The 72,089-nt window shown below is 39.8% G+C and overlaps 2 protein-coding genes across 4 annotated transcripts; one reads left to right on the forward strand and one right to left on the reverse strand.

Moving 5' to 3' along the window:
• Positions 1 to 982: 982 nt before the first annotated feature.
• LOC132122061 (sterile alpha motif domain-containing protein 14-like) lies at positions 983 to 11,592 on the reverse strand. Of its 3 annotated transcripts, none has more exons than XM_059531930.1 (10): positions 11,545 to 11,592; positions 11,243 to 11,468; positions 8,513 to 8,562; positions 6,521 to 6,678; positions 5,142 to 5,499; positions 4,742 to 4,829; positions 3,963 to 4,031; positions 3,708 to 3,843; positions 2,295 to 2,408; positions 983 to 1,267 (listed from the first exon to the last, which is right to left on the reverse strand). In XM_059531930.1, the coding sequence occupies exons 3-10, from the start codon at positions 8,553 to 8,555 to the stop codon at positions 1,106 to 1,108; spliced, it is 1,128 nt and encodes a 375-aa protein (XP_059387913.1). In that variant the 5' UTR covers positions 8,556 to 8,562; positions 11,243 to 11,468; positions 11,545 to 11,592; the 3' UTR covers positions 983 to 1,105. The 3 variants fall into 3 exon arrangements, with proteins under 3 accessions (XP_059387913.1, XP_059387914.1, XP_059387915.1); XM_059531931.1 differs by having other exon boundaries at positions 11,212 to 11,468; XM_059531932.1 differs by lacking the exons at positions 11,243 to 11,468; positions 11,545 to 11,592 and adding an exon at positions 10,679 to 11,236.
• Positions 11,593 to 12,409: 817 nt separating this feature from the next.
• top2a (DNA topoisomerase II alpha) lies at positions 12,410 to 33,108 on the forward strand. Its single transcript, XM_059531933.1, has 35 exons — positions 12,410 to 12,637; positions 13,723 to 13,869; positions 14,161 to 14,251; positions 14,967 to 15,030; positions 15,109 to 15,254; positions 15,339 to 15,436; positions 18,296 to 18,508; positions 18,610 to 18,783; positions 20,385 to 20,486; positions 20,588 to 20,725; positions 20,962 to 21,100; positions 21,177 to 21,334; positions 22,609 to 22,734; positions 22,809 to 22,919; positions 23,009 to 23,114; positions 23,338 to 23,447; positions 23,561 to 23,653; positions 23,758 to 23,872; positions 24,069 to 24,190; positions 24,431 to 24,579; positions 24,671 to 24,902; positions 25,015 to 25,149; positions 25,530 to 25,730; positions 25,848 to 26,043; positions 28,590 to 28,681; positions 28,783 to 28,926; positions 29,014 to 29,097; positions 29,278 to 29,475; positions 29,667 to 29,793; positions 30,599 to 30,742; positions 31,192 to 31,360; positions 31,486 to 31,553; positions 31,661 to 31,771; positions 32,066 to 32,316; positions 32,641 to 33,108. The coding sequence occupies exons 1-35, from the start codon at positions 12,611 to 12,613 to the stop codon at positions 32,776 to 32,778; spliced, it is 4,719 nt and encodes a 1,572-aa protein (XP_059387916.1). The 5' UTR covers positions 12,410 to 12,610; the 3' UTR covers positions 32,779 to 33,108.
• Positions 33,109 to 72,089: the final 38,981 nt, after the last annotated feature.

Raw genomic sequence — 72,089 nt, forward strand, 5'->3', positions numbered from 1 at the left:
ACATTGTTCGTCTAAAGATTCAAGTGTTAATTTTACATTTCTTCTTGAGTAAAAGTATAAAAGTAGTTACTTTTGGCTATTTGATAAAAAATACAAATTTTTAACAGGCTTACTTAGTTTTATGGAAAAGATAGAGCTAAATCTGTCATCATGAATTACTGTGTGTTAGCACAGTCTAAATATATAATTATTGAAATACTGCTTTTACCATAGCTTTGAATCAGTGAGTTGTTAATTTCTGTAATCTGATCATTCAAATTAAATAAATGCATCATTCTGGGGCCAGTTAAGACATTTGACTATGTCTTAAGAACTTTTCTGATTAAAGTCGGGCAAATCTACATTTTTGTAAATAACGTTAAACAGTTATGATGAAGAAAAAAGAAGAAAAAGAAGAAAACAAATCAAATGGCTAACTTTAAGACTAGTCTAAGCATGTAACCGGCCCCAGTCCAACTGAATCGGCTTAGAGGAATTCTGATATTGCCTATCGAGTTTTGATGTCTAGTGCAAAATGTCTCAGGTACAGGAGATCGATGCTGGACAAATTATAATTTTTAGGGAACAGTGGTCACACTAAATGTTTCTGATTCATTTTGGCTCATTTGGCAGATTCAGAAGCAACATCCCAGAATAAGTTCCTGTTGCTCATCCAGGTTCTGCCCAAAGCTGTAAAATCACATTCAGGACATTGTTTTTTTCCCTTCAGTCCCACAACACTCCACACACTGTTATATGTCATCCTTGTGCAATAGGCTTTATCCCAGAACACCCAACTAATCTGTAATGACAGATCTAATGATAAAGGTGGCATATGAAATGTCCCCATATTCTGATAAATATGTGTTATGCTAAATTGTAATATATTTTGTCGAGTGTAAGTGTGTCATTGAAACGAGTTGGTCCAGTTCAAGCATTTCTTGAACTCTTCAGACAACTTGCACACGTTCCTGAATCAGTTTTTGAATAAAATATGTAAATGTACAAATTTTGCAAGTTCTCTTTATTACTATATCCATCAATAATACATTGTGAAAGCTAACGCAATGTTTGACATTAATAATGGCACCTGCAGCATATTGTATTTAGTCTTTCAGAAATGCCATCAAGTGTTCAGTAATTTTTGTCCATCTTCACTGTGTCCATTTTTCCCGCTGTCCCGTTTTCCGTGAACTCCGTTCTGTCGCTCTGTTCTGTCTTTACCAGCAGCAGAAAGCATTTTCTTTTTAAAACTGAAATCTGAGCCACGGCTGCTGTCACAGTCATTCTGAAAAAAAAAGACAGATTGGTTTATAGAGAGTTTTTTTGTTTGGATGGAACAAAATATATTTGTTGTTTACAGGAGAAATGTTTGAAGAATGACCGCTAAAGCAAACCAACAGGCAAATGTACCAAATTCTTTAATTTAGCATATTGAAACAGCACAGCAATTGATTCACAGAGCACAAACTGAATATGCAGCACAAACCACCTTTAATATGATTAAGCTAGTATGGATCTGTTTCACTTCAATATAATATGATTGTCCTTCTCATTTGTGTAGCAGTGTGCCAGGGCCATCAATCTCCAAATGTTCCTCTTTGCATCTGAGAGGATTGAAATGGCACTTCATGAAATAACCTGTATATTAAGATATTCTTACAAGCAGTTCTGCAACTTTTCTGTCCCTTTTTGGATTTAGCATTAAATAGCACCACTCTTAGGTGTATTTACTGTATATACACTAAAAGTCAAAGGTTTGGAAAAATTAGGAAATTTTTTTATGTTTTAAAAAAAATAAAAAAGTATTTTATGCTCATAAAGGCTGCATTTATTTGATTAAACATATATTTACTTATATTATACTTAAGTAAATATATTTTACTTAAGTATAATATCCTTCAGAATCATTCTAATATGTTGATTTGGGACTTAGATATTATTAATCATTACTGGTTCTCAATTATTAATAATGGTTCTTATAATTATCAATGTTGAATGCGGTTTTTGCTGCCTTTTTTGTGGAAACGTAGCTAAAAAAAATCTGGATTCTTTGATCAATAGAAAGTTCTTTATTTGAAATAGAAATCATTTGTAACATTATGAATGTCTTTAATGTCACTTTTGATCAAATGTCATGTGTCCTTCCTGAATAAAGCCATTAATACATTTATAATTGTTTAAACCTGAGCCCAAACTTTTAAATGCTATCATGGTTTTCAACATTGATAATGACAGAGAATGGCTAATGGCTGCTAAAAATTCAGCCTTGAGTGAATAATTTCTACAATAGAGTTTAAGTTCTGATATCTCACCCCATCTGAATGCTCGGGGAGGGTCTGATAGGGTTGTGATGACTCAGTCTTGCAGGGTCTGCAGTCTTCCAGTAAACCCACTGAAGAATCAAAGTCCTCATCAGTACTGGAGCCCTTGAAGAAAGATGAATGAGTGTTACAGTGCTATAATAGTCCATTATTGGCTGTTTAAAATAAATAACTAATTTATGTCATAGAGGCTATTCATTTAATCTGTGAGAGAATTCATATAGAAATTGCATTGTGCATCATTATTTTCTTTCCATTATTTGGCTTACTGTAACTTCCGCCATTCTTTCTAATATTTTAAGAGATGACACAAAACCTGGAAATGAGGTATCATTTTAGCACTTTTGGTTCCACCATCCTAATATCAGTTATTTTTAAGTTTTTAATGGGTTTTTGGTTAAATGCTTGAAATAAGGTCTGGTTAATACAAGCTTTTTTATATGACATAAAATACATCACTAGTACCCCTTTATGAATTATTTTTTTTTTCACTTGATTCGAAAGGGGTGGTTGCTAAAGAGTGGCTAAATGGGAGATTTTGGAGAACAGGTGAACTCATACTCACTAGTCCACTTGTACAGCCTCATTGTGCTTAGAACCATGCTTAGGCAAACTATTATAATTCTTAGGGAAACTTTCAAGGAAAATGTTCTTAAATACCGAAGAATTGTCAGAAGCTAAAAGGAACACTGCACTTTTTTTTTTTTTGAAAATATGCTTATTTTCCAACTCTCCTAGAGTTAAACAGTTGAGTTTTAGTGTTTTTGAATCCATTCAGCCGATCTCCGGGTCTGGAGGTAGCACTTTTAGCTTAGCTTAGCATAGATCATTGAATCTGATTAGACCGTTAGCATCCGCTCAAAAATGACCAAAGAATTTCTATATTTTTCCTATTTAAATGATGTAACTACAGAAGAGTCAAGTTTTAAATAGAAAAAAATATAGAAAAACTGGTCATTTTTGAGTGAGATGCTAACAGTCTAATCAGATTCAATGATCTATGCTAAGCTAAGCTGAAAGTGCTACCGCCAGACCCGGAGATCGGCTGAATGGATTAGAAAATGGTAAAACTCAACTGTTTAACTCAAGGGGAGTTGGAAAATGAGCCTATTTAAAAAAAATGTGGAGTGTTCCTTTAATGGTGATGAGTCATGAAATCATGGTTAAGTTCATTTATAGCAACTGTTTTAGCTTTTCTACTTCTGGCAATTGTATTTATGCTTCAAAATTCATAAATACTTTGTTCATTTGTGAATTGTATCATAAAAATATTCAGCTTTCGTTGGTTACAGAGCTATTTTTCTACTTTTGGGTTCGCCTATAAAAATCATCATCACTGCAGCACTTTATTCTTCCTCAAACAACAATAAGATAATTTGTGGACACTAGTTTAGGTTAGGTTACCTCGTTGAAAGGTTTGGATGGGGACTGGATGTTCTTGGGGGAGCCAGAACCTCTTAATCTTTCACTGAACCAGGAGAAAGGCACAAACGGTGGACCAGAGGAACGCGAGGACCGGCTCTCTGTTTTCTCTGAATCCCTGGATACAGACACACAAAATACCTCACACATTTACATCTGTACAGGCATCCAAAGAAACACTGGTGCTTAGATTACTGACATTAGCTGAATAAATGCAGGACAGACTCACACACATACCGATTTCCTGCTGATAGTCTGTTGGATCTGTCTTTCCTGACCTTTCCATATGTGCGTCGTAAAGTGACCCTGCTCACAGAAAAACAAGCAGATAACCTTTAAAGCCCAACTCTGGCCACTACTACAGCTGTATGATTGCTCTCACGTACAGGACAGTGTTTACAGTCGTCAAAAAGTACCATAGTGGAAAATAAATATACTAAAATGGATTTGAAATACATTTATTTAATGTTAAGAATACTATACAATTACACGTTTATGTACTTAATAAAAATACCCTGCAATTGTACTTTTAGTATACTAAACTGGTATGCTTAATTGGTACAACTAATTTCATACTTAATGCACTTTAATTGTGCAGAAGTAATGCTGAGGTCCAACTAAAGACATACTGAAATATATTTGATTGTGCCAAAGTGGAACTATTGTAAATGTATTTCATGTACATTTGAAATATCTTGCATTTAAAGACCAATATTATTCAAAGATTAAACAATCCTCATCAATAGTGAACTATACTTAGTGTGAAATCAATCTATTTTAAATATATATATTTTTTTTTTAGTGGGGTATATGTACAAATTGCTTAATTATTGTTGCCCTGCATGTTTAACATTTAAAATCTTCCAAAATATTTATAGACATAGTTAGCAAACTCAAGGTGAGTCAAAGTTTGTGGTTAAATACTCTGTAACAGGATAAATAGTCCAACCTTCATCTAAAATATTTAAATGCTGATTTTTTTTTGTAGCTCAAAACCTTACTAATAGGATACTAACCCCAGATCAAGAAAGCGTCTCCTGGTTTTCTTGTCCAGCAGCACTGTTGGACTTTCAGGTTCATCAGGGCCTGTGTCATGACTGTCGTCTGAAAACAGATAATCAAAATGAGCATCAGCATCCCGACATTTAATATGGATCAGAATAATCCAGATCTGAAAATCCCATGTTTTATTATCCAGGATTAGATCATCCATAATACCAATTTCCAGATTAACAAATCTGGATTTCCAGAGTTGTAAATGGAAAAACAGATTTCAGAAAACAGATTTCTGAGAGTCAGAGTCAGAATCAGGATCAGAATCACTTTAGGATCAAATTAATTTCAGAATCAGAATTCACATTTATTGTCCAAGTTAATGATATTCCAGTAGATGAGATGTTCGTATGCAGTTCAAACCTTCGCTCTGTGAGAATTCTCCATAGTGTAGAAGGGGTTGGCTGCCCTCACGTGACTTGAGGTGGTCCGCCTGACAAAGATGGGCAGGTGAAGATGTCTCTGAATGGACGCAGGGTCTGGAGGGAGACTTAGATGGGGTGAGGGGCAAAGCCTCTTGAGAGGAAGTGTTCAGGAGGTGCCTGTAGCTCCGTCTTTCATCTTGTGCCTCCCTTTCTCCAACCACAGTGTAGGGGTCAAAGGTGAATGTTCGGTCTCTCCTCGAGGAAGGGGAGGAAAGGAGCAGGTCAGAGGAGGGGGAGGAGCAGCGATAGGAAGGGTGGATTGGAGAAGAGGAGGTCTGCACGGAGCCGCCATAACTCTAGACCGCAGAAACACACAATGACATATATCCCATGAGACTCACATGAATGTGTGTTTTTTAGGGTCAGCTGAAACTAAAACTAACTAAATAAATGAATTGAAATAACCATTAAATGAAATCAAATTAAAAAAATATATATATTTTTAAAATATAAACCTATTTGGTTTCAGCTGGTTGCCAAAGTAACATTTCTCATTTAGTTTACCTTGAATTACTACAATAACCCAAACTAAAATTGAAATTTAAAATAATAAAAACTATATAGACATGTTAAAGAAAACTTTCACAAATAACAAAAATGACAACAAAATTACAAAAAATTTACGTAAATATAAAAAATGATAATAAAAACTATAATAGTTTCTCAGTTATACTGCTATAACACTGGTGTTTACGTATATCTCAAGGCTGCATTTAAAGGAATTAATTAAAGGAATTAAAATACAAATTTTGTATTTAACACATATGCTGTTATTTTTTTCCTTTTGAACGCACACAAACACACACACAGATATCAATATCGTTCAAAAAAAAAAAAAAAGAAACATGCAAATCTTTTTTTTGACCATGACTGTTAAACTGTTAAAAATTAGCACAAAAAAACAGCATAAATAATTCCAATAAAGAGTCAAATAATTTTATTAAGAAGAATGCATTAAATAGATCAAAAGTGACATTGAAGACTTGCTGCTCTCAAGACTAAAGTAATAGCTGCTAAAATGAAGGTTTGTTAGTAATAAATAAAATTTATTTATACTGTGTTTTTAATCGAATAAATGCTTATTTATATGGATTATTGTGACTATCTCAATTCTTTTCTCACCTATAGGGCACTAAGTGAGTCAGGATTGTCGCTTCATCAAAAAAATAAATATGTGTATGGTGATGGTTCTTATAACAGCATATGAGTTTGAAAGGACAAGCGGTAAGAGTAAATAACATGCCACATGACAAAATTGTAATTTTTGGGGGAACTACTCATTCAGTCAGATGCATGAAATCTATAACATACACACACCAATCTATCAGTGCTGTCATCTCCATCTATGGAGCTCATGCTGTCTCTCAGGCGGGTTCGGGAGGGCCGATGCCTCCTGGTTTTGATTGACAGTTGTGCCTTGGCTTTCTGTAGACTGCTGTCAAGTCGTTCGGTCTCTGGAACTGCCTCCGTCAGATCTAATGTGGTATAAAACACACAGACGTATGTTCACTCCCTGAGTTCGATTGAAATTGAGCATTTGGAGACAAAAGCCCATGACGCACAAACTAACACCACAAATATGATGCAAATCCTGATAAAAGACTGCTGCACTGCTCTCAACACACACTCATGCACACATTAGTGTTCTCGTTACAATCCATAAAATGCAGTGACACCGTAAAGCAGGCCTGAAGCTCTATTAAGCTGTCAACAGGCTAGATTACTTATATGAATGATGGCCCGCCATTCCTCATGTCCACCCTGGGGGTGTGTATGACGGTCAATGAAACAGGAAGTACACAAACACACACTAACAAATACACTAAAGTCAGAGAATGGCACTGGGCAGTGTGTAAATGTGTAGCTGCTACATCAACAAGATCTTCATTTAAGTATAAATATAACAATATTTTGTGTTAGTGAAAAAAAACTGCAAAAAAAAACACGTTTATATCCATAAGTATAACATTTGCTGTGATTTAAATGGCTCTGTGAATCAAATAAATAAATTAAATAAATAAGCTGACTAATTTTGATAAATTATGACATTTGGATTCTTTATACTGTATTATGTAAAAATGTAGCATTGTATAATGTAGCAGAATTTTTCTTTTTAAAATAATATGTGCATGTCACAAATTATTTATTTGGTTAGTATTAAGTCAGTACAACTTTGTTGGCACATGACATCACTGTTTGTCACATGACCTCATCACAATGAGTTTTTAATTGCGAATGGCATGTAAAGGCATCAAAAGCAGCCAAAAGCAGTCATACAGTATGACATGGTCAAGGTCATCTGAGAGCACTGGACTGAGGGATACCACAGTATGAGAAAACTTTGAAAAGCTGTCACTGGGGTGGTGCACTTTCAAAAGGTACTAATAAACACCATTTACAACATACTAATTTGTACACTTTAGCTAATAATATGTACCTTTAAGGTACTTCTACCCATTTAAGAGTAATTAAGGTACATTTTGGAAGGGTACCATCCTAGTAAGAGCAGTTTTTCTGGACATATGCTGTGTTGTACAGTGCATATTTTGAGAAACATAGTATTCCATTCCAACAAAAAATTTGCTTAAGCACACATACTACAGACATTAGTCGGTTTAGACACCATATTGAATTTAAGACAGATGAAAAGCAGGCTGTGAGGGATAGACTTACAGTCCTTACAATGGCCTTTAACCATATATATATATATAAAACTTGAGGTTCCACATATATATATATATATAAAAACGCAAAATTCCTATAGGAAAAATTAATGGAAGAAAAAAAATACTTCCGGAGTCAATGGCACAGAAAAAGTGTGTGGGCACTAATGCATTCTCTGTTGTCGGATGCTTATGGGGAGTGGAAACGTGTATATATGCGTGTGTATTTTCAACCCATCACAAGGTTCTACTCTATTCCATAGCAACCTTTCTTCTCCCAACTTGTTTTCAGATCTCAGCACTAATTCCTGTGGTGACGTAGACACTGACCCAGCAAGCTGCGCCTTCAAAGCCTGTACAAAAATCCTGTGAAGCCAAACTCTTGAATGTGCCCATTACATCTACCATTATTCCCCAACCATGATAGATGGCATCTAAAAATTCACAAAAATGTTTAATCAAATATTTATGACTCTAAAACCAACCAGTGCACACGCTCAGAGAGAATCGTAGCCCCTGGTGCTTTTAGAGGCCAGACTGTAGCTGCTCTCTCCTGTAATGCGCTCAGTGCATTGGGAGTGTGGAAATGAAGATCTGGACATTAATGGAGGGGGGAGGGGATGGGCAGTTGGGAGAGGTTACTCACCAAACACATCCTCTTCTGCCTCAGCCAGCGGAGTGGAGGACATCTTCAATCTGAAAGAGTGAAACTTTACAATTTAAATGCATATGGACAAGAAACCATTTCTTGGCCACAAACAGAGCAGTGGCAGTCTGTGCTTTTCAAGTGGGGAAGCTCAGATGTCACTGATCAATTAAAAAGTGCTCAGATTTGTTATTTTTGTGTGTGCAATGCTGATTCTAAAATCTGCTCCTCGAACTACCACTAAAAGAAATTAACTGAAAATAACTGACCAATCTCAAAACTTTTTTTTAATGTACGTACTGTAATGTAAAGCAGTGGTTCCCAACCACGTTCCTGGAGGCCCCCCCAACACTGTACATTTTGCATTTCTCCGTTGTCTGACACACCCAGTTCAGGTCTTGGGCTGCAACCGAAAACTGAAAAATGCTGCCTTCGGAGGACGCATTCCAAGATAGGAAGGCATCAAGGCACGTCCGAATTCAATGATAGCGTCAGTTCCTGTCTGCTGAGATGCCTTTATCTGGCCGGTTTTTGAAGGCAGCTTAGATGTATCCTTCGCTGCCTTTGATATCCCACAATCCTGTGCATTCAATTCTGTGACAGTTAAGCCAAAAATGAAAGATGGCATTTGAAAAGTTGTTTTTGATCAACGTTTTCCACTTTTGATGTCATTTCTAGCCAGAAATTAATATTGCAGTAATGAAATATCCACTTATCACGTTATCACGAAAGCTCTTTATATTTTGCTGTAGACCATTAAATCCTTACTCTGCCTCAGAGGCCTGTCCAAAATCTGTTTTAATGAGGTGCCTTCGTGCAAAAATGCTGCCTCCAAAGTCATTGCCTGATATGGCAGCGAGGCAGCAAGTCAGCTGCCTTAGTTTTCGGATGCAGCCGTGGAGTCTCTAATAATGAGCTGATGATCTGAATCAGGTGTGTTTGTTTAAGGTGATATGGAAAACATGCAGTGTTGGGGGGCCTCGAGGAATGAGGTGGGGATTGGGGAACCATGTACATTTAATGTACACGTAATGTATTATACAATTTCTGAATTATTGTAGTTGAATTATAGGGAAACCAAGCGCTATTTTATGTGTAGTAAACTGGTAAATTCATATAAACATAAACTCTTTTAGTAGGGGCACACACATACGAACACAAAAACGGCACTGACCAGTTGGCCAGGTTTGTTTTGGCTGCCACATACACAGTGTCCAGGCAACAGGCCACTGTGCCATCTGCTGCCCAGGACCTTAGAACGGTCTGTGCCCTTACCATAATATTCATATCTATCTATCTATCTATCTATCTATCTATCTATCTATCTATCTATCTATCTATCTATCTATCTATCTATCTATCTATCTATCTATCTATCTATCTATCTATCTATCTATCTATCTGATCTCCACATTTCTGTATTTTCACTGTTAAAGGAAAAAAACGGAATTTTATGGCATTAAAAAGGCAGCTGTGGTTAAAGCTTTACAGATTGAAATTAAATTTACAGTAAAAATAATGTATATTTCATAAACTAAAATAATGTTATAAGATATTACTAAAATATGATTTACCTTCACAATATACTGGCAACCACCTTTAAAAAGCACAGGATATAAAAATAAATTCCTCCACAAGCTGATGTAAATAATATATAGAAGGTGCACACAGTGTCATGCACACAAATACAAAACACCATCATCGTAACAAACAATAAACAACACTAAAATAAACCAATAATCCTTATTTAACAAAATAAAATGTAATATAAAACCCATAATGCACACAATTGATAAGGAAATCAGTAGAAACAGTTTTCAATGAAATTTTGAGATGAGTTCTTCTTTTTCACTTCCAAAAACTGTATTTATATGTAGTATTTTGCTGTAAGATTACACAAATTTACATCTATTATAGTTTTTAACCAAATAACTTACCAATTAACAGGTTTTTACCGCAGTATTTTTACACTGATGGAATAGTTTGCAGAGAGGAATTGTGATTAGGAGAGATGGTTGAAAAAGGTTCATCTCCCCTGTGGTTAAGTTTAAACCTCTGATCCATTAACCAAGCCTCATTACACGCTCGGAAAAAAAGAGGGAAAAAAACTGTCATTTTCATGCCTTATTTATCCATAAAAGGTACCTATAAGTACTGTAAAGTTACCTTGTGAAATGATACTGCCCCAGGGACAGCTTTTGCTCCTTTTTGGGGACTAAACAGTCACTAAATACAGAATAAACAGACAGGACTAAAACTTTATAGCAAACATCTGTCTAAAGAAATCATTGTAATCTGACTGTCTAGGCCACTGACACTGACTATATGACGATAAGGGCCTCACTTTCAGAAGTCATCTCACTGTGATGGAGATATGATGCTAATAGCAATAAAACTACCCCCCCCCCCCCCACACACACACACATTATCCCATCTATAAGAATTAGGGGGAGGTAGGGCTGCTAAGTAGCTGACAGGCAGGGAATGGCAATAGCAAACAAATCAATATGGAGATGGGAGGGGACGAATCTGACCTGTGTGCACATATCAGCAAATAAAAGCTTACTTTCACTGCAGGGCTAAAACAACAGAAATGGTACATGCTCATCAACATTTCCTTGGCTACACAGAGATGCATAACCTTGTATTCAATACACACAATTCCTGATCAAGAAAACCGTGTGAAAAGAAGTACTTACATTCTTTATAGAAAGCATTAACCTAGCTCACCTCTGCTATGAGAGCTGCAGATGACAATCAGGACAAACAGAGGCTGTACATCATGAATATTTTGATTCAAATGGATGGAAGGAGGACAGGATGAAAAAGGAAAGATGGATAAACAGACTCACCTCTGTGTAGTTGCGTATCCTACAGCAAAGCTCAGCTGCTGGGATGGGCTGACATTGCTGCTCCTCTGTCTCGCTCACGGGACGCTGCTGGAGGACTTCTGTTCCTGGATGAGCACAAATTTACAACGTCATTGGGCTACTCTGCGTGTAAACAGCACACACACACACACACACACACACACAGTCCTCCTCAGCAACAGAATGTCAGACACTGCTATACACACCCAATGACAGTGATGAAATGAAGGAGGCTGAGAGAGGAAGGGAGAGACAGAAAGAGGAGGGAGGTAGAGGCACATGGGCATCATGAATCAATGTTATTACCACTCCAACAGCCAATCAGCTTTAATGCCCCATCACAGGAAAATCTCTGCTTCTATTCGACTTACAAATACATTTAAATTAAAAAAGTGTAGGCTTTGAATGGTCAGTCGGACTACATTTGAACAAAAGTGGATTATCATCTTTTAAAATGCAATAACACTACCTTAAATGCATATAAATTATCATTTTAATATGGATACTGTTAATAATAGAATTTGTTCTCTTAATGAGTTTATAGGTTAAATCATTTTTACGGTTATTAGATATATGGCCACAAAGTAAACGTTTATTTTGTACTTAATACCTTACTATCGTTTTAACACTATTGTTTTTAAATAATACTTTTAAGAAGAAATGAAGACTTAACGTTATAGACATTTAAATGTGATTTAGTACATTCCATCCTCAAACTCTCATTCTTCGGATACTTTTCTCAGTGTATTTTATGCTATTCACAGAAATATAAAGACATCAACGCAAACATTTGTTATTGTTATTTGTTGATAATAATGTCTTGACCGTTAAACCGTGAGAGAGACCGGAACAAAAATCTCATTGGTTTAACGAGTGTTATCGCCTATTTTATTGGACCTATGAAGATAGGCGAGTCGCTGCTCAAAATCTGTAACGCCATTGGTTAAGAACACCACAACCCAACCCACTCCTGACTGTGATTGGCCAGCGTTCTTGGCGGGAGGACATATGTGTGATTTCAAATTTGAAAATCGGTTACTGTTGCTCTGGTTAGTAGGCGCGCGAGTGTCAGTGAATTAGTTCATGCGTTCATAGGTTTAATTTCGATAGTTCGAGACATCTTCTGTAATTTAGGAGGGCTAGTGATTTGTTACAATTGAAGACAGATCTGTTTGTATTTTAGTTTATTTTTCTTCGCTTCGTGAAAGAGGTAACGTAAACGGTAAAAATGGCTGGAACAGAAGGACCTCTGAAGGTAACGTTAATTTATACAACATCATTATCAAAAGAACTGGACCCTTAATAATCTATAACCCGTGTTCATGTATTATGTATGGAAAACATTAGTTGATAAGAATAGATTATAGTTATTTGGGATACAGTGTCATGTTGACTAACGTTATTTGTTTTTATTGTTAATGAAAAGTTACTTAAATAGAAGTAACAATAGTACTTCAAAATGTACTATTGGGTTAGGGTTGAAATGTTAAGCGTTTTATTCTAATATACTAACGTTACACGGCTATTATTATATATGGGTCATATTTAGCCGGAATTTAACTGAAATATGTTTACGTTGGAAGCTAGCAAATGTGTACTGCGTTGTGTAACATAATGCATTGGTTTTTTTTAGGGTCATTTTGTATTACTTAGTATATTAAATATTAGTAACGAGTTCAATAAAACTGATTCCTCGCCCTTGCGAGAAAATTACCATGGTTACAGTCATTTCCGCCACAGTTGCATGCTGTAGTTACAATATACTGGTAACGTGGTGTTGGTCACACGTGTTTCCTAAAGCAGAACGAGAAAGGGACGATATTTTTTTCTATTAGATTTGCAAACTGTGCTGTTATGTCTGTTAGCATTGAGGTGAGCAGTGTGTTTCTGAAAGTTGACCGGTAACATTATGGAGATGCCTGTTATCTGTTTTAAGTAAATTGTCCGCCGTATTGATGGCGCAATGCAAATGTTGTCCAAAATGCTTTGTAGATTAAGACTGGTCTTCACCAGTCTATCGATTTCAAAATCTCTGGGCCATTTTATTATTTATCATTATTTTATGAAGGGGGGTCAAATTGACCATAATTGGATAAAATCCAAAAATCACACTACGAAGAAAAAAACAAACATTAACGTCAAACTTTGTCAAATGTGTGTATTAAAAAAAAAGTGTATACTATGCACAACATAATATAAAGCAGGAAATAATTGGACTGGTAGTCTTGAAACGTTCTGTCCTTTGTCTAGACTTCCAAAAAAGTGCTTTATTTAGTGCTTTATTTTAGCAATCTTACCTTGCTTCCTATTTGCTGTAACATTGTTTTTGTCTTTTTTTAGAGTTTGTTTGAGAATAAGGCTCTAAGTAAGCCCAAGAAAGATGATAAGCGTCTGTCTGTGGAAAGAATCTATCAGAAGAAGACCCAGCTGGAGCATATTCTGCTCCGTCCTGACACCTACATAGGCTCTGTGGAGCCTGTTACTCAGGTAGAGATCTTCTATGTTGCTGTTTATCAGGGCCACTGCCACCCACTGTTTATTAATAATGCATACTGCCCATACTGTGTTTCATTTATACAGCAGTAGAATCAATGGTTATTCAAAAGTGGTCACTGATTTTAAGGCAAGAATTCATGCTCAATTATGTGTAAAAAAAATATTTCATTGTCAAGAACCTGGCCAACTAATTTCTTGAAAATGTTTTTTTTTTTCCAGATTTTAGTGCCATTACAACTGTAAAATAACCCAACGTTTCTTCGCTTACTCTTTCCTGTTTAGCAAATGTGGGTGTTTGATGAGGATATGGGAATGAACTGCAGAGACATCACATATGTCCCAGGACTCTACAAGATCTTTGACGAGATTTTGGGTGAGGGTTTTTTTTTTGGTGATAAAAGAGTCTGCTGCTAGCAGTTTTTACTAATGGATTATAAGAATGATTAATCAGAAGTCATTGCTATGATTAACAGACCGCTCTAATTAAACCGTTTACCTTTTACTGTATTATGAAAATTATCTTGAATTACCTTCGCTTAAAAGTCAGATTAACATTTTTGATAAAATAGGCCTGCTCTTTATTCTTTACTACTCGAGTGAATGTTTTCTGTTCATAAATTTAAAAACAAATTAAAAAATAATGCATACACAACAGTATTTTTAGTATTCATTTTTATTGCTTATGCTCCATTGCTCTTTTTTTATTTTATTTTATTAAAACACGTCATGCATCATTACAGTTTCGAATGTTACTCCAAACTCATAAGACACTCGTCGTTCTTAATAACACAAATTAAGATATTTTTAATGAAACTTGAAGCTTCTGTCCCTCCATTGAAAGTCAATGAATCCAAAACTTTCATAAATCACAAATATTGCAACGTTAATTCAATTTAATTGAGACAATTGCTTTATATGATGAAGAGATTTAATGTAGGCTATTCACATAAACATCAATCAATGCACATACATGGAGGTCATGAAATTGTTAAATGAAGGTCAAAAATTTAAAAGAACTCAGTTTTGACCTTATGTAGGGATGATGTGCTCTAATGGCTTAAGTATAATAGTCATTCTTTGATTCATAGTGAATGCTGCTGATAACAAACAGAGGGACAAAGCTATGAACTGCATCAAGGTTAACATTGACTCGTAAGTACTTCCTATGCTCAGATTGTTCAGCGTTGTGGATCAGGAAGACATCTAAGTGATACATGTTTGTGTGTGCAGGGAGAATAACAGCATCAGTGTGTGGAACAACGGAAAGGGTATTCCTGTGGTTGAGCACAAGGTGGAAAAGGTGTATGTTCCTGCTCTGATCTTTGGCCAACTCTTGACCTCCAGTAACTATGATGATGATGAGAAGAAGGTCACAGGTGAGGTCGAGCTGGAAATGCATGGATTCGTATGAATGAACTTGACTTGATTGTAATATTTAATCATGTGTATGTTGTTAACAGGTGGCCGTAATGGATACGGTGCGAAGTTGTGTAACATCTTCAGCACCAAGTTCACGGTGGAGACTGCGTGCCGAGAGTCAAAACGCTGTTTCAAACAGGTAAACTTGAAACCTGATCCCTTCATGCATGTTGATGTATTATATATAGCAAGTATTATACAAATGTTTTTAAATATAAAACTAATATACAGGAGTCAACATTTGAAGTGGATCAAAACCTTTCATCAAAGTTGTCCTAAAACCAAAATGCATTCTTGTCTTAGGACAACTTTGAACTTTTTAAAAAATAGTTAACATTATATTCGTCTGCTTGTACGATTTATATGCCTATATCCTAAAAACTGAAATCCTCTGCAATTGCACACCAGGTCATTTTAAGGTGAAGTATTGGCTGTCAGTTGATGACAAAAGCAGTATTATCATTGAATACTCCAGGGCCCGTATTCATAAAGAATCTTAATGCAAAAAGTAGCTCCTAGTGACAAAATTCTAAGAAAATTCTTAGAAATGTGGCCGTTTACTCTTAAAGAAAAAATCCTAGTAAAGAAAAAAGTAATTCAGAAAGCATCTTAACCCTTAAAAGAGGTCTAAAGGTCAAACTTGTTAGGAGCACAGACGAGGACTTTTAAGAGGCTTAAGAGTTTCTTTAGCAGAGGAGAAAATGGCAAAAAGACGACGAGGCAGAAGAAATGTGTTGCAGACAATGGATGACAGTGAGTTAATAAGATGCTATAGATTAGATCGTGCAGGGATCATGTTTGTGACTGATTGGAGATTAGAGACGTGCTAACATCTCCAACACAGCGCAGAAATGCCATGGCGCCAGAAATTAAAGTAATCACTACATTACGATATTTGGCAACTGGGAAAATGCAACAATGCAATAGTGATGATTTGGGTCTGTCACAACCTTCTGTAAGCAGAGTGATCACACAAACAATTACAGCACTTTCAGAACATCTTATTGTGTCGCAGTTCATTTAGTTTCCACTGGACATTCCCATCTTGCAGGCTCAAAACACTGCATTCATGAATATAGCAGGCTTATAGGTGCGCACAAGCAGGGGGAATGAACCGTTAAAACTGTCAAATAGGAAAAATTTCGCATGTAAATTCAAAGTGAGAATTAGAATACTTAAAATCCATAGAATGTAAAAAATATGGACAAAGCATCTGTGACGTCACCCATAGACTTTCTGAAGAACGGGTTTGAAGCCGTTTATGGGGGGTATGGGCAGCGCCATCTTGGAAAATCTTGGGAAATCCTAACCCCGCCCACCTTCTGACGCAGCACGCTTGACTCAGCTCGCTGTGCAAATTCGGTTATCTCTGTGTATATTTTAGGCAACGAAATATGTTATAAAACACCATACTAACTATTTTCGTTTTAATTAAAAGAAATCTTAAACATTATAGCCACACAAATGTGGTTCAGGCAACGCATATTGATTATATTCAACTACACATAACGTTTGCCTATTTATGAAAAACAAAATATAAAACACAAACCTGCCTCTTTTCATTTTAAATATAATATAAAAATATTAAACATTTTATGGTCCAGGAAATGTGCATTTGTACTAAACAACAGATTTTGCAGTAAACATTACAGATCATCTTCGTTGTATTAAAATTTAAAATGACAAAACTCAACCCAGTCTCTTTTTGTTAAATTTCAGTTTTATCAATATTAGCCATTATAAAAGTATAAGTAAAAGGTATAAGAAGCTATACAAATAAAGCAAACAATTCAGTTAAACATACAAAGTCAGCGCTCTAGTCTAACCATACATCGGTAAAGTTAAATAGCTTATAAAGTTATGAAACTTCCCCTCAGCCAAAACGATTGCCCAGGGAAAAAAATATAGATTTACGAGACCAAAAATCGCCCATTAGATATACACAAGATGAATTATATCTCATGTTTAACCACTACAGAGACGCCAGAGTCCGCGGCATTGGCGGCAAACTTTAGAAGGTCTAGCCGAGGAAAGACTGCTTCAGGCGGGGTACATGAATGCAGAGCGCCCGGTCATCGCTGGATCAACTGGATAAAATTTTCATAAATCTTTAAATAAACCACAGATTTGAGCTTTAAACAACTACATTCTCGCCTGAAAACCTCTTAAAACTACATTTCATGATACAGAAACAGTAGTATTATATGTCAACTGTATTAAAAAATGGCGCTTCTTGTTGTCATTCTCCGTGGCGCTGCCTTGTCAGCTGTCAATCAAGCTGTCACTCAAAGTTAACCACACCCTTATTGTCATATATTTTATATCTAAATACGATCTAAACTAACGAGTTAGAAAAAAAATCACCCCCCTCACAGTTGTCAGGCACTCGGAAGCTATCGAAAAATACAATAAAAGTCCATGGGACCAACTTGTAAAAACATGAATTTATGCTGTGAAAACGGACATTTTAACATGGGGGCTATGGACATTTGCACCCTTTTGGGACCTTCCCCTGGCGGATTTTCGATGTATTGCAGTTTTTCGCACTTCCGAGTAGGCTTCATTTTTCAGATCAGAATGTTGGCGCTGGTTAAAATCACTTTTTTTTTTTTTTTTTTCCTTCTTGGACAACCAACCAAACACAGTCTTCAAAAGATTGTGTCATACATAGCAACTGGGTCAACCCTGCCTCCTCACTAAGATGAAAGTTTTTGTCTTTCCCTTACTCAGAGTAGCTCTCAGATTGGTCCCGAATCGCTCTTAAGCTAAGACTCCTACGTAAAAGTTTTTAAGCTAAATTAAGAGTTTTCTGAGAGGATTCTTAAAATCTTTATGAATACGGGCCCTGTAGTTTAGAATTCTGTCAGCAATCTAGTTAGATTGTGGTGCTTCAGTTATCATAAAGTCAGTATGATTTTAATAGTGGCAACATTGATTAGAACTGATGTGCCTCATCTTGGACCAACATGTTAAAGCTTCTTTAATCTTTTCCCCAAAGACATGGTTTGATAACATGGGCCGAGCAGGCGAGTATAAGATCAAGCCCTTTGATGGTGAAGAATACACCTGCATCACATTCCAGCCGGACCTGGCAAAGTTTAAGATGCAGGCGTTAGATAAAGATACTGTTGCACTGCTGACTCGACGAGCGTATGACATTGCTGGGTCCACTAAGGGTGTCCGTGTCTTTCTCAACGGGAAGAAACTGCCTGTGAGTATATGACTGGTTTTTGCTCTTGACCCCACAGAATTGTACTGTTTGTTTGCATCACTGTATCTTCCAACTAAGTTTAATTTCCTTTATCTTTTTAGATTAATGGTTTCCGTAGCTATGTGGACCTGTATGTAAAGGATAAGGTGGATGAGACCGGTTCTCCCCTGACAATAGTCCATGAGGTTGTGAATGAGCGCTGGGAGGTGTGTCTTACCCTAAGTGATAAAGGGTTCCAGCAAGTCAGCTTTGTTAACAGCATTGCCACAACTAAGGTAAACCTCTTAAGCTTTGCAATTTGGTATTATGTTCAGTTTTCAAAAGGACTTTTTACAATGCAGGGTGTCCTTAAAATGTCCAAAATTCAAATTTGATGGGTCTTAAATATTTTTGGTCACATTACTGCTAAAATATCTTTAATCTGAAGGACCTAATGACTGTTTACAATCATTGGACAGACCAAAGTTTTTTTACTGTATCAAAGAGAATCGCAGTAGCAGAATACAGGTCAAACTACCTTCTTAATGTTTCCATTAATAATAATAAGTTTAGCTACAGCTGGACAGCCTTCTAGCATGTTTAAATTATAATATTTTTTTTTTACTTGCCCAACCAGTGAATTAGCTTGATTAAAACATAAGTGACAAAAAATAACCAGCAAAGCATCTAAATGTGAGCGATTCTTCTTCTAATTTTATTATTCATCATTCAGTGTAAACAGCGATCGATAATGGATAGTGTATTTCTGGTATCAATTGTTAAAGGGTACATAACATACACAGTTTCACCTAATCTCATGGTAATCTTGAGTACCTATAGAGTAGTGCTGTATCCTTCATATATCCAAAAAGTCTTTAGTTTTATCATATTTATGAAAAATACAGCTTTCAGATTTTTTCCGGAAAAAGCCGAACTCCTGGAGGCGTGCCATGGGTGGAGCTATAATACTGATGTTTCATGTTGTTTCCATTAACATATATTCACTTATATTCTGATTTCCTACAAAATACAGAAATCTGATGCAATTGTACTGTCTGTCTCTTTGTGAGAGACTTCAAAACAAATGAGCATAACCACACACTCAAAGAAACACACTTGGGTAAAAATTGTAAATGTTTTGTTTAATCGTAACGTGATGTAGTTAAGTGACATACCATGACAAATGAGCCATTTTGCTGAATACAGGGTTTCTGTGGGTCATAAAGTCTTAAATTTAGTTGTATCAAATTTAAGGCCATAAGTCTTAAATTGTACAGGAAAGTCTTAATTATGATTTCAAGAGGTCTTAAATTTGGGTACGGAAAGCCCAGAATTGCAATAATTCTAGCAGGTTAGACTAGTGCACGCGTGTGTGCATTTATAGTGCGTTCTTTCATTGCATGAATCAGTTTATTAAAATGCATTCAGAATTATCACATACTTCAATATATGGGGCAGAAAATGTATATATTTATATCATTTCATACAGTTAATATCACACACGAGTGCTGTTTTTCTCTCCAAAAGACAGCATGATTGTAATTTTGATTTTAAACAGTTCAGAAAAAATTGTTGTTAAAGAAGTTCAATAAACAAGTTAATATTAAGAGACTTACATTTTAGACACCATATTATCTTTTTTGCTCTTTCTCCTACAAAAAATCGTTCCAAACATAGCCACAGCACTGTTTTGCGCCTCTCAGCAACAGGACGCATCGGACTTTAACTGCATTTGCATAAGAATATTAACATACATTGGTGTGGATGCTGTAGTGTTCTTTTTGTAGGGGCCTTAACTGGGTGGCTATCTGACACTCCATTAAAAGTTGTTGTAAACATGGATTGACATCTTTCTTGACAGTGGAAAGTGCTTTAAATATGATGTTTTGTGTCTCAGGGTGGCAGACACAGCGACTATGTTGCAGACCAGATTGTGTCCAAACTGATTGAAGTGGTGAAAAAGAAGAACAAGGCTGGAGTGGCTGTCAAACCTTTCCAGGTACATCCTGATGATTATTAAAACTTATACAACTTATCTCAATGATTATGGAAATGTCATTTTTGTGGTCAGATGTAAAGTGCTGGTTGGACTCTGTGCAGGTGAAGAACCACATGTGGTTGTTTGTGAACTGTCTGATTGAGAACCCCAGCTTTGACTCTCAGACCAAAGAGAACATGACATTACAGCAGAAGAATTTCGGTTCCACCTGCCATCTGAGTGAAAAATTTGTTAAACAGGTGAGAAATGAGACTCTTAAACCATCTTGAATTGCCTGTTAGTCAAATAATTCCAAATTGGTGATTGGTATCCATTTGGTAAAATTGGTATCAAGGTCTGTAAAATTTTACTCTTATTGGTACCATTTACTGAAATGTTGATGTTAATTGGTCACTAGCAGGTAGTTTGTGAATGCAGATGCCTTACAGCCGTGTAAACTCCTGAGCTAAATCACCCCTCTGTGTCTTGTTTGTAGGCTAATAACTGTGGAATTGTGGAGAGCATTATGAACTGGGTGAAGTTTAAAGCCCAGGCTCAGCTCAATAAGAAATGCTCTGCTGTCAAACACACTAAGATTAAAGGAGTACCCAAGCTGGATGACGCCAACGATGCAGGTAACAAGGTTTGTTCTGCTGTTTAAATATTAAAACCCTTTCAGAGGTTAATTTCAGGATTGCTGGATTGTTTCAGGTGGGAAGAACTCCACTAGCTGCACTCTGATCCTGACAGAAGGAGACTCGGCCAAAACTCTGGCCGTGTCGGGTCTGGGTGTGGTGGGACGTGACCGCTATGGTGTGTTCCCTCTGCGTGGTAAAATGCTCAATGTTCGAGAGGCTTCACACAAACAGGTCAGTACATTTTAAAAGCATTTTGAGTGCTTCATGGTAGGGCTGGACTATTACGCGAAACGAAACCGAAAATCAAAACTTCTAACCAATGTAATTTTCCCATGTCGTTTTTTTTTTTTTTTATCCCGTTAATACTTTACCCTTAAAAAGATACTTACTGTGTGTGTATGATCTTTTGCGCTCACATCTTTTGCAGCATCTTGCATGTGAGAGGCACGTTAAAAAAACTTTTACATGCAGTGAACCAGTCAGAAGACAATCTGCTAGGCATGTCCAGATTCGATCACTTGGTTTCAGACTCTATCGGAATCAGACGTTAACTCCCTATCAGGTCTCGGAGATATATATATATATATTTATATTTATATTTATTCGCATAATTTTTTTTTAAACGCATCTTTAGCTATGCAGTGGCACAGAGTTAGGCCCTTTTGACTCCACAAAGAAACAGCAGCTCGTGCGGCATGACATCACTTTGTTTTCAAGAGCTGGTGTGAATAAATATAGATTCAAACTCAAAGAGAAAGGATAGTCTGCACATGATTGATATTTTATTCAGACCCAGAATACAGTGAGATGAACATCAGAGTGCTAAACTCTCATGCAGTGTGTTTCATTCATACTTGAAGCCAGAGGGCGCTCTCACGCACGTTTCTCTGTTAACGTGCGCAATTTCATCTCACAATCTGAATGTTATCTCCCAACAGTTAAAATTATCGAATGCTAACATTGTCCTCTATGAATTGCAACACAAACACCTCTGCTAAAATCTGAAATTAAATAAAAATGAAAGTAGTCTGGGGTTTCATGTCCCTTTAAAATAATACTAATTTAAAAGAGATGCAAGTTATATTCTACTTTTCGCAGGTAAATGTTTTTTTTTTTTCCTGCAAAATATTTTAGGAAATTAGCTTTTTACATTAAAACTGATCTGTGATATACAAACCTTTTAATGAACAATGAGGGCAATAAAAATCTATCAATATTTGTGGCTAGTGCATCCTTGTATAGCACAACAGCGCTCACGGTGACCCGAGTTCGAATCCTGCCTTGAGGTCCTTTGCTGATCCACTGCTCTCCTGTGAGCTCTTTACTGTTCTTTCACAATAAAGGTGTTAAAAACACACACACACACAAAAATGTAACGGGAAAAAAAATATATAATTGAATCAAGGTTTTGATTTTAGGTCATATAGCCCAGTCCCACTTCATGGGGTTGTATCAATTACAAACCCCACAAAAGTAAACAAATTTTTTTTTTTTTTTTTTTGCAGATAATGGAGAATGCTGAGATCAACAACATCATAAAGATCCTGGGTCTGCAGTACAAGAAAAACTACAGTGACCCTGAGTCACTCAAGAGCCTGCGCTACGGCAAGCTCATGATCATGACAGATCAGGTCAGACTGATGCAGTGTGCATGTTACAGAATATTTGTGTAGTTTGTATGTATAATAATGGATTATATCTGCAGGATCAAGATGGATCTCACATTAAAGGTCTTCTCATCAACTTTATCCATCATAACTGGCCGTCACTGCTGCGCCACAACTTCCTAGAAGAGTTTATCACACCTATCATCAAGGTAGATTCCATCTGCATTTGTCCTCAGTAATATACAAGAATGTTTGTTGTGGAAACATTTCATTGACTGCCAGTATGATTGCTCTCTAGGCATCCAATAAGAAGCAGGAGCTTGCTTTCTACAGTATCCCAGAGTTCAATGAGTGGAAGGAGAAACAAAGTAACACCAAATCCTGGAAGATCAAATACTACAAAGGTTTGTCTCAAACACCTGTGGTAGTCCACTGGCAAACGTAAGCAGTGTTTTTACTCTGTCCTCCTTATATGTTCAAGTGATGTAGAAAGTGAAGGGGGCACAGACTGGGTCACCAGCACACCGGGTGTTTGCAATAATAACTTTTGAAAGTGGTTCTAAAACGTGCATGTATACATAGTGATTTGCAAATATCTCATGTAGTTTTCTATCCGCCTCTCTCCAGGTTTGGGTACCAGCACATCTAAGGAGGCCAAAGAGTATTTTTCGGATATGATGAGACACCGAATCCCTTTTAAGTACTCCGGGCCGGCTGATGATGAAGCTATCACCCTGGTAACCATGTCTTTGTTTGAATTTCTAGTGGACACAATCAAGCAACTTTGAATATAAAATTAATCTTCATAAAGATATTTATGACTTGTTTTTATTTTTTTGTCTTTCTGCAGGCCTTTAGTAAGAAGATGGTAGATGAGAGGAAGGAATGGCTGACCAGCTTCATGATCAACAGACGTCAGCGCAGAGAACACAACCTTCCTGAGGTACCATAACCCTAAAAAAAAAAAAATTATTTTTTTAAATAGGAAATATAGTTTATAGACTTGTGTGCCACTAGAAAGCACAATCTTGTTTCTGCTTTGTGCAGGAGTACCTGTACGGACAGGAAACCACATCCCTCACCTACCATGATTTTATCAATAAAGAGCTTGTGCAGTTCTCCAACTCTGACAACGAGAGATCAATCCCCTGCTTGGTGGATGGTGAGAAACCCGAATTTCTGCAGCATTACAATAGTCATTTTTGAATTGTTCTGTATAGTTTTATAGGCTTACAAAGGGTAAAATAATGCAGTTGTGCTGCTTGTCTACGATAGTCATAGTCAAGGCAATCATAGAATACAAGAAAAGAACTACTGAACAAAGATGCAGAGAAGTAATGTGTATATGTATGTTTCAGGTCTAAAACCAGGCCAAAGGAAAGTGCTTTTCTGCTGTTTTAAGAGGAATGATAAGAGAGAGGTGAAAGTGGCTCAATTGGCTGGATCAGTGGCTGAGATGTCAGCATATCACCATGGAGAGGTGAGGACTTTTGCACCACTCACCTCATTCATTGTTTAGTCTGTATATGGAAAATCTTGTCACATTCCTTTTGTTTTAAGCAAGATACTGCCCTGCTATAAGTTATAAAAACACATTCAAAAGTCAAATTGAGCTAAGATGTCTCTATTAAACTACTGTTATGACTGTAATATGAAACTAGTGTACCTGGTAGCTTTCGCATGTTACAACTATTTTTCTATTTTTTTTTCTATTCCTCAGGTCTCTCTTATGATGACCATTGTGGGTCTTGCTCAGAACTTTGTGGGCAGTAATAATTTGAACATGCTTCAGCCTCTGGGTCAGTTCGGCACACGTTTGCATGGAGGCAAAGACTCTGCCAGCCCCAGATACATCTTTACTATGCTCAGGTACACCGATGCACACGGCTAATGGTTATGGCTAACAAATAAAAATGTCATAACTAGTAAATAAAACAAAATAGTTTTTAATTATTTTCAGTCCACTTGCTCGTCTGCTGTTCCCTGCTGTGGACGATAACCTGTTGAAGTATAACTACGATGATAATTTGCGAGTGGAGCCAGAGTGGTACATACCCATCATCCCTCTGGTGCTGGCTAATGGAGGTGAGGGCATCGGCACAGGATGGGCCAGCCGCATCCCCAACTATGATGTGAGAGAGATCATCAACAATATTCATCGCATGCTCAGTGGAGAAGATCCACTTCCCATGGTAAAAATTCATGTTTTAAATTTAATTACCATAAACGCATAGTTGTTTTCATAATGCATATTATTCTAAACCAGAAGTGGTTGATGTACTCATTTCGCCAATTTATGTCTAGCTTCCAAGCTATAAGGGGTTCAAAGGGACCATTGATGAATTGGCGAAGAATCAGTATGTGAATAACGGAGAGGTGGCCATCATTGACTCTACCACCATTGAGATCACTGAACTGCCAATCAAAACCTGGACACAGGTATGTGAAGTGTTTTTATACTTTCTTTAGGAAGTTTATTTATGATTCCTTGTAGGACACAGCTTTTTTTTATGTGGAAAGTAGTGGTTGTAAATATTCAGTTGGCATGATAAACTGGTAAAATTAGTGCAACTAAATCATAAAGACATTCAGCAATATCTGCTAGAGTTTAAAATGTTTATACCAACGTTTCCTTCACTGTAAATTCAGGTTTCATGCTGTATATAAAATTAGCAATGTGTTTAGCCTGTGACGTTTGGTATAAATCTGGGTAATATGGAAATTGAGCACAAGCAGAAAATTATGCCAGTCAGTTCAGCAGATAAAAATAACAAAACATTTTCTTTGGAATAAATGATGAATAAAATGATCTCTCTCAGACCTATAAGGAGAATGTTTTGGAGGCGATGCTGAACGGCACGGAGAAGGTTCCTTCTTTAATCACAGACTATAAGGAGTATCATACAGACACCACAGTGCGTTTCGTCATTAAGATGACAGAGGAGCGCCTGAGAGAGGCTGAGGCAGCTGGACTACATAAAGTCTTCAAACTACAGAATCTGCTCACCTGTCACTCCATGGTGAACAGCACACACCATATATTTAAAATCACAAAATTCATCCTTTAAAAAAATGCATTCATTTTTTTTTTTTACCCAATCCTAAAAACATTTGTTGTCTGCATCATTCTCATGCAGGTGTTGTTTGATCATGTGGGCAGTCTGAAGAAGTACGAGTCTGTTCAGGACATCCTGAAGGATTTCTTTGAGCTCAGAATGAAGTATTACGTCCTAAGGAAAGACTGGCTGCTAGGTATGCTGGGGGCTGAAAGTGCCAGACTTTCCAACCAGGCCCGATTCATTCTGGAGAAGATCCAGGGCACTCTGGTCATTGGTAAGACATGCTTGGTTTTCTCTCTTTGTGTTTGGTTTCACATCACATGCAGAAGCAGCACATAGTTTTCAGCACATTCTAGTTTTGCCTTGTGCCATACACTGACCTCAACACATTACAAGAGCATTTTTAACCTATTTGTCTATCAACACATTAGATTGAGCTAAATAGAGCTAACTAAATTATTTTATGACGTATTTTATTATTTAATGGGTGCTACTTGGCCAATACAGATAAACTGATAACAGTGACATCCTTGGAATGCACATGGTGAAAGTGGATATTCACTTTAGGATTTAAATGTAAAAAAGGAAAAAATTAGTAGGTCTTATTACATGTGCAGTATTACCTCAGAATTAATATCCATGTTTCCGACATGGTTTTAGCTATGGTAATGTCCTCATCACATTACATTTACACTTACTTCAGACTTGTGAGGCCTCCAGAAGCTCATCACAGTGCCATCTCAAAGAGACCCAAAATCACATTTACCTTAACTACTACCTGCTGCCCAACTCTATACAAGCATCTGAGACTTTAGAGCTTCTGAGACTTCCATTTTCAAGAAACTGCTAAATACACATCTCTTCCATCAAGAATTGAATAAAGGCCCACTGTACCTAATCGTTGCGTTTTTGTAAAAAATATCCATATTTAAAACATTATAAACACTTTTCTCACATTATAAACATTAGCTGTCATACATGCAAGCCATTCCAGGCAGATGACGAAGGATGTATACACAGTGCCCGCACCTGTGTGAGAACCTTGTCTTTCGAGTTTGATAACTGGAGCAAAGGTAGCAAAGTTTCCTTACTTTAGCAAAGGAAAACCAGTCTACTCTTGGCTTATATCGAACTCTTCCGACATTTTTCTTGACAAATCCTTATTTTTTGCTTCTAATTTGTGACCTACATTTTGTTTTGCTGTTTCTCCTGCGCGCTTCTGCGTTTGTCTGCTCATATGAAAATTTCACTGTATAGTGTATTCATAAATTACATTTTATGACGTATTTCCATCACCGCTTTAGGTTTTACATTTCATAAAAGGTGGTATTGAAAAGGTAATTTTTTCGGCTTTTTAAAATTTTTATTTAAAAAAAATGTAGCCTGTCAGGATGTGGGGTTAATCTGGAGCGCAGCCTGTGGACAGCCCGCGGTAGAAAACACCCTCTCTGATGGGGCAGATGTTAGTCTCACTAGAGTGGCTAGCTTTGGGAAGCACCTTTCATTTGCTTGTGGATGTTTGCGTCTCAAGTGATACAGCATTGTACTTGCACTACTGCTACTACTCGCTTCATTTGGCTTGCTCCACTAAATATGTCTGTAGACGTGTCAATGCGCCCAGTGAGTTAACACAGACACGCACACGCGCGTGCTCCTCCTTTCCAAAGCGCTTGGGCAGTTGCACTCCTGAGGCGTCTGTTGTTGCTAAGCATTCATCAGCTGCGATCTCCGTTACAAGGAAATTTCAGTAATGGATTTCCACCACCGAAAAACCCTTGCCGTAACTCTGCTACAAGATTTATTTTCAAAGAAAAGTAAAAAAAGAAAAAAACTCTGCAGTGTTTGGGTGCACCCCATTTTTAAAAAACAATGGGAAATTTCACCCCGAAGGAAGCTGATTGAGTTGGTTCTTGTCAAATGACCTGGTGCGCTTGCGCCATTCTGAAAAGCTGAGATGTTTTTAACTGGATGCGGTGCGGACGGGCCTGGAAAAAAACGAACGCATTGCGCGTGTCGCTTGCATTATGAGCGCACATACTGCATTTGAATGTGAATGGCCCCTTCATCGGTCAAAATGTTTACTATCGGTTAACTGTTAAACGGTCAATATGAGCATCCCTAACTGGCATATAAACATAATATAACATACAAAATTTATTAATTTTAAGCCACACAGTCAACATGTTGGTGTATTTTGCTCTGAATCTGCCATAAAATAAGTTTATTGATCTTTGAAAAGGTGTACTGTTAATGACATTATCATTATTAGTTGAAACTGGTCTTAGAATGACAATATTATCGTTTATCGCGATAAATGTATCGTACAGTAAAATTTGTTAGCGTGACAGCCCTATATTTAACTTGTTAATGTCTGTAGAAATCCTGTAAAAGCATCTGCTAAATGATTAAACGAATGTTAATTTATTTTACAGTAGTGTAATTACAATCCTAATTTCAGGGGCTCAACCCTCCCTCTCCTATTCACTTCACCGTTCACCTGCTCTGAGACTTGAAAAACGTATCTCAAGCTGTGTGCATTCCATGCTTCCTTTTTAACCATGCATTTCAACAGTCTATGTAATTTATTTAATTGCAACCTCTTACGATTTGATTAATTTGAGTATATTTGGAGTTTTGTCAGATATAAATGCATGTTTGGTTAACTTTAAAACTCTGGCTGGTCACCAAAGTCTTGGTAGGAAACTCCAATATGGTACTTTTATATAGTGTATCTCTAGGTGTTAAAAGTAAATACCGATTCCAAGGTAACGGTCTTTTCTAAGTGTTTGATATTAAGCTTCTTATTTTTATTATTTTTAGAAAATAAACCTAAGAAGGAGCTGATCCGCATGCTTCAGCAGATGGGCTATGACTCAGACCCTGTTAAGGCATGGAAAGATGCTCAGGCAAAGGTACGCTCCACAACAACCTCGTTTATTAAATACAGTTCTTTTGGTTTCTTCCTTTTGACCTGTTACCTGCATTAGTATAATTTTCATTTTGTGTTTGGCAGGATGCAGAGGAGGATGAGGATGAGGAGGAGAAGGAAAAAGAGGAGGAAACATCTGGCCCTGATTATAACTATCTACTCAGCATGCCCATGTGGTACCTGACCAAAGAAAAGAAAGATGAGCTGTGCAGACAGAGAGATGCTAAGGTGACTAAGTCTGTGATGATGGAAGCACAGCTGGTGATTTCGTATAGCAGTGGAGTTTACAAAAGTTCTCATGCTTCTGTTCTACAGATGACGGAGTTGAACACGCTCAAGATGAAAGCACCTGCTGATCTGTGGAAAGAGGATCTGGCAGCCTTTACTGAGGAGCTGGAGGTATTTTTTTCATTTATTTTTTTATTTGGTGGAAGCTTATGTACATATTGTATTGGAGTTGCTTCATATAAAGAAATAAGTTTGTCATTTTACTGAAATTTGTGCCTGTTTTCAAATCTAACATTTCAGTGTCATTAGTGATTTGTAAAGTCAACAATGGTTATCTGTGTTTGCATGTAGCGTGTGGAACAGAAGGAGAAAGAGTCCCAAAATTCAGTGCCTGTGGTGAAAGGTAAAGTGGGAAAATCAAAGGTGGTGAAGGTAAAGAACGAGACCATGCCCACTCCACAGGGCCGGCGCGTCATCCCCCGCATCACCAGCACCATGAAGGTCCAAGCCGTTAAGAAGGAGGGAGTCAAACGAGGCAAAGCTGGGAAGGTATGTGTGTGCTGAATGAGATTTGCATGCGTGCATAAACGGTATGTAGGCAAATCTCTGAAAGGTCACTGTACTTCAGCTTACGGTTCATTCAGATTATTTGTTTTACAGCAGCAAATTCAATCAGTTTTCATAGCCAGACATTTCATAAGTTTAGCGGATCCTGAGGGAATACTTGTGTGTATTTTTAGAAAGAGGCTGGTGTGGTGATGAAGATGGAGTTCGATGATGATGCAGACACAGCAGCCGATGGCTCTGAAATGGGACTGTCTGCAAGACTCGCCAAGAAGATCAAGAAAGAGCCAGCCAAAGACAAAAGTAAGACCGGCATGTACAATATGAAAATAGAGGAAGTTGGATGTCTGTGGACTGCTGCTTTTCATGTACCGTATTTTCCGGACTATAAATCACACTTTTTTTTCATAGTCAGGTCCGACTTATTTATCAAAATTAATTTGACATGAACCAAGAGAAATTAACTAACAGAAAACATTACCATCTACAGCCACGAGAGGGCGCTCTATGCTTCCAGAGATGCTGCTCAGTGCTCCCATAGTGTACACTAAGCAGCATATAGCGCCCTCTCACGGCTGTAGACGGTAATGTTTTCTCTTGCTTCTTGGGTCTAAATAAATGCAACTTATAGTCCTGTGCGACTTATGTTTTTTTTCCTCGTCATGACGTATTTTTGGACTGATGCGACTTATACTCATAAAAATACGGTAGTCGAAATTAGTATATAACTTAAATATAGGTGACTATATTACAAGTTACACCCCTAGACCCTAAACCTCAGTGGAGTGTAATTCAATCATACAAATTCTTATAAATTTTCCACAATTACATAAAAATGTAAACTGGTTAAGGCTTGCCATGAGACCATTGGAAAGAACATGGCCCTCATTGTGTAGCACACACAAATACACCATCACACAGTTGGTACAGAATTTCAAATGCCACCATTCTATTTGAATTTTGAATTTACAGAAGGATCAGCTGTTCGTTAACAATTTCAGAGTCCTTTTGTAGTTCTGGGGTGTGCCATTTGGATGGGATTTATCAGATGCATTCATACGGTGTCATCAAATTCTGATCTTAAGGTTTCATCTTGTCTTTGTGTCAGGCGCAAAGTCAGGCAAGCAGACCACCCTCTCCTTTAAACCGGTCCAGAAGAAGAACCCCTGGTCTTCTGATGAGGGAGAGTCTGAATCTGACATGGAGCTTATCCCTGAGGAAGTGGCTCCAAGAGAAAAGAAAGAGCGCAAAGGTGAAAAGCTTCATGCAAGTTTACTCCTTTAGTACAAGTGTGAAAATTTATAAAATCGAATCTGATCCAAATATTATGACAGACAGAAGTTTCGGAGGCAGCCTGTAAATGTGATTGACACAACATGTGGTAATTAGTTATAATTTTTTTACGTGCAAAGATTTTGGATGAAAATGTCGGACTCCCTGTGACTCTAAGACTATTGTGAGAGAATGTGATCTGATATATAGTTTATGGAGGTCTACTGTATTCTAAAGATCTCACTGATTTACTTTACAAGCTCTAACGATTTCTTAATTTTTGGCCATATGAATATCAGCAACTGCATCAAGTTGAGACTGCAGATCATGTAAATCCGTTTGACAAAAGTGTGGGATCCCTGAAAGTAAATTGGAAAGTATCCAGTTTTGGGAAATTGGGGAAAAATGTGAATAATTTTGTCTTTGCAGCTGCGGTGGAAAAGAAGTACAGTCTGTCGAGCAGTGAAGATGAGTTTGATGACTGGGCAAAGAGCTCTAAACAGAGGCGTGCTGTCATTGAGGATGATGAGTCTTTCATCCCAGAAGCCAGCGGTGCACCTGATAGTGACATTGACTCCCCTCCTCCTGCACCCTTTGTGTAAGACTGACACCACTTCTACTTTTGCTACACAGATTTTGATCGTTCTCTTATATCTCTATCTATAGTATTTTTCCAAAATTCTATCTGTTTTCTTCTATAATATTGTTTTTTGATTCTTTCAGGAAAAAAGCACCAGCAAAAACCAGCAAACCAAAAGCAGATAAACTCGAAGCCAGTAGCAAGTCTGGCTGTAAGTACCACACAACTGTCTGCCTATCACAGATCATTTCATGAGCTTTGTCTGTAACGTGATTGTTTGTCAGCTGGTTTACTTGTTTACTATGCTTGTTAAACTAGCTGAGACCAGCCAAGAGCCGGCTCCTAAACCTGTGAAAAAATCAGCTGTAGGAGCAACCAAGAAACCGGCCGCAAAGAAGACAAGTGCCGCTCCTAAGAAGAAAGCTACAGGTGTTTGAATGTTGTTACTTAATTGTGGAATTTCAATGCAGTTTTATGCTCTTCGTTTTTAAAAGGGCAGCGATTCCATAAGTATTTTTAGTTCCCCAAAGAACTTCGTGAACAGTTCTTAAAAAAAAATAAAAATAAAAAAAATAGGGCAATGGAAATGTTTCATGGATGTTAAAAGTTCTTCATGGAGCTCTAAATGCTGATAAATAACCTTTTTATAAGAGTGCAAATTCTTGTATTGAATATCAGTAAAGCAGCTTCTTGTTAAATTTATAAATTATTTTAACTTTCTAGATGCAAAACAGCCCTCAATCCTTGATGTGCTCTCTAAACAACAAACTACAAGTCCTAAAAAAACCAAAGCCACCAAGAAGCCTGTTGCTGTCAAACAGTCTTCTGACTCGGATGGCGCAGCCCCTGTTGTGGTTGAGAAGAAACCAGCCAAGAAGAGGAAGCCCGCTCTGAGCAGTGACCAGTCAGACAGCTCAGACTCTGAACGTGGCAATCTGATAGATCGCCTCAAGGGCAAAAGCACTGCTGTAAAGGTATTATGACACTTTATTGTTAGTTAAAATTAGATTTTTAATGGTATCAGTATTTGATAACCAGTATTTTTATGATTTACTCTATACGTTTAAATATTGATAAACATACTTGCAAATTAAGTTGCATGTAGCATTCAATATTAAACTGCTGTACAAATAATTGTTCAGTACAAGAAAAAAAACAGAAAAATCTGATATACTTTCCTAGTACAAAAAAGCTACAAGCAAGAAAACAAATATATGTACTTTTATAGTAGACATTTGCTATAGTAGCTTTTATTGAAAAGCTTGTGAGTTTAATCCTGATTTAATTTTCTGTTCCAGAAAGCAAAGGGCAGGGAGGATGACGACAGCTTTCAGCTGGAACAGAAGGTTGTGATGTCTGGAGCTCCCAGGAGCCGAGCTGCACGTACCACCAAACCTGTGACCTACGCTCTGGATTCAGATTCTGATGACTATTAAGTGTCCTGAAGTATCCTGTGTATGATACTAAAAGGTTACAGAGTTGTTAGGTTTTTTTTACTTAATGATTTTTTCATAAATAAAAATAAATAAATAAAAAGAATATAAACCTTAAGGAAACGTTTATACTTGCAGAAAGTATGTTTTATGTGGCTGTTTTTTTGTTGTTGTTGTTTTTAAGTGATCAATGACAAACTAGTCTCACATGTGTGACCAAGTTTCTTTTTATTACATTGTTCATGGTTTCTTTTTATACATGTTGTATTGTCTTGTAAATATTTCATATGTTCTCTTGTTCAAAGCTTGTAATAAATCTTCAGTGAGAATTGATTGACTGACTGGTTTTATGGACTACTTTTATGATATTAGGTGAATACACATTTCTAATGAATTCTATAAATAACTGAAAAGTGTACTGCGGCATACATCGTATTGATTACTTAATCTGCATGCTTTTATTCTGATCATTGAACTCATCTCTTAATGGCAAAGTGGGATTATGCACAGAAGCAAGAAGCTGAACTTATTTAAATTCGACATCTGCACTGGCAACAGATGTAAGGAGCCATGTTAAAATTTGTATTGTTGAAATTGACGATATCCATAATGGCTATTGATTTTAAAGGGAGAGATGACCAAAATGAAAACGCATTGTAAACCATCTTGTTCTTAATCTGTATGAATGTATTTCTTCTGTTGAACACAAGATATTTTAAAGAATGTTGCTGGCAGCCATTGACTTCCATAGTATTATCATTCCAGTTAGAAGTGAATGGCTACCAGCAATCGTTTTGGTTGTCAGTGTTTTTCAAAATATATTTCATGTTCAACAAAAGAATAACTAATACAGGTTTGAAACAATTGGCACTATATAAGAAAAGGATCTGCTGCCCACGGTTGATTTTCATATTCTAGGTATTCTCAAATTGCCAGTTCTCTTACGAGAGTTCTCTCGTAATGTGTCTTAGCTAAGACGCTACGCGAAAAGTCTCTTTTCACGAAATACTGAAGCAAAAAATTATACTTAATTTTGAATTTTTGTAAAGCGCATTTGCAGCAGTACACAGCCATAGGCGAGACGGCTCGCTCGCTCATTGGCTGCTCTGCGGCAACTGCACAGCCTATCGAGCGCAGGCTGATGCAACATCAGACTAATAAGGGCGCTTCGCGCCCTTCATGCCACTTCCCGCCGAAACGGGTGTGGCCCAACCCTATAAAAGGAGCTCGAAAAGGCTGACTCACCTGATTTTTCATCTCTTCAGCGAAGCTCACGCATCGCTGGATCACTTCTGAAGCAAGCGCCGTCTGATAGGCATCTCAGCGGGACGAGCCACTTCTGAAGCTGCTGGCCTTCGTCGCCTTCCACTGCCGTTCCTGCTGCGCTGCGACGCACACTCGTAAAAGAGCTGCGTCTTTTTAAAAATGCCCTCGTGCGGCTCGTGCAGAGCCCCGCTCAGCGAAGGAGACCGTCACGTCATCTGTGTCTCCTGCCTGGGTGAGGATCATGCAGCTGCGAGCTACTGCCGATGGTTACTCTGAGGACTCGCCTGGCACTCCTCTCCAAGCCTGCATCCTCCGCTGCGCCGTAAAAAGCTCCGCTCTCAGCGTTTACCGGAACCGCCTCCAGCTCTACCGAGCTCGCCGGTTCTCCCCGCTTCACCGGCCTCCCCTGCATCGCTTCCCGATGGTCAGCGCCCGCTGTCTGCTGCCGCGTCCTCCGAGGAAGTGGATCTCAGGGCCGCGTCGGAGGAAGAGGACACGTGCTCTCTGCTAGCTTCGTGCAGTGAGGGTTGGGCGAGCTCCGCGGATCTCGCGCCTTCTGCTCAGAGGCCCAGCAGACGGGCTGATATCGACAAGGAGCTGATGCGAGTGCTCACGCTGGCCGCGGCAAGCCTCGGCCTCGAGTGGCCTCGAGCGCCCCCTTCTCGTTCCCGGCTGGATGGTAGCTTTCTCCCGGATGAGCGTCTTTCTCCCAGCTCGAAGCACGCCCCGTTTCTTCCTGAGCTTCACGAAGAAGTGGCGAAAGCTTGGAACGCTCCATTCTCGGCGGGAATTCGTTTATCTGTTTCACCAGCATTCTCCACACTGGACGATGCTAAAAACAGAGGCTACCAGTCACTTCCGCCGGTGGAACAGGCTATAGCAGCGCACCTTTGCCCGCCCTCTGCTGGACGGCGGACGAAGGCAGCGTTGCCATCGAAAGCCTGCCGCATGCATCATCGCTGCTCGCACGGATCTTCTCTGCTGCTGGGCAGGCTGCGTCTGCGCTACACACTATGGCCACGCTGCAGATTTTCCAGGGCGATCTCCTCCGCAAGCTGGACGAGATGGGACCTGAAGCGATATGTCTCGCGGATCTGAGGAGTGCTTCGGATCTCTCCCTCCGCGCTACTAAGTCCGCTGCACGGGCCATGGGACGGGTTATGGCTTCCGCTACGGTGGCTTAGAGGCATTTGTGGCTAACGCTTTCGGACATCGCAGAGTCTGAGCGCGCTGCGTTCCCCGACGCGCCGCTGACTCCTGCTGGCCTCTTCGGATCGTCTGTCGACGAGTTTGTCGAGAGATTCGTCAAGGATCAGAAAGTGTCACAAGCGTTTAAGCACTTCCTGCCAAAGCGCTCCGGTTCTGCAGCGAGCCGCGCTAGACCGGCCCCGCAAAGCTCTCAGTCACGCCCACCGCCTCCAGCTGCTTCATCGCGACAGCGTCAGCAACGCAGCTCAGGCTCTCACCCAAGCGCGCCGCTGTTGCAGTTCCAAGAACTCTGACTGTCTCAGCGTCTTCTGCAACGCGCAAGCCTGCACGAGTGCCCGCTTGCCTGCACACAAAATCCGTTATCACGGCTACCCAGATATTTCCCGAAAAGAGTGTTATTTCTGGTGTTCCGGCCACGGCCAATGGTGCTATAAATGTAGTGACTATGCCCACTCCTCAGTGCCCATCTCCACATGTAAGCACAGCCCTGCACACAGGGCTCGCGCCCATAAGATCGACTCAGGTCGGTCGCGCGCGCCACATAGTAAACGTGCCCACTTCTTCAGTGCCCACAAACACTATGTCACACACGGCGCGTGGTTTCTGTAAAAACGAAACCAGTGCACGTACGCTCTGCCCAGGCAGACAGCGAGCCGAAAGCGGTAAATGTGCACACTTGCAGCCCACAGTTACTCGCAGACATCACGAGCCCACGGGACCCGCTCAGCCCTCCCTCAATCGGTTAAGCGCCGGGACGGGGTCGAGGAGGAGCGATCTGCCCGCTGTGATCAGCGCGCTCCCCTCCTCAAATGCAACAGGCGTAACGCCCATGGTGCAGCGCACCCAAGCGCCGCCGTTGCCCAGTCAACAGAGCGCGCTTCACATCCAGCCCTTAGCCATTCATGCAGATGCATGGTCAGCGCTTCCAGGGGTTTCGGATTGGGTGCTAGGCATTATAAAGAGAGGCTACTCGCTACAGTTTTTTTTTTTGAGCAAAGGTGCTGTAGAGCCTGTGTCTTGAGCTCAAAGCGAGGGGGGGCTGTACAGCAGATGCTTTCTAGTGCCCAAGAAAGACGGGGGTCTCAGGCCCATACTGGATCTAAGACAGCTGAACAAGGCATTGGTGAAACGCAGTTTCAGAATGCTTACGACCAGGAAGCTCCTCGCGCATATTCGCAGAGGAGACTGGTTCATGTCAATAGATCTGAAGGACGCGTATTTTCAAATACAGATAGCGTCAAGTCACAGGCGATACTTGAGATTCGCCTTCGAGGGCCAGGCATACCAGTTTACAGTCCTGCCGTTCGGCTTGTCCGTAGCTCCTCGTACGTTTACAAGGTGCATGGACGCAGCGCTCGCTCCTCTCAGACTCAAAGGCAAGCGAGTGCTGAACTATTTGGACGACTGGCTGATTCTGGCTCAATCACGAGCGGAGCTCGTGGAGCACGGGGCCGTTTTACTCGATCACCTCGAGAAACTCGGTGTCAGTGTCAACTGGATGAAGATGGTGTCGACGGACGCCTCCACTTCGGGATGGGGAGCGCTGCTCAAGGGCAGACCGTCCTTTGGCCTGTGGTCAGAACGGGAAAAGCTCCAACATATCAACTGTCTGGAAATGCTGGCAGTGGAGAACGCGCTGACGCGCTTTTGTCCCCGAATCAAGGGCCGCCACGTCTTAGTCCATTCGGACAACATGTCTGTGGTGTCCTACATAAATCACCAGGGCGGTCTCGGGTCCCGAAACCTGTACAGGCTGACGGAACGCCTCCTGGTTTGGGCTCAGCACAACTTGCGCTCGCTGAGGGCAGTTCATGTGCCTGGGCTACAGAATCTGGGTCCAGACAGGCTGTCCAGAAACAACATTCCCACGGGCGAATGGTCTCTACACCCGCAAACAGTCCGGCTGTTGTGGGAGAGATTCGGCGGGGCGGAGGTGGACTTCTTCGCATCCCACGAAAACGCTCACTGCCCCACGTTCTTTTCCAAGAATGAAAGCGCGCTGTCACGGAGATGGCCGTGCTGCCCGCTCTATGCTTTCCCTCCCGTCTCCCTCCTTCCGCAGGTGATAGAACGGGTGAGAGAAACGAGATGTTCAATACTGCTTGTAGCACCTTTTTGGAAGAACCAACCATGGTTCCCAGATTTGATGCAGTTAGCAGACATCGCCCTGTGGCCAGTGCCGTTGAGGAGGGACCTCCTCTCGCAGGCCAGGGGCTCGATTTGGCACCCTCAACCGGAGTTGTGGTCCCTCCATGTGTGGGCGCTCAACGGTTACCCGCTGATCTCTCAGTGGGAGTGCTAAATACCATCACTCAGGCTAGAGCTCTGTCGACACGACGGCTGTATGCCTCGAAGTGGTCGGTTTTTACCAGCTGGTGCACAGCTCGGGGATGTTCACCCCTTAGTTGTGAGGTGACGGAGGTTCTCTCCTTCCTACAGGAGCTGTTGGATAAGGGCAGAGCCCCATCCACGCTTAAAGTTTATGTGGCGGCCATCGCAGCTTTTTCTGAAACAGCGCTCAGTCAGTCAATAGGAAGGAACGATTTGGTCATCCGCTTCCTTAGAGGAGCTAGGAGGCTGAATCCTCCCAGACCTCCGTCAGTCCCTATATGGGACCTCGCGGCAGTTTTGGAGGCCATGAAGGGTCCCCCTTTTGAGCCTATCCAATCGATTAGCCTCCAGCATCTGTCGTTCAAGACCGTATTCTTGTTGGCTCTCGCTTCAGTGAAGCGTGTGTGTGACCTGCACGCGCTCTCGGTGAGCCAGTCGTGCTTGGAGTTTGGGCCTAATGATTCAAGGGTCATACTCAAACCTAGGCACGGTTATGTGCCGAAGTCCCTCAACACGCCGTTTCGGGCTCAGGTTATTGCCCTGTCGGTGTCAGGAGAGGATGGAGACTCGAGTCTTCTTTGCCCTGTTAAGGTTTTAAGAGCTTATGTGACTTGCTCCGCTGTCTTTCGACAGACTGAGCAGCTGTTTGTCTCGTTCAGTGGACGTTCCAAGGGAATGGCTGTTTCGAGACAGACTCTATCCAGATGGATAGTTGACGCCATAGCGTTAGCTTACGCTTCCAGGGGCCTTCGGTGCCCACTGGGCGTCAGAGCACACTCCACAAGGGGCGTCGCCTCGTCGTGGGCGTGGTCTACTGGGATCTCCTATGGGATCTCCCAGGATATATGTATGGCGGCAGGTTTGGCCTCGCCGTCTACATTTATCAGGTTCTATAACCTGGAGGTTCCCGCCTTGCAAGCAAGGCTGCTGTCGGTATAGTCGAATCAGGGCCCTGATGGGAATTCTGAGTTTGTGAGCGTTATGCGCTGCCGATTGTTATATGGGCAGAATTGCGTAAGACCCGCATTGCCACATTGGTCAGGCCTTGCCTCGACTGTGTGATGTCATATTGCCGCATCTACGGGTGCTGCTAGATATGGGACGGAGGGCTCTCCCCCCCCCCCCCTCCTGTCCTGGACTCTCTGTGAGTCCCTCGGGTGACTGTGCACTGTAAATCCTGGGCGTTGCTTCAGGTTTATTGGTGTGTGATCTCTGCGCGCACGGCGTTTTACATGGGGTTCCCGTAGCATCTTAGCTAAGACGCAGTACGAGAGAACTCTCGTAAGAGAACGTACTCAGTTACTAACGTAACCTCGGTTCTCTCTAGAAGAGGGAACAAGTACTGCGTTCTCTGCCGTGCGCACGATTCACTCTGGTTCGCTTCGGCGATGAAATAAATCAGGTGAGTCAGCCTTTTCGAGCTCCTTTTATAGGGTTGGTCCACACCCGTTTCGGCGGGAAGTGGCATGAAGGACGCGAAGCTCTGTAACAAGAGCTTGTTCAAATACTGAGGTGCTAAACCATTCAGGGCTTTATAAGTAATAAGCAAGTTTTTTTTAAAATCAATACAATGTTTGATAGGGGGCCAATGCAGTGTTGACAGAACCAAGCTAATATGGTCATACTTTCTGGAACAACCACCCAATAAAGCATTACAATAATCTAACCTTTAGGTCATAAATGCATGGATTTACAGTTACAAACCAAGTCATTATCATCACTAGTAATGTATGTCAACATAACTTTAGTGCCAAGTATGCAGTACTTTTATATTTAACAGATAAGAATATATGGGTAATGCATCCTATATATGCAACTGACATAACATTTGTATGCTGTTGATATATTGTATGCTTGTATATATGATGTATGTTGTAAAATAAATGATAAGAACAATATAATTGCCATGATATTTATTAGATCCTGTACCCACTAAATTACTGAAAGAGTTGTTACCTGTAGCCGAAGAACCGCTTCTCAATATCATTAACTCGTCGTAATCTTTAGGTAACATCCCAAAACCATTGAAGCTGGCGGTTATTAAGCCTCTTATTAAGAAACCAAAACTAGATCCTAGTGAACTGGCAAATTATAGGCCTATTTCAAATCTTCCATTTATGTCTAAAATTTTAGAAAAAGTTGTGTCTACTCAATTGAGCTCCTTCCTGCAAAAAAAATTATCTGTATGAAGAATTTCAGTCAGGTTTCAGGCCCCACCATAGCACAGAACCTGCACTTGTTAAAATTACAAATGACCTGCTTCTTGCGTCGGATCAAGGCTATATCTCATTGCTAGTTTTACTTGATCTTAGTGCTGCATTCGACACCATAGATCATGACATACTCATAGGTAGATTACAAAACTATACAGGTATTCAATGGCAGGTTCTAAGATGGTTTAGATCCTACCTGTCCAATCGCTACTATTTTGTTTATTTAAATGGGGAGTCATCTCATTTATCACCAGTAAAATATGGAGTGCAACAAGGATCCATCCAAGGTCCCCTTCTATTTTCAATATACATGTTGCCCCTTGGTAATATTATTAGAAAATATGGAATTAGCTTCCACTGTTATGCTGATGATACTCAGCTATATATCTCAAGGAGACCAGATTCAACTTCTAAATTATCTAAGCTAACAGAGTGTGTTAAAAATGTAAAAGATTGGATGACCAATAATTTTCTCCTATTAAATTCGGATAAGACAGATATTAATTATTGGACCAAAAAAAGAGTACACAGAATCTTGTAGATTACAATCTGCAACTAGACAGATGTACTGTTACTTCCTCTACAGTCAAAAATCTGGGTGTTATATTAGACAGCAGCTTGTCTTTTGAAAATCATATTTCCCATGTTACAAAAACTGCATTCTTCCATCTTAGAAACATTGCCAAGCTACGAAACGTTATCTGTTTCTGATGCAGAAAAGCTAATTCATGCATTTATGACCTCTAGACTGGACTATTGTAATGCACTTCTAGGTGGTTGTCCTGCTTCTTCAATAAACAAGCTACAGGTAGTCCAAAATGCAGCAGCGAGAGTCCTTACCAGGTCAAGAAAATATAATTATATTACCCCAATTTTACAGTCTCTGCACTGGCTACCTATAAAGTTCCGTATCAGTTACAAATTATCATTACTTACCTATAAGGCCCTAAATGGTTTAGCTCCTGTGTACCTAACTACCATGTTACAATCCATCACGCTCCCTAAGGTCACAAAACGCTGGACTTTTGGTAGTTCCTAGGATAGCAAAGTCCACTAAAGGAGGTAGAGCTTTTTCACATTTGGCTCCCAAACTTTGGAATAGCCTTCCTGATAATGTTCGGGGGTTCAGACACACTCTCTCTGTTTAAATCTAGATTAAAGACACATCTCTTTCGCCAAGCATTCAAATAATGTATCTCTTAAATTGTGACTGCAGTTGCATCTGATCAAATGCGCATTCTTATTCTTTAGTTTGGGTTAAACTAATTAATTTTACTTTGTTGGAACAGCAGCTATGCTAATGATGTCTCTATTTGTTTCTATGTTTTTCCACAAGCTCCAGTCTGGATCCAGAACACATGAGAAGAGATGATGCTGACCCTCAGAGGATCCCAGATGATGCTAACCCTGAATCAACAAACAGAACTAACAAATATTGCTACAAGTGTGACTGCATCATATAATAATTGCTGTTAATAATGTTCATCGTCTGTTTGACTACGTCTTGTATTAATTTTTCTGAAAAATCCTATCATACGCGCACAAACTGACAGTCTGGTGACTTATAAGCTATTACTAAATATTATAGAAACGTAATTTTCTCTAAAGTTGCTTTGTAATGATTTGTATTGTAAAAAGCGCTATACAAATAAACTTGAAAATATTTGCTAGTTGTCTTTAGAAAAAAATCTGAGATAAAGTAATCCTAACAAGAGCTCTCTATCAGTAAATAATAGTGTTCCCTAATCTAAAGTGTTACCAAATTGTCTAATAAACAGGACATTATATCATTAAATACCGGTAGCCTACTCTCCTTCAAAACAAATAAGCTGTATGGATCAGCATGTTTATTTGCAACACCTCATTACAGCCAGGAGATGGTGGAATTGTATCATTTCCTCACATCACTGTTTCAACCTGTCTTTCTCCTAATTGTCTTTGCTCTTCACTGCTTCTTCAATGAGTAAAAATCTCTTTTACATTATTTAAAACGGGTCAAAATAGATTATTTATATCATGGATATGTTCAAACGTATACTTAGTAAAAGTAAATAGAAAACTATAAACCATATAATTTAACTGTGGACTAAACCTCGGTTCTCTTGATGACTTGTGATCTGGTGTGATGTGACAATTATTCCTCCCCTTTAGCAAACTGTCACTCAATTAGCAAACAACAATGATCCAATCTAAAATTCCCAGTTTACAAAACCAAGTCCCATCCAATATTTTTTCCTTGTCCATTTTACTTGGCTATGTGTCACAAAAGAGAAGAAAATATGATTACAATTTTCGTTTTATGCCCCCAAAATCCTCTCCTCATCTGTTCTAAACCCCAGGTGAATCTATCTGGTGTTTTGACATTGCTCATATTTTGCACGAGATAACAATAATGGGTATTCATCATCTTTTTTAACCCTTATTAAAGCAGTTACAGCAGCAACAGGAGTTCCAAACCGAAGCTGTAGTGACGTAAGGACTTACAACATGAAGACTGGCTCTTTTATTTAGAGGGCGGGACTTATAATTCACACTGCACTTTCTTCCATTTTTAGCAATTTCAGTGCATTGTCTTGGTATATCTAAAATCTTTAATTTGAAGCACACACTGTTCAATTTCTGATCAGGTGCCTCATCAAAGCTTCTACCTGTAACATTTCATAACAGTTCATACAGCATGTGTTTGTGCGCTCCAGTGTGCTGCTTTTCCATTGTTTTTCTGTGCGCTAGATATGTTCTATGTTTGGGGCCGTTCATACAGTACAGGTTTTTACTATGTAAACATTTGCAAGACAGACCACCATTTTTTTATTATTCATGCTGCATTCATGGCCCCTTAGACTGTTGTGCTAATGTCTTGCATCATTTGAAGAGTCTCGCGTTGTTCTAAAAATCCATCACTCTAGTTCAACTTATAAAAAATGCATCTCTAGACCTTGCATTTTTTTTTTCATTCCAGTGCCTTCTGTCTCGCCTTTTTCAGCACAAAAACACATTCTTTATGATCAGCCCCTTAGACTATTGCACCTACAAAAATGTGTCTAAGATTTGTATTTTTTTTACATTCAATATGTGTCTATCATTTTTAAATGCAAAAATGATTTCTGTGTGAATGGTCCCTAATACAGCATTGTTTTCCTATGTACATTTCTTTCACAGCAAATGCAGGGTTATCCCTGCAAAATCGGTAGAGTAGGATTTCATAACTCTGTGTCAAAAGCAATGATAACCTCCCTTCCAAGTTACAAATGTGAAATATTCCCCTAAAAAAGCAGGGTCTAGAATTACGATAACCCAGTGTAGCCCTGTAGTCATCTTGTTTCATAAGTTGTTCATCACTGAATATATCAACCAGTTTAGTAGGACTAGTAGCAGCAATAACACTGTTTAATGTCAGTTTATAGATTGCTTAAAAAAAGAAGAAACTGTCTTCCCCCTCTCTCTCTCAGAAACACACACACACACATACACGTGTGTCTGTGCCCGCGGGTGTGTAGCCGCACGCATGCAGATTGAGTTCTTGTATTCCTTTGATCTGCATGAAGGGAATTATAGATGGATTTTACGTAACTGTTCTCCTGCCCAAAGAGGAAAAAAAGATTAACGTCTCAAACTTTATTCTGCTTTACTCTCAGTGTTTTCCTCCCTCCCTTTCTGAAGCCTGGCAGGCTTGTGTGCAGTGTGGAGCTGTGTCTGTATTTAGGTCATCTCACTCAACGAGTGATTCCCTGCATGAAGAAAAGGAACAGAGAGGAGCTGTGGGAAATATAGGTGTCAGTACTCCCCTTCTTTGCATATATATGTGGGTAGAGACAGAAGAAAACTGTAGAATAAATGGAAATATTTGTTATTTACTGACAATGCTGATGCACAGCAGTGCTTAAATTTATTACACCACCTGTCATAATAAAAACAAAATATATTAGGAATCTGTCAAAATCTTGTTTAAAGCTAATGAAATACTAATGCATTTAATTTTTTATATCTGCAGTCGGAATGTACATTTTGCTAATAAATATAAATGTCTGATCATTCATAGCTATGAATTATTTTCTCTCTTTTTATTTCTTCATTAAAATACCAAGATAATTTGTAAACGTGTGTTTTTTTTTATATTTTTTGAAGTAAATATAATGAATTCACAGAATTAAGGTGTGTAAATCATAATTATCAGAGGCAATTAGTTATGAAATGACAAATGCTGATGTACTAACATTACTAAAAAGTAATAGATTATTATTTATTTGTTTGTTGTTGTTTTTTTTTTTTTTTTTTACAATTATTAGATGCATTTCAACGTATTCACAGTGTGAAAATAAAGTATGTAAAGTCAAACCAAAAGTTATTCAGAGACCAGATATAATTTCAGATATTTTCTTTTACTAGTGGGTGCAGTTAATTTATGTAAGTGAGGATAGCAAAATAAAGTACACTGTGACGCATTATACCCCAAAATTCTTTATACAGTAAAACCAAAGAGTATTCAGAAAAACTGAGGTTCAGGTTTGCATGAAGCTGGATGACAGCATGCCCAGGAGACTACAGGTAGTGATTAAGGCTAAAGGTTGCCCAGGTAAGTATTGATAGTTGTGTAAAAACATTATATGCTGTCTGAACTTTTTGGTTGATTGTAATCCATTACATACTTTTCTATCAGAGTTATCTAACATTATCAAGCTAAATTTGCTCTGGCACAGTTTCTCTTGAGTTCTTGTCATATTTTATTACCATCTTCTAAACTATAAGCATAAACTGTGATAATGTGAGAAAGGTTGAAGGTGTCTGAATAAATTTAGGTTTGACTATCTATTTAATAAATGAGGTTAACCAGCTAACATTATACATACTCTTTTGGTTTCTGTAACCAATATTTAAAATTTTTACAAATGCAATAAAAATATCAGTATCGGTACTCAGTATCATCAAGTACCAAAAATAAAAGTATCGGTATCGGGCGAGTACTGGAAAAAGTGGTATCGGTACATCCCTATTATAAATTAATATAAACATATAGATAATATGCAATATAAACAAGTTTTAGAATCAGTAGCTCTAAACATGACTACATACAGTATAAACTTAGATTTTAAGTGTTTTTATACCTATAAATAAATTTTACTTTTACTTAACACTTATATGGCAAGATTTTTTCTTTAAGTTTTCCTCTTTCGTGGATAGATCGTTCCATCTTGTAAATGTGTTTGAATTCTTTATATTGTTCAATCTCTTGATCTTTAGTAGTGAGACTCTCTCACAAGAAGTGGTACCAAAAAAGCCAGATTGAACTGGTTTGGTTTTGTCAACTCAAAACTAATCCTTTAACCCCGAGTTTGTTCAGCCACCATCATGGTACAGGCCCCTGGTTGATATGGTTCATTGCTTGCAACTCAACTCAAATGTACAAATTCATAAACAACTGCAAATTCACACTCTAAATAGATTAAAAGCATAAATACCCCAGATATCATGTTCCACAAAATGCTTAACAGGTTTTCACTTTTGACACCTGCTTGTTATGCAGAAGTCAAAACATTTACGTGTTTTCAGACATTACAGATACAAGAGAGTCTGTTTCAGATGCTTTCTCTGCTTTTCACTGTTGCGTAGCAAAATAGTCTGATGTACAGTGTGTTCCATTCGATCAATAATTCATTTTGCATTTTGTCCACTACTGTAAATCACAGTTTTTAATTAGTCTCCGTTGTTATAATTTATATCATATTTATTTACATAAGTATATTATGTCATCATAGTTTAAACTCCTGTAATATGCAGGCCTCAAGTGTTGACTATGTTCGCTGACATTGCAGGGTGTTCTAAATTAGCGCATTGTCAAGTGAAATGAACTTCAACAGATACTGTACTCCATGCTCAGGGAGTAGGGAACAGCAAACACTGTGTAGGAATCCTATCAGTCGGAACGCAGCTGTCATTTTTTTATGTAACAGCAGCAGCTGTGAATATGTGACCAAAAGTGTAAATCTGGTTGGCCAGTCTTCTTCACAGTGTGACGGAAAAGATATTATACTGCAGCATGTTGTAGTTACGGTACTTACAAGATGAAAGACTGTGATGTTCCACTCTGAGCTGTTCACATCCTTTGATTCAGAATTACGCAGTCCTTTGGCAACACTATCACCGGCAAAATGATTCTGCAGAGGTCAGGTGAGTCAGAGCTCTCATAATTTCTTAAAGCTGTAAATAGGAGTTCTACAAGGATGTGAACACTTTTTACAAGTTGAAATCTCATATTAATAAAGCGCAAGCGTATATATATATATATATTTAAATATTAGCATTGAAAAATGTGAATGGACATATTAATAACTATTCATTAAAATTCAAATGTTTATTGTGCCGAATATTCATACTGAATATTCATCTTGGTGTGGACATGCATTGAATTATCTTTATGTTTTTAGCTAGTTGCTAACTGCCTGAATAAAAACACGTGGTTTAATAGAGGACCACCTTTTTAAGAAGTACAGAAGACAGTAGTGAGTGTTGAGAGTTGTTGATATGTAAGAATATGCATTAGACCATTTTAAGCACTGGAAAGAAGAATTGTCTTTGTCTGGTTTTCCCACCAAATTTTCCCTCCTTTATCCTCCCGCCGTAATCTTCCTCTTACTCCCCAAGGACATGCGTCTCTCTTTTCTCAAAGATGACATCATATTTCATGTAGTGAAGAGTATACAGTACATCTCCAGCAGGCACATGAACTCCGTGACCCTCTCGTGTTGCTCACAGGCCTGGGAATGGTTTTGTGGGATGTAAACAGGGTAAATTGACATAGTTACAACGGGGGGTGGGGTAGGTTTGGTGACAGCAGAAATATTATGATTGGAGAAATTCTCTGACATGGAGCTCAAGCATCCTGTCTCTGGTTCATTTCCTTCCTCTTTTAGGGTCAGTGTGTTTATCCATTTAGTCGAGCTTCATTGCCATCTGTCTATCTGTTGTGTGGGAGAAAGAAAATGTGTGGGTGCTATGTCCTGTCCTGCACTGTTGTTAGTATGTTACTCTAACTTGATGTGACAAACCAAAAACTGCTGTACCAAAAGCATCTCTATCTATCTATCTATCTATCTATCTATCTATCTATCTATCTATCTATCTATCTATCTATCTATCTATCTATCTATCTATCTATCTATCTATCTATCTATCTATCTATCTATCTACAGTATCTGTTGAGTTAGCATTTTAGCACCTCTAGTTAAAAGCTTTTGGTTAAATGGCTGAAATAAGGTCTGTTCTAAACTCACTCTCAAGATATTGTGACTGTGACATAAAATATGACCACAGCCATATACTGATATTACATACAGTATATGGAATCCCATAAAAAATAGTCACAAGTTTCCCAGTTCTGACTGTATAACACAATTCCAACTCTATATTATGCAATTCTAACTTTGCAACTTACAATTACAGTTTTTTTAAATCATGCAATTCTGAGAAAACATGTCAGAATTGTGAGATATAAACAATGGCAAGAAAAAAATAACAACTAATAATAACAATACTAATTATAGTTTTTCAGTAGCGGAAGTGGTCTTCCATAATAATCTATCTTTTGGAAGTCATATCCTACTTTGATATGTCATCACAGTTGTGTTCTAATGACCATGGACATATGGTGAAATGTTGTTTATAGGTGGTAATGGCAACTCATGTTGTGTGCTGTGTAAAATATAGTTAAGAATATTTTTGTTTTATTTGTGTTTGTGCATGTTTTTTCCTATTAGAAAAAAAGAGGTCTCATTATTTATTTTATTTTATTTTAATTTATTTTATTTTAGAAAAGAAAAAAAATCACAGTAATCTCATGTCTCCTCTAGAATTTCAGGAGAGATTTCAAACTGTTCTTTAGCTTGCCAAGAAAGCAAAATCACCATTAAAGACATCTCAATATGATCTTCAGGTTTCACTCTCCACATGAATTGGATAGTTCTGTACCTCTGTATCTCTACTTAAATGAAACAAGACCGAGAAATCCATTAAAGCTCCTGAGAGGTGAAAGAGCGACCTCTGAGCAATAAAAGTTCTTTCATGGCTAGTAGAGATAAAGTGGTATTAGGCTCCGATCTTCATGAAAGACACATGTTTACACGTTTTTGATGTGTGTTTGTCATTAGAGCCATCCTGGCCTCTAGATGGAGTTGTTGGCTGTTGGTGGGTCAAAGGAAAGTAGGCCTACTGACCCATTAAATACACAAGTGTGTGTATGAGAGATCTGTGAACATGAACCAGGAATTGTTCATTGATTCTGTGAGCATTAAAACAACACTTAGCTCACCGTTTAAGGCTGGAAAACACTTTTGCCCAGATTTTGCTCTAATTTGCAGTCTGGACGAGTCAACGCTACTGAAATTCAAAGCTAATCAGCAGATTTTGAGCAGTCAGAGTTGACCGAGATGGGGAGAGGCTTCATTTTGTTTGCCTTTGTCATCTGTCTCTTAATAATGAGTCTGTTTTCAGAACAACTTCACAGTCTGCCTGTCTGTGATCCTTATTCATTTTGTGTATGATGACCAGTTTTTCCCCTGTAAACATTTACAAAGTTGCAGAATGTATGACTTGTCTGTCATACACCCCCCAAATATTCTATATAAAGAATATTTGTCTGTTCTTTTTCAATGAAGTTCCATAACAGTATCATGCAAGTACCATCAAGATCTGAGATTCCCAATCCAATTGAGTTTTGAATGCCAAAATCCCATTGGTTCTTGTGTTTATCATAAATGAACCACTATCAGAATTAAGAATAACATTTGTGAGCTGCTACAGCAAAAGAAAATCATTTCACTAAATAATGTCAACACACAAACTATATGCTGTACTATATGAAAATTCTTTGAATCTCCATGAGTGCTCTACAAAAATATAACAGCAGGAAAGTTTGGAACAACATATGTAAGATTTTCCTAAATATGAAAGTATGTTTTTGTGCTCCTAGACATTCCAGGTTGAGTTTCTAGGTCCTTAAGCAGGTGAGTTAGTGATGAATGCTAGACTGACGGCAGGTTCTTGGGGGGACGACTGCAGAGCGCTGTGTGATGGCCCAGCCACAGCCCCCCCTTCCTTGGTAACCTTTACCACAGGTCTGCCTGTCAGCCTGGAGTTTGACTCATCCACAGCCACGATGCCCTTTTCCCCGAGAGCACGGCCAAATGTGATGTGACATGGAGGAAAGAGAGAGGCAAGACAAAAAAAAAGAGAGAGAAAGAGAAAACCAGGTGAACGAGGGAATGACATTATTTTTGATGGCGCTCTAGGGAGGCAGACTGATTACATAAATAAACTCAAGCTTCAAGTGCATGCGTTTGTGAGAAGATATTTACATTTTCTAGAGTGTTCTGAGTGGTTATAAGGCACTTGCTTACTCCCCGGAACCAAAATATCCCACCTTCAGGTTATTGTGATATCCTGGTCTCAAGGTATGGCCTGGGCCTATTCTTATTCACCAGGGAAAAAAAACACACAAGTATGACTGAAGTAATAGTAACATTTATGTAGTGCAACAGTAGTCATATATTTGACTGACAGGTGGACTGTGCATTACTGACCTTTATAACAGGCATCAAACATCAGCTCAGATTTGCTTTTGTTGCCACTGGAAAGAAGCAACAATGTTATAGCTCTGGTTTAGATCAGCCAATAGGGAAAAAAAGTCTATTAGTGTCTGACAGAACCTCCTAGAAAGCCAGACAGCCCTCTAGAGACAGAGAGAGAAAGTGTATTCATATGCAGGTATAGAGGAAAGTAGAACAGTGGAGCTGGAGGCAGTACAGACTGCATCACTGCGATTTTTCCTAAATCGCAAAATGCTGCATGCACTGTTCTTTTTTGAATTTTTATGATAGAATCATTTTCCACAAATTTGTATTTAATTTCATTCTAGCTTTTTTTTTTAACTCCTATTTTATATCTGTCACCACACTTAATCTCTATGGTTTGAAGATGTATAATATAACTGCAGAAAGCGAAGGATCTGTGGGGTTTTTAGAAGTTTCAACATCAGCTGTTCACAGTTTGCCAACTGCCCTCTTCTCTCCATTTATTAATTTCTCCTTATGTTTAAGCATTATTTCTGATAATGGTGTGATCTCACTCACCACTCTAATTAAAGTAAATTTTCTGTTCTGATTTTTATCACCGTCTTCACATTAAGAAGCGAGAGCTTTTATTTTAGTCATATTATTTTAATCTGACTTTTGACTAGCAGCATAAATTACAATAAAATGATAGCAGTTTTCTTTGTTTGATCTAGTAAATATATAACTTATTTGGGGCAACTGACACTTCCTTCTCAGCTTTTATGTCACTCTAGGGCAGGGGTCTCAATCCCTGCACCTGGAGACCTGGCGTCCTGCAGCTTTAAGCTTCATCCCCAGTCAAACCTGAACCAGCTAACCAAGGTATTCTGGGTTATATATTACAGGCAGATGTTTTTATAATGTGCTGGAACTGAAGTCTGCAGGATGGTAGCTCTCCATGAGCAGGGTTTAAGATCTCTACTCTAGGGCCTTACAGCAATATTTTAGCTTCTTGTCCTGGCTTTCGATTCAAAGGTCAATTAGCTGCAACCCCAGCCAAAGATATCCCCTTCTGGCAACAGTGGATTCTCTTTTCTCAGAAGGAGCAGCTAGAAGAATCTTCTAAATGGATTTTGTGGCTGTGGTGGGGTTGGAAGCCTAGGGGTGCCCAATCCTGTGCCTGGAGAGCAACTTTCCTGCAGAGGTCAGTTCTTACACTGCTCCAATACACCTGTCATTATTAAGTATTACTGGTTGATATTGGTTTGTGACTGTTGTAAATGAGAATATATGAAGAGCTCAGATGCAAAAGCCTCAAAGTGCCATTTAAAATTTTCTTCTAAAATGATTATTTTCTCAGGCTACTATGTTTATGATCAGTTATTTAACTTTAATGTGAAAGAAAAGAAACTATTAATTTTCATTAAAGTGAAATAACTGAACCTACACATAGGAGCCTGATAATAATGCTCCTTTTAGAAGAAAATGGCACTTAGTGGCTTTTGCATCTGAACTCTTCATATACCATTTGTTTTTCTAAATGACTTTAATAGCTTCATAGAACTTTATCAGCATGAAGACTTGCAGTTACGTCTTCAAACTTTCACTTCTCTATTCATGGTAACCAGTAACCACAACCTTATCTGTCACTACAACTTCCCCAAACAATACACTTCTTGTAAATATCATTCTAACTATATTCCCACAGAATTTTAACTTTAGAAGTGAACACAAACCATAGAAATCCTTCAGCATGCAGCTTTCAGGGCTACTTTATATTAAAGTCCAATATCACTGTTTTCAATGCAACTTTGTATTCAATAGATTTTTTTTTTCAAATGACTGACCAAAACAAAATCCAGTAACTGTGTTGGTGTAGGGTGTGCTTTTACTGAATATAGCTGAACTTGCATCTGGAGGTCAGTCAAAGGTCAGCCAAACTGAACCATTCTATGAATCGATGTGTGCTGTTTCTGTATTCTAGTGCACTCTGAAAATTTGGAGTGAACTGTGTTGTTAACACCTCTGCAGGCATTATATATTGTCTCAATTTATGTGAATGCTGGAGTTTATTGCCATCTCAAACATGCTCAGTAATATAACAGTGACCACAAACTGCAGTGGCTCTGAAAGCATTTTCCTCATTAATATTCTGCATGGCATTTTCAAAGATTTGTAAGCTGTAAGCTTTAAACCAAAACAACCAGCTCCAAGATTAATCAAAACATTGCAAAATTTAATTTGGACATTGTTTAAATTATGTATCTCCAGGGTCAACCTTGGTTTGGCTAAATCTTTTTGCACATTTTAAGCTATAAAATTTGAAAACATGACCTTGACCCCTTCACAGTTTTTTCTTGTATGTTGGCTCTCTTAATTGAAGACAAATTAAGACAAAGAAAAATACAAAAGTATAGTGTTGTGTACCTAACATTTTGTAATAAACAAATGAGAATGAAATAACCATCCCATTAAGCATTGCAAATTGCATAATAAACAATGGTAAAATATTAAACAAATAACAATAAGTGATTATATACATACAATATTAGATATTCAAAGTTTATTGAAAAAAATAAAAATCAATTCCAGAGTTTAACGGTATAAGGGTATAAGGAGACCAAAGTGATCATCTGTGAAGCTTTATGGAAGTGGCCAAAGTACTATTATAGGCCACAGTGCTGAACTATAGTTATGGCTGGAAATCACTGGATATAATGTAACACATGTAATTAACTGTGTCATGTCAAACATTATCTATCGAACAACCCCAAAACAAAGAGTGTACTCTGGAGAGTCTTCTCTCTGTTTCTCTGTTTCTCTGTCAGTCACACGTTTTTAAGTTGCATGACTGTGGTTTCACACTGCTCTGCTTTTGTCAGGTTGAGAGGTGAATGTCAGTGCTGTCTTACTGTGTCATGTGTGAACTTTATTACTCGCAGCAAGATCTGATCAAACACTAAATGCCAGATTGACATCACATATTAATATATTATGCTATATTTTTTTTCTTTTCTTTTCTTTTCATAGAAATAACTTGCAGATTAGTTGAAAATATTGGGTAGTGGGGTACTTCAGTCTGGTGTAATTCATGGTTTTGTGACAGAGCCCACACTCCCGTTATGTCCTGTTTTTGTGTGAGTGCACAGCTATGAATGTACTCAAGCTGTACGATCTCGTCTGCGTGTCCTGTTTTCTTGTTTCATGTTGGAGCGTGGTGTTCAGATCCAGCACTCATGTCTTGTTGAGTTTCGTTTTCCTGTCAGGGTCTGGACACTCGTGGTCCCTGTTCTGTCCTGTTGTGGGAGTGTGCGGTCTTGAGTTTGCTCGGACCATGTGTTCTTCTGTCTGCATTTGTTGTGGTGTCTTGTGTTGTTGCACAGAGTTCATGTGTTCATCAGCTGCTTGCATTCATGTTACGTCTTGTGCTGTGTAGCTTGAGTATTCTCATTAGCTGCGTGTTTGTGTCTTGTGGTTCCTGGGGCAGTCGTGGCCTAATGGTTAGAGAGTCGTACTTGTAACCCGAAGGTCGTGGCTTTGAGTCTCAGGTCTGGCAGGATTTGCAACTTATGCTTTCTACCCCTTTAATACTACGACTGAAGTGAGATCCTTGAGCAAGGCACTTAACCCCCAACTGCTCCCCAGGCATTAGCATTGGCTGCCCACTGCTCCAAGTGTGTGTTCACTGCTTTGTGCGTGCACTTGGATGGGTTAATGCAGAGCATAAATTTTGTTTTGCACATGGCTGGTGATTTTGCTTTGCTGGCAATGTGCATGTGTTTTTGTTTTGTGTGAGCACGGCTTTTGTTTTTGTTTCCTGTGTGCAATATGCTCTCATGTCAATTGTCTTTACCCCACCCATCTTGTTATCTGATTATTGGTTAATTTACCCCACCTGTGTTTCTCTCATTACCCTCCTCATTTGCTCCCTATTTATTCTCATTGTGTTTGCGGTCCTGTGCCAGTTCGTTGTCGAATGTTGAGTGTGTGCGCTTTGTATCCTGTCCTGCCAAGCCAAGCTGTCTTGTTGCCATCTGTGTTTTTCCCCTACTGGGTAGTTTTGTTTTTGTTTTATTTTATTAATCCACCATTGAACGCTAAAAGTGGTGTTCCTTCATCCAGTCCAAAATGTATGAAAGGCAGGGATAAGATGGTGGGGTTGTCAAGTGAGAAAGACCGGTAGAAGGGCCTAAATATTTGTGATAGAAACTTTGTGCCTTGATTGGGGTTAGTGAGGTTGTATATTCTATATTGTAAAGTGGAGGGGGTCAAACACTCAACCCTCAGGCACCCCAGTTGTTACCGAGCGGCAACTTCCCGCTCCCTCTCTTGAAACCAACAAGGAAGGGACTAAAACTGCAATTCATCGACTGGCCACTTGAGGCTGGCTGCAAAAGGGAGTCAATTCCACAGACTCCCCATGCATGTTCAAATGCCCAATTTTACAGCAGAAAAAATCGTTTACAGCCTGGTGCAAAAAATGATTTTGGTCTATATAGCTAATTTTACCCTTCATTTACCCTCCGTTTAAATTATATTAAGCCTTAAAGTTATGCATAATTAAGGGCGTGGCCATTATAGTGACAGGTGGATTGCCGCTGCTGTCACCGCTTCCTGACTTCTACCGGTCATTCCCATTTGACAACCCCACCGTCTTATCCCTGCCTTTCATAAATTTCTAATTCGCTAGGTGGGTGTGGCTTCAGCAACCAGCTCCCATCTTTTTGCCTATTTTTGATTACCCCAGAGTGACGCGCAGAAACTCTCTTTGGAAACCTATGGGTGACGTCACGGACACTACGTCCATGTTTTTTACAGTCTATGGTTGTTACACATGGAGATTCATTTACTAGGTTTATTTTGAATCCCTGAGTAACCCTAACAATACTCATGACCCATACCTTGAATGCATTAAATGTGAGTTTTTGCTGGACAAGGTTTACAATAGGTTTACAACAAATGTGGTTCCATGACAGTTAGAATGCTGACTTAGAAGGTAGTTTCCTGGATAGATATCATAGCAGCTCATATTTTGGAGCAGAGCTATGGTTTGTTTGTCAGAGTTAAAACATTCTTCCAGTGCAATCTTTCATACAGATTGAGCTGTCATTATGTTGACCTGAGACAATGTGCTGCTCTCTGCCAGGAGGCCTTTTCCAGGCCAGGCCTCAGACCAGAAAGATGAGTGAAGAGCAATCCCTGAAAATCCCAGAGATTTTCACCCCCTTACAGCATGGCTGATTACCTGGGTCCCTGCCAATACTCTCAAGGAACAGACTCATCAGGGTTTTAACATTTATACTATGGCGAACATAGTTCAAGGCAGCTCTCTTGACAGCATTACAGTTCCATATTACTTTGCAAAGTTACAGTAACTGTAATAACGGAAATTAGCATACAGTACCTATACAGCACACAGGACTAACAAAAACAACATGACAGTCATGAATTTTCAGAAAATAAATACACATGACATTTCTCACTAGCGAATAACATTGTAATAACATTGATGTTTAGAGACGCTGCTGCAGAACACTGCTGAGGGACCCACAGAGGTAGACTAATTCACACAATCTCTCGCTCGCTTTCTTTCTTTCTTTCTCTGTGTGTCTCTGTCTCTCTCGCTCTCTTTCTAATAACTTAATTAATAACTGCATTAGAATGCTATCAACAGCTCAAGCCTCCAATGCCAGTCTTAAAATGATGTTTGGAACTAGCAAATGAGGCTTTGAATGAGATGCGGAAGAAGTAAACCTAAAAGTCAAAGTCACCTTTATTTATATAGCGCTTTAAACAAAATACATTGCGTCAAAGCAACTGAACAATATTCATTAGGAAAACAGTGTCAATAATGCAAAAATGATAGTTAAAGGCAGTTCATCATGGATTCAGTTATGTCATCTCTGTTCAGATAAATAGTGTCTGTTCAATTATTTGCAATCAAGTCAACGATATCGCTGGAGATGAAGTGTCCCCAACTAAGCAAGCCAGAGGCGACAGCGGCAAGGAACCGAAACTCCATTGGAACCTACCTTGATTGATGTCTTGAGATGTGGTAACCGTAGTATAAGAGGAATAATTGACTCTGGGCCATTGAATTATTCGAAAAATTATGCACACCACATCGGGTGTGCATTATTTGTCAAAAAATTAAACGGCCCGTCGTCAGTTATACCTTACAGAAACACTGATCATCACATCACATGTGAACAGAGCACATGACATATAGTAAAAGGAAACTCAACAGTACTTGCTAGATGTGCAAAAAAAAACATGAAGAAGAAAGCATGTTGAAGATTCTGTTTACCTTATCTAATGTGCTCTGTGAGTGTGCATCAGTCAACGGTCTCTTCACAGGACTTTGCTTGATTTATACAAATTTATTTTACAATATCAAATGATTTATGTCAAATTATGTATATTAAGACTGTATAATATGATTGTATTATTTTTGTTAGAAAAATATCCATATTTAAAACGTTATAAACACTTTTCACTCACGTCTGCTAACTGTCATACGAGAAAGCCATTCCAGGCAGATGATGTAGGACGCATGTGCAACGCATGTGCCTGTGAGATATGCTAGTCTCGCGAGTTTGTTTACAGGGGCAAAGGAAGCAAAGTTTACGTTCTTTATCAAAGGAAAACCAGTCTCTTCTTGGCATATAGTCTTGGTAAAACCTTGTTTTGTGCTTCTCATTCGTGACCAGTGTTTTGTTTTGCTCTCTCTCCTCTGCATTTCCAAGTTTGTCACAAATCACCACCACATACGCTTTGCCTATGCCATCTGCCTGGAATGGCTTCTGAGTTAGACAGCAGTGTTGGGAAGGTTACTTTGGAAATGTAATAGGTTACAGATTACAAGTTACCCTATTTACAATGTAATAGTAGTGTAACTTTTTCAATTACTTTATTAAAGTAATGTAACTGATTACTTTTGATTACTTTTAAAAATCTCTAATAAATGTTTATTTGCAACCGTTAGTTAACATTTACACTATGCAGGTTTAACCTTAAAGTAGAGCTCAATACTGTCAGACTTTCACCATCCTTCATCACTTGAATTAAGATGATCAAATTTGAACATCCACCACACAATCAGACTTTAGTTCTGCATTTTACTTTAAGATTGATCTGAAGTTCAATGCAGTTTTCTCAAAACAAGTTAAATGCTCATGAAGTGATTCATGATAGAGATTGTGTTTATGTGTTCATGTACTCATATATCGAGACGGCAGATGTTGAAAACACTCCGAGCTTCAGTAGGCCTATGTATAGTAAATGAAACCGCAAGTCTGCATCAATTTCCATGAGGGGTGGACTGCGGAAAAAATTTCAGACCAGGAAATCTCTAACTCATACAAACAAATTCATGGACAACACTATTTTTTGTATGGACCTGACATAAAAAAGGTTTAAGTCTTTAGTTTGGGGACATGCAAAATAATTAAAAATTCTCTGCTGAACTGCCCCTTCACTTCCATTTTTCTATTCAGTCTCTTTATTTTGCCCTGTTATCCATCTCTCACATGACTTTAATACTCAAGATTTAACAAAACTATACTTTCTAAATTGCCTACATGTCAAAATGAGTGCATCACTTCAATATATTTATAGAAAAATCCTAATTCATGAGTCATGTTTTTCCCTTACACAAATTTACCATGCTTTTAATATATAAAAGTACATTAACCTTGTTTTATTTATTTGCAAATGGATTTGTATTTGTTTTTAAATAAATAAATTTGTAAAATAATTTTTAATTTGTGGCATGGTGTATTGTGTGCTTTGTGTCAATAGTAACCTTTGTCTCTGGATTTATAGCAAAATATTAAAACATACATTTTTGTAAGGGTTGTGTAGCTAGTTGTCTGTCATAGCTTCCCCTAAACCTATAATAAAATCTCATTATTTTTCAGCTTAATTACTACTGTAACATTACAATAGATAATAATGATGTCGTTTATGCAGTATTTTGAGTTAGTGTGATCAATGTGCTGTTGCTCCTTGACTAAGTGAACAAATACAAAACTACAATAGCATCTTTACAGATGAAACTGACCTGCACTGCAAACCCTGAAAAGTAGTTTTGCTTTTCTGCTCCAGCTGTGCGCTTCAGTCCACTCCGGTCTCTCTCTCTTGCATTGATTACTCTGAGTCTGATCCAAACCGTTCGGCGGAGGCGCGGAGAGCGCGCGCGACCAACCATTGCTAGTCACAACTAACCGATCCATGAATTATTAGAGATGTAATTATCGAATGGCGGATTCGGAAATGATCGCTTTAGTACAGTACATTCGGCAGGCAATTATACAATAATAATATTAAAATAGCGGGACAAATCGTCTTCCAGGCCACCGGGAATTGTCCTGGTTCTCCCGATGTCCGGTCCGCTCCTGTTCTCCACAGACATGCAGAACGTGCAGGATTCATAATGTCTTTTGCGGCTTAATATTCATAGACACTAGTCCATGCTTTGATTCAAGTGTACTGACCTACTTTTGATTTATTTGTCCAAAATGTGGCATATTCTGTCCGCGTTAGGCAATAGCAATCCCGTTTTTATGACTGGATTCTACGAACCAGACTATGTTTCTGCATCGCGGAAATTATAGGGCCGTGTGTCTCAGAAGAAATCATTTAAATCTGTATGTGGATGTGTGAAATATTCATATGTAATCCCCTTTGTAATCTTTACAAATTTCATAAGTAACTGTAATTTAATTACTCACTTTTTCTTAGTAACTGTAACTGATTACAGTTACATTTATTTTGTAATTAAATTACGTAACGCCGTTACTTGTAACTAGTTACTCCCCAACAATGTTAGTTAGCGGAAGTGAAAGAAAAGTGTTTATAACTTTTTAAATATGGATATTTTTCTTTCAAAATGCATCAATTTGCTTCAGGAGGCCTTTATTCATCCCTTGGAGCCGTGTGAGGCACGTTTTATTATGGATGGATGTGCATTATTTGACTATTTTTGGACTGTTTAAAAAATACCTGCCCAGTGCCATATATAGCTTAGAAGAGCAAGGACATTTTTTAATATAACTCCGATTGGATTCGTAGAAGAAAGCCATAAATGCCTAGGATGCCTCAAGGGTGAGTAAAACATGGGTTCATTAAAATTTTTGGGTGAACTAACCCTTTAAAATTTTGGAATGACATAAAGGTGAGTAATTGATAGCCATGCATATTCATAAAAAAAAAAAGTTGTAGTATATTTCTTGTCCGTTTCACACTACCAAGGTTATTGCCAGTTGTTCAGATACATGATACAGTGTTTGAACATAAATATTTACAAAATAAGCAAACTATCAAAAATAAAATGACTGGTTTCCTCTAAAATAATTTTGTACTGTTTTTATGGGCATTAATTAGAATAAAGAATATACAGTTTTAATCTCACTGTTATGGTCCAAAAACTAAGCTCAGGACAAATGAGACTCCTTGCTGCTTCTGTGGTCTTTAAGAAGAATGCCAGACATTGTTCTTGAACCACTGAGACTAGAGGTTTAAGTTTCAATTGTTCCAGAATTGATTATTCTTTCTTCTCTCTCTGTCCCTTGATCTCTCTTTATCAGATTTGGACCTTTTCTAACAGTGCGATATCCCATTCACAGATGAAGAAGAGTGTTATCATTCCGACAGTGTACTCTCATCTGTCATTCCCTCCCTCGTTTATTCATAGCTGCTGCATCTCGTCTTCATTACACTGTTCATCATTGTCCATTATTGTGGTATCTGTGTCTGACATTCCTTCTTCATTCTGGAGGAAATCATTTGTCCAGTTCAACTTGAGGACTCTCTCTACAAACACCTTTTTGATCTTCACTGTTTACACTATATATTGCATCACATACCTTTACCATGTCACAAATTTTTCAAACTACAATTAATAGTTAGCCTAAAAATAAATCACTGTCTCTCACCCTCATGTGGTTCCATACTCTTATGACTTGCTTTCTTCTGTGCAAAGCAAAAACAGAAGTTTAGCAGAATGTGCTCACTGCTCTTTTTCATGCATAGGAGTTGAATGGATACAGGGGCTGTGAAGCTCCAACCAAATAACAAATAAATAAATAAAAAATTTAAGCATTCAACAAAATTAACAAAGCATCATAAACTCATGAGTGTCCACAAGGCAGCATTGTGGCAAGTTGTACCTCAATTGTATCATACATTATATTATTAATTATTATTGTGTATTTAGAGTCACAGTGGAGTGGCTTGATGTGGGTCGTTTCCTTGGTGCTTTCACATATTTCCAAATTAATAATGAGCCAGGGCCTTATATTGAAAAGGCAATCTTTTCTTTCTTTCTTTTTTTTATGATAATTTGCTGTAATGGTTATAATGCAAAGTTTAAAAAGTTTTCAATTGTGTTGGTCATTGATCCGTATCTGTATGAACCATTCTCTGCTATCATGTCTCTGGACAAGAGCATACTGTATGTATGTGATTGTGCATGCTGTGGACTTCATTCATCCAAATGGAACGCACGTAGCTTTGGATTGTCTGGATTCATTCTAATGAATTGCTTTATTTGGACTGTTATAAATGGACAGATACATTGATTCAGGACCCTGGGTATTTTTGTTCATTCCAAGTTTTATTTGTAGCAGACTATTTTGTTCATCAACATGTCTAGTTGTATAAGCAGTATGCTATTCTAATTTTTTCATTATATCTATATGTATCTGTTAATATAACATTCGATAAGACATTGCTCTTTATTAGCTTGTAAGCCATTTCCTCACAGTGTATGTAACTCCTTTTTGCAATTATACAAAATAAAAGCAAAATAAAGCAAAATAAAGTTTTCTTAATGAAAAAAACGTACTCGGTTACTTACGTAACCTCGGTTCTCTCTAGAAGAGGGAATGATTACTGCGTCTTAGCTAAGACGCTACGGGAAAAGTCTCTTTTCACGAAATACTGAAGCAAAAAATTATCCTAAATTATCCTTAATCATTTGCAGCAGTACACAGCCATAGGCGAGACGGCTCACTCGCTTATTGGCTGCTTCTGCAGCAAGTGCACAGCCTATCGAGCACAGGCTGATGCAATATCAGACCAATTAGGACGCTTCGCGCCCATCACGGCACTTCCCGCCGAAACGGGTGTGGCCCAACCCTATAAAAGGAGCTTCGAAAAGGCTGACTCACCTGATTTATTTCATCGCCAAAGCGAACCAGAGTGAATCGTACGCACAGCAGAGAACGCAGTACTCGTTCCCTCTTCTAGAGAGAGCCGAGGTTACGTAAGTAACCGAGTAAATTCTCTTACGAGAGTTCTCTCGTACTGCATCTTAGCTAAGACGATACGGGAACCCCATGTAAAACGCCGTGCGCGCAGGGATCACACACCAATAAACCTGAAGCAACGCCCAGGATTTACAGTGCACAGTCACCCGAGGGACTCACAGAGAGCCCAGGACAGGAGAGGGGAAAGCCTTCCGTCCCATATCTAGCGGCACCCGTAGATGCGGCAATACAACCATCACACAGTCGAGGCAAGGCCTGACCAATGTGGCAATCCGGGTCTTACACAATACTGCCCATATAACAGTCGGTAGCGCATAATGCTCACGAACTCAGAATTCCCATCAGGGCCCTGATTCGGCTACACCGACAGCAGTCTTGCTTGCAAGGCGGGAACCTCCAGGTTATAAAACCTTATAATTGTAGACGGCGAGGCCCAACCGGCCGCCATACAAATATCCAGCAAGGAGAACCCAGTAGACCACGCCCACGACGAGGCGACGCCTCTTGTGGAGTGTGCTCTGACGCCCAGCGGGCACTGAAGGCCCTTGGAAGCGTAAGCTAACGCTATGGCGTCGACTATCCATCTGGATAGAGTCTGTCTCGAAACAGCCATTCCCTTGGAACATCCACCGAACGAGACAAACAGCTGCTCAGTCTGTCGAAAAGCAGCAGAGCGAGACACATAAGCTCTTAAAACCCTAACAGGGCGAAGAAGACTCGAGTCTCCATCCTCTCCTGACACCGACAGGGCAGACAGGGCAATAACCTGGGCCCGAAATGGCATGTTGAGGGACTTTGGCACATAACCGTGCCTAGGTTTGAGTATGACCTTAGAGTCATTAGGCCCAAACTCCAAGCATGACTGGCTCACCGAGAGCGCGTGCAGGTCACCCACACGCTTCACTGAAGCGAGAGCCAACAAGAATACCGTCTTGAACGACAGATGCTGGAGGCTAATCGATTGGATAGGCTCAAAGGGGGAACCCTTCATGGCCTCCAAAACTGTCGCGAGGTCCCATACAGGGACTGACGGAGGTCTGGGAGGATTCAGCCTCCTAGCTCCTCTAAGGAAGCGGATGACCAAATCGTTCCTTCCTATTGACTGACCTAGCGCCGTTTCAGAAAACGCTGCGATGGCCGCCACATAGACTTTGAGTGTGGATGGGGCTCTGCCCTTATCCAATAGCTCCTGCAGGAAGGAGAGAACCTCCGTCACCTCACAACTAAGGGGTGAACATCCCCGAGCTGTACACCAGCTGGAGAACACCGACCACTTCGATGCATAGAGCCGTTGCGTCGACGGAGCCCTAGCCTGAGTGATAGTATTTAGCACTCCCACTGAGAGATCAGCGGGTAACCGTTGAGCGCCCACATATGGAGGGACCACAACTCCGGTTGAGAGTGCCAAATCGAGCCCCTGGCCTGCGATGGGAGGTCCCTCCTCCAAGGCACTGGCCACGGGGCGATATCTGCTAAACGCATCAAATCTGGGAACCATGGTTGGTTCTTCAAAAAGGTGCTACAAGCAGTATGGAACATCTCGTTTCTCTCACCCGTTCTATCACCTCCAGAAGGAGGGAGACGGGAGGGAAAGCATAAAGCGGGCAGCACGGCCATCTCCGTGACAGCGCGCTTTCGTTCTTGAAAAAAGAACGCGGGTCAGTGAGCGTTTTCGTGGGACGCAAAAAGGTCCACCTCCGCCCTGCCAAATCTCTCCCACAACAGCCTGACTGTTTGCGGGTGTAGAGACCATTCGCCCGTGGGAATGTTGTTTCTGGACAGCCTGTCTGGCCCCAGACTCTGTAGCCCAGGCACATGCACTGCTCTCAGCGAGCGCAAGTTGCACTGAGCCCAAACCAGGAGGCGTTCCGTCAGCCTGTAGAGGTTTCGGGACCCGAGACCGCCCTGGCGATTTATGTAGGACACCACAGACATGTTGTCCGAACGGACCAAGACGTGGTGGCCTTTGATTTGGGGACAAAAACGCGTCAGTGCGTTCTCCACTGCCAACATTTCCAGACAGTTGATATGTTGGAGCTTTTCCCATTCTGACCACAGGCCAAAGGACGGTCTGCCCTCGAGCAGCGCTCCCCATCCCGACGTGGAGGCGTCCGTCGACACCATCTTCACTGTCGAGGAGGTCCCCAGGCTTACACCTGATTGGTACCAGTCGATCTCTGTCCAGGGTTTCAGGGCTGTAACGCAGCCTTGATTGACCTTGAGACGCAGTCGACCAGGTACCCGCGCTTTTAGCCAGAACTGTAGGGGGCGCATGCGGAGCAGGCCCAGCTGCAGAACTGGGGATGCTGAGGCCATGAGACCCAGCATCCTCTGGCATTCTCTGAGCGGAACAGTCACGCCGCAGCGAAGAGAATTCGCCGCGCGCCGCATGCTCAACGCGCACTGTGGTGACAGCCACGCCGTCATGGAACGCGAGTCCAGAGCTAAACCCAAGAACAGTATCGTCTGACTGGGGCTCAGCGAACTCTTCGCCCAGTTGTCACTGAGACCGAGTCTCTCGAGGTGATCGAGTAGAACGGCCCTGTGCTCCACGAGCTCCGCCCGTGACTGAGCCAGAATTAGCCAGTCGTCCAAATAGTTCAGCACTCGCATGCCTCTGAGTCTGAGAGGAGTGAGCGATGCGTCCATGCACCTCGTAAACGTACGAGGAGCTACGGACAAGCCGAACGGCAGGACTGTAAACTGGTATGCCTGGCCCTCGAAGGCGAATCTCAAATATCGCCTGTGATTTGACGCTATCTGTATTTGAAAATACGCGTCCTTCAGATCTATTGACATGAACCAGTCTCCTCTGCGAATATGCGCGAGGAGCTTCCTGGTCGTAAGCATTCTGAAACTGCGTTTCATCAATGCCCTGTTCAGCTGTCTTAGATCCAGTATGGGCCTGAGACCCCCGTCTCTCTTGGGCACCAGAAAATATCTGCTGTACAGCCCCCCCTCGCTTTGAGCTTGAGACACAGGCTCTATAGCCCCTTTGCTCAACAGTTTTGATATTTCGGCCCGAAGTAGGTGTGCTACTTCTGTTTTTACTGTGGTTTCGACGCGCGCTAAAGAGCGCGGAGGGCGTCGAGAAAACTGTAGCGAGTAGCCTCTCTTTATAATGCCTAGCACCCAATCCGAAACCCCTGTAAGCGCTGACCATGCATCCGCATGAATGGCTAAGGGCTGGATGCGAAGCGCGCTCTGTTGCCTGGGCAACGGCGGCGCTTCGATGTGCTGCAACATGGGCGTCGCGTCTGTGGCATTTGAGGCGGGGAGCGCGCTGATCACAGCGGGCAGATCGCTCCTCCTCGACCCCGTCTCGGCGCTTAACCGATCGAGGGAGGGCTGAGCGGGTCCCATGGGACTCATGATGTCTGGGCACTGAGGAGTGGGCACGTTTACTATGTGGTGCACGTGACCGATCTGAGTCGATCTTATAGGCGCGAGCCCTGTGTGCAGGGCTGTGCTTATATGCGGAGATGGGCACTGAGGAGTGGGCATCGTCACAACATTTATAGCACCATCGGCCGTGGCCGGAACACCAGAAATAACACTCTTTTCGGGAAATGTCTGGGTAGCCGTGATAACGGCTTTTGTGTGCAGGCAAGCGGGCACTCGTGCAGGCTTGCGCATTGCAGAAGACACTGAGACAGTCATAATTCTTGGAACTGTAACAGCGGCGCGCTTGGGTGAGAGCTCGGCCGCAGCGGAACTCATACACCGGCGCTTTCTTGGCGGTGCTAGGATGCTTTCGGGGCTTCTGGCTTCACCGCAATCCTCTGCCGCGGCTCCCGTGGTGCGGGTCGACGGCTGGAAGAGCGAGAACGGGGTCCCGTGCTGCGTTGCTGACACTGTCGCGATGACGCAGTTGGCGGTGGGCGTGACTGAGAGCTCTGTGGGGCCGGTCTATCGCGGCCAGCTGCAGGACCGGAGCGCTTCGGCAAGTGCTTGAACGCCTGCGATGCTTTCTGGTCCTCGACGAATCTCTCCACAAACTCGCTGACAGATGATCCGAAGAGGCCAGCAGGAGTCAGCGGCGCGTCGAGGAACGCAGCGCGCTCAGACTCCTTGATGTCAGAGAGCGTCAGCCACAAATGCCTCTCAGCCACCCGAAGCGGAAGCCATAACCCGTTCCATGGCCTGTGCAGTGGACTTAGTAGCGTGGAGGGAGAGATCCGAATTGCTCCTCAGATCCGCGAGACAGATCGCTTCAGGCCCCATCTCATCCAGCTTGCGGAGGAGATCGCCCTGGAAGATCTGTAGAGTGGCCATGGTGTGCAGCGCAGACGCAGCCTGCCCAGCAGCAGAGAAGATCCGTGCGAGCAGCGATGACGTCATGCGGCAGGCTTTGGATGGCAACGCCGCCTTAGTCCGCCGTCCAGCAGAGGGCGGGCAAAGGTGCGCTGCAATAGCCTGTTCCACTGGCGGAAGTGACAGGTAGCCTCTGCTCTTAGCATCGTCCAGTGTGGAGAATGCTGGCGAAACAGATGACCGAACTCTCGCCAAGAAAGGAGCGTTCCATGCTTTCTTTCTTCGTGAAGCTCAGGAAGAAAGGGGGCGTGCTTTGAGCTGGGAGAAAAACGCTCAGCAGGGAGAAAGCTACCATCCAGCCGGGAACGAGAAGGAGGGCGCTGGAGCAGACCACTCGAGGCCGAGGCTCGCCGCGGCCAACGAGAGTACTCGCATCAGCTCCTTATCGACATCTGCCCGTCTGCTGGGCCTCTGAGCAGAGGGCGCGAGATCCACAGAGCTCGCCCAACCCTCACTGCCCGAAGCAAGCAGAGAGCATGTGTCCTCTTCCTCCGACGCGGCCCTGAGATCCACTTCCTCCGATGATGCGGCGGCAGACAGCGGAAGCTGACCATCGGGAATTGATGCAGGGGAGGCCGGTGAAGCGGAGGGAACCGGCGAGCTCGGCAGAGCTGGAGGCGGTTCCGGAAGGCGCTGCGAGCGGCGCTTCTTATGGCGCTGCGGCGCAGCGGATGATGCAGGCTTCGAGAAGAACGCCCGGCGAGTCCTCAGAGTCACCATAGGCATTAACTCGCAATGAGGGCAACTGCCGTCAGCGAGCGCGAGCGCGAGCGCTGCATGGTCCTCACCCAGGCAGGAGGCGCAGATGACGTGACGATCTCCTTCGCTGAGCGGGGCTCTGCACGAGCCGCACGAGGGCATCTTTAAAAAGACGCAGCTCTTTTAGAGTGTATGTTGCAGAGCGAACTCACATAAGGATATTTAAAGGATATGGGCGCCGGACAGCGAAGCAGGAACGGCAGTAGAAGGCGGCGAGGCCAGCAGCTTCCAAATGGCTCGTCCCGCTGATGCCTCTCAGACGGCGCTTGCTTCCTCCGTGATCCAGCGATGCGTGAGCTTCGCTGAAGAGATGAAAAATCAGGTGAGTCAGCCTTTTCGAGCTCCTTTTATAGGGTTGGGCCACACCCGTTTCGGCGGGAAGTGGCGTGATGGGCGCGAAGCGTCCTAATTAGTCTGATATTGCATCAGCCTGTGCTCGATAGGCTGTGCACTTGCTGCAGAAGCAGCCAATGAGCGAACGAGCCGTCTCGCCTATGGCTGTGTACTGCTGCAAATGCGCTTTACAAAAATTCAAAATTAAGGATAATTTTTTGCTTCAGTATTTCGTGAAAAGAGACTTTTCCCGTAGCGTCTTAGCTAAGACGCAGTACGAGAGAACTCTCGTAAGAGAACCCTAATAACTTCTTCATACTCCCACCCCCTCATTGGTGATTTTCATTCATGTAATATGGGGGTGGGGGTATATTCAAAAGCAGGAGGGAGAGAATCGATTATCTGTCTGTGTCTATCCAACTACTCTCATCTCTAGCCTAAGTTTCATTTAGCTAGAAGAATGCGAAATCTTTCTTTTTTTGGTCTACCTGACTAGCATAGAGTGTGTTCATCAAGAAACAGCACATTAAAGTCAATGGGACAAAACAGACCCACATTTACTCCTGTGGGAGTTTGGTCTGTGAGGTACTCTTGTCTGATCTATTCAGGTTTTTCTCTTCTGCCCCCAAATGTCAGTCTTCAAATTTCTCTCTGCCTGTCAGCTTCTATGTCTGATGAAAGCCAGAATCCACAAAACCTGTTCAGAGAGCAAACAGAGAGAGAAAGACAGTGAGAGATAAATTGTGAGATAATGGGAGTTCTTGATAGTGGGGATAGGGTTAGGGTGACGATTTGTTAGATAAAGAGAGATTGGGGGATGCTGGGAGGCTGTATTAGGGTGGGCGGCTCAGTGTCTTATCTCTCTTGGCAGTGACACACACTCTGCTCTGAGCAGGATGTTAAAATTTAAAATGTCCCCTGCTGTGATGTAACAGTGTATCATAAAACAAAACCAAGAGACAACATGATCTGCACGCACACACACGCGCGCGCACACACACACACACACACACACCCTATTCATACTGTCAGTCAATTTGCATTGTGCTTATTTTTGGTAGGCATCATCATGAAAAGTATATTCTTGTTTTTAGACAACCAAAAAATTATTCAAATTTTTTTCTGTAACATCCACATATGAATATCAAACAGGGATTACATTAATCCATTACCTAATCCTGAATTTACTATTGAAAATATATAAACACACTGAAATCCCAGCAAGCACAACAAATTAATGCACCATTTCACTACTACTGCTTTAATTAGTGCACTATAGATCAGGGCAGGGGGGGTTCAATTTGGGGTCCAGGGACCCTCAGAGGCCGCAAGGGAGTGCTATGGGGTCTGAGCAAAATAATACAGAAACACTGTTTAAAAAAAGTAAAAATAAAAATAAATAAAATAAATAAATTGATAACACTAAGATTAAATAAATAAGATGTGAGTATCATATGTGAATAACATTTTTAAAAACAGTAAAATACGGTAAAATTAAATAACAAATAATTAAATGATGCATAGTACAGTGAAAAACAGCTAAATAATGGTAATAATAATAAAAACCTAATAGAAACTAAATATTTTCTAAATAATGTTTTACATATATTTATAAGATAATGTTCCAACTGTATGAACTGGATCTTTATGCATAAAAATATATAGCTGTTTTTATTATTTTTGAGTACAGTGTCCCTTAAATAAAATGTTTATATTCGTGGGTCTGTGATATGTAAAAAAAAAAAAAAACACTCCTGCTATAGGTTACTAAAGACAAGAGACACTGGATCACATTTGATGATTACCTCATGCTCTGGCACTTTTTACAGATGAATATACCAAACATAGACAACTGGACCATTGTTGAAATGTGGGTGGTAAAGCTCAGTTGGTCCTCCCCCAGGTCCCTTGCAGTCCTGGTTGGTTCCTAACATCTCATCACATCTGTTTCATCCTTTTCCCCCTTACATCTCTACATCCTGAATGACTCACTTAGGCAGATCGGCACTCTGATCCATGTCTCCCAACATCAATCCAAGCATTCCATATTCTGCTCCTGAGACCTCAGGAAGGGCTGGATACATGACATCATACTGAAGTCAGGATTTTATGACTATCAGTTGAGGTCATCTGTAAATATTGACATACAGTATTAGAACTTTGAAGGCATGTATTAGATTGGTGGTTCTCAGATGGTTTTGTTTCAAGTCAGTGATTTTACATTGGACATTGGCAGATTTTGTTTATGTTTGCATTCATTGACCCTATTATCGACGCGCGCGAGAGAGAGAGAGAGAGAGAGAGAGAGAGAGAGAGAGAGAGAGATAGAGAGAGAGAGAGAGAGAGATAGCTAGATGTAGCACAGAATGGAAAAAATGCAGGTATTTCAGAACTCATTTTCAAAAGTTGAACGTCATAAAAACAGCATTCGTAACATCAAACGATCACAATTTCCCACATTTCCAACTAGAGAGCGAGAGTGCATGTTAAATGGTTAGTTCACTAAAAAAAAAAAAATTCTGTTATCATTTACTCATCTTCATATCGTTACAAACTTGCATTTCCTGTAGATGTTCTTGACAGAAGATCTTTTAAAGAATGTTGGTGTCCCTGTCATATATGTAATGGTTTTTATACTGCACAAACATAATTTTCTATACCCTTTCCCCTACACCTACCCCTCACAACTTTTCAAGAAATGTAATTCTGTATGATTTCGAAGAAAACCATCAATAAAATATAATGAATCATATTGTGTAAACAGTCTCTAGTTGAACCAAATGCAAACATTTAAAGATGTTTTAGACCAGAAACTGTTAAAAACTAGGCTAAAATTAATATTTAATAATTATAATAATTATTTTATTTTACAATGACAATACTAATATTCTTAAATACTTCACTTTGAAATATACAAATACTCAAGCTTTTATTTTGTCTGAATACTGATGAAATGCTGAGAACGTTTATCCACATAAATGTTGTAAATTATGCAAACATGTAAATAAAGCAAACCTAGTGCACACTGTGTTCCCAAAATGCACAATGAACCCACTACACATACACAGAAAAAGCTGCATTTTCCGTGAACAGAGGTGGTGAGATGCTGAAAATTTGGTAAACCACATGTGTAAATAAACACAGTGCTGCTCTTCGATCTGAAACACAGCCTTTGATTTGATAACTGCACTATACCATGATTTGAGTTTTACTTTGATTAATGGTGTAGCCACATTAATTTACATTTTAATTATTAACTTTTCATCATCTCATGAACTCCCTGCAATTCAAAACAAATAATTAAATAATGTACAAACCCCCATTTGTAACCCTGTAGTAATGTACAGTATGCATGTAAACCCTTTGCCATTTTTGGCATGAAACCACAATTAAAAAATTAAAAAAATACACATGCATACACATTCATATTCACTTGGCTTAGCATGTGCCATCTGTACGCCTCCTGAGTTCCTGAAACGTGACTTTATGGAGGGATTATCTCTTCAGGCAGACCAGTGCTGCCCACTCTTACAGTGCCAGCTCATGTACCCAGCACCATTCCCATGTCTCAATCTCACCCTCAGTCATTCTCGTACAGGTGTCACTCCTGAAGCCAGGAGCCTCCCCCTTCCTCCCTATATCTGCTTGTGTCAGCTCTGTGCCAACATACATGCCAGTCCGTGTGCCCACTCCACTGTAGTGCCAGGGTCATACCTGCTTTCGCTTTAATCTGGAGAGTATGTTCAGATGCCGGCTCTACTAGATACTAATCTGTGATCTCATGTGTGAAGAGCATTCAGTTCACTGCCACATGTCCAGATCAGATGTTACTGAAAAATAGAAAGAAGATTGTCAAAAATTTAAGGCAAGCTCAAGACCATATACTGTAAAACATAATGACATTTTGGAAGTAAAGTCTACTTAGTTCTCATGATAGCAAAATTCTTAAAGGGATAGTTGCCTTCTTATGTTGAACATAAACGAAGATATTTTGAAGATTGCTGGTAATCAAACATTGCTGGTTGCCATGAAAGTCCAACCACCAACTGTTTGATTACCAGCAATCTTCAAAGTATCTTCTTTTATGTTCAACATAAGAAAGCAACTCATACAGGTTTGGAAAGACATGAAGGTGAGTAAATTATGACAGAATTTTCATTTTTGGGTAAACTATCCTTTTAATGGTTTCACAAATAGGCTTCATTAAACTCACTGGCCATTTTATTTGGTACACCTGGTCAACTGCTTATTAATGGAAATATTTAATTAGCAAATAAGGTGGCAGTAACTCAATGAATTTAACCATGTAGACATGGTCAAGACAATCAGATGAAGTTCAAACCAAGCATAAGAATAGAGAAGAAAGGTGATTTAAGTGATTTTGAAATTGGCTGGTGTTGGTGCTTGGCTGGTCTAAGTATTTCATAAACTGGATTTTCATGCACAACCATATCTAGGTTTTATAGAGAATGGTCCAAAAAATACAAAATATCCAGTGAATGTTCTGTGGGTGAAAATGCCTTGTTGATGCCAGAGGTCAGAGAAGAATGGACAGACTTGTTCGAGCGAATCAAAAAGCAACAGTACCTCAAATAACCACTCGGTACAACCGAGGCATGCAGTAGAGCATCTCTGAAGTCACAAGATGTCAAACCCTGAAGCAGATGGGCTACAGAAGGAGAAGACAACACTTGGTGCCACCCTTGTCAACTAAGAAAACACAACTGAGGCTACAGTTCACAAGGGCTCATCAAAATAAGACAATAGAAAATTGGAAAAAGGTTGCCTGGTCTGATGAGTTTCGATTTCTGCAGTGACTTTCGGATGGTAGGGTCAGAATTTGACATAAACAACATGAACTATCCTGCCTTGTATTGACAGTTCAGGCTGCTGTTGTAATGGTGTAGAGGATATTTTCGTGGCACACTTTGGGTTCTTTTTAAATGGCACAGCCTGTATTATTGCTGACCATGTCCATTTCTTTTTGACCACACTGGTAAAGGTAAAGGTAAAGGTAAAGGTAAAAAAGTCATTTATTTTGGGATTGCAAAAGTTCTATTTTCAGCAGCCATTACTTCCAGTCTTCAGTGTCATATGATCCTTCATAAATCATTCTAATATGCTGAGTTGGTTCTCAATTGTTATCAGTTATTAGGAGTGCTCAGTTAAAAATAATGGCATTGTTTAATGTTTAGTAGACATTGTTAGTTAGTTTCAAGGCTAACTAAATTTGCTGAGTGACAACAGTGAATGATTTTAAAAAAGGTCACCACCTCAGTAAGAGCGTGTGGTGTCCCACCAAACGTTGTTGTGGGTTAACTGATTTGGAACCGTGACCACATAACTCTAACCAAACTGTAGACCACCAAAATGAGTTTCTATTTATCTGTCTGCAACCTGTCGTACAGTTTAAGTTGACGTACCAAACTAAATAAAATAACTGAAATAAAAATTATATATTAAAAATAATACTAATAATACTAATATAAAAGAGAAAAACAACTAAATTAAATGAAATAATAATAATTATTGAAAATGTGAAAATATTAAATGAATAAAAAATCTATAATAAAAACTACTGGTAATATAATAATAAGTAATATAGTATAAAAGTACTATTTAGTATAATTCTAAAACAACACTTGGCAGCAATACACAGCGCAACAGGAAGCACTGACAGATTTATAGGGAAATGAGTTTGATTGAGAAGGTCTTTGCTGTAAATGTAGGGAGTGGCACTCACTCCGGAAGCACCGATGTGAAATAAATAACCCATGATTCAAAACACCAAAACCACAAGGTCGCGCAGCACTGGTGTTATTCTAACACCTTCAGAGCAAACAGGAATGTTCACCGGTGCTTATAAAAGCACTCTACCTCTTCCACTCTCTCAGTTTTCTGTTTGAACTGCTAAACCACCAAACAAGGTCACTGTGCTGACTTTTATTTCCTAAAGTTTATCTGAGGTGACTATCACTAACTATCACTATGTAGAAAAGGATGGGTTTTATTAAAACCATTAAGTGTTGTAAGGCCTCTTGAGGTGATGGATGCATATCAACATGATAGCAAATAAA

This window comes from Carassius carassius, chromosome 40 (genome assembly GCF_963082965.1).
Source record: "Carassius carassius chromosome 40, fCarCar2.1, whole genome shotgun sequence".
NCBI lineage: Eukaryota > Metazoa > Chordata > Actinopteri > Cypriniformes > Cyprinidae > Carassius > Carassius carassius.

Coding starts and splice junctions, on each gene's coding strand:
- LOC132122061 (XM_059531930.1), bottom strand. CDS start 8,555: ATGTCCTCCACTCCGCTGGCTGAGGCAGAAGAGGATGTGTTTG. Junction 4,830..5,141: donor AGAATTCTCACAGAGCGAAG/GTTTGAACTGCA, acceptor ATCTGTTTTCAG/ACGACAGTCATGACACAGGC. Junction 1,268..2,294: donor TCCCCGAGCATTCAGATGGG/GTGAGATATCAG, acceptor TTTTTTTTTCAG/AATGACTGTGACAGCAGCCG.
- top2a (XM_059531933.1), top strand. CDS start 12,611: ATGGCTGGAACAGAAGGACCTCTGAAG. Junction 14,252..14,966: donor GATCTTTGACGAGATTTTGG/GTGAGGGTTTTT, acceptor TTTGATTCATAG/TGAATGCTGCTGATAACAAA. Junction 22,920..23,008: donor TTATCACACCTATCATCAAG/GTAGATTCCATC, acceptor ATTGCTCTCTAG/GCATCCAATAAGAAGCAGGA.